This window comes from Euprymna scolopes, chromosome 11 (genome assembly GCF_053919585.1).
Source record: "Euprymna scolopes isolate OS-2025 chromosome 11, ASM5391958v1, whole genome shotgun sequence".
Lineage (NCBI taxonomy): Eukaryota > Metazoa > Mollusca > Cephalopoda > Sepiida > Sepiolidae > Euprymna > Euprymna scolopes.
Window position 1 is genome coordinate 69,436,115 of NC_136492.1, and position 72,089 is coordinate 69,508,203.

Sequence of the window (72,089 nt, forward strand, 5' to 3'; positions counted from 1 at the left end):
GGACTCCAGCATTAATACTGTGGGTTTCTGATTTTTGCCCATCAACCACTACTCTTATGAGCCTGTCAGAGAGAGATGATTTAATAATTGAGAAAACATTTCCAGTTAAACCGTATGATCAAGGTATGACAACAGAACCATTACCAGCACCTTTGAAATGCATTGAGTGATTGCCACGAATAACAGGGCCGTGCACAAGGTGATAAAAACAAAGTTGCCGGCCACGGTTATGGTCTTTGGTGTGATTTAAATTGAGGGCCACATCATACCGCTTCACATCTTCGAAGTCGGCTTGAACGTCAACAACAAAGTGTACCTGGATGTTCTGAAGAGGGTGGTGATCGAATGGTGCAATCAGGTGGCCGCTGGTAGTCACTGGGTGTGGCAGCCGAGCTAAGCGCTGGTCCACAAGTCCTAAGAAACCCAGTTTGGTATCAGAAGGAGTGCTACGACTTTGTCCCCTTCTTTCACGTCCTCTTCCTTCCCCGACCTGAACTCGCTGAACTACTCCGTTTGGTTAAACATCAAGAACATTACCAACATCACCTTCCACAACACTAAAGCCAGCCTGATCGCTGCCATTTGCCGAGTATTCGCCGAGCTCCTGTCGGCGCTAACGGAAAAGCCATGCTCTCAGTTCCGAACCCATATCCACATAATCAAGTTACTTGAATGGATTTTAAAATAAATCTGTATTGTTGTTTTTTTTTAGGGCGGCACTTTTATTCTTCCATCCTGTATTAAGCTATACATTATTATTAATTTAATTATATCAATAAATGTTTAAATATCATCATTTTCAATCAAATCGATCAATTGCCTGGTCTTGTTGGTAACCCACCGCGGTGCACCGGGAAGAGGTTTCACATACTTTCCCCCAGTGACTTAGTCCACAATAAATTATAGTTTACATTGCACTGTAGAGAACCTACTGTTGATTTTATAAAATTATTTTTAAAGCTTAAAATGTAGAAATCGAGTATCATGGTTTAATTGTGCCTAAATAGAAACTTTCATTTCCAACGCGCCTCTGTAGCATCAAAGAACCTGCTGCTTATTTTATATGCCGGACCTTTCTGCTTGTGCAGTAATAAAACTTCTCAAATTCACTTGCAATGTTAAGCTGTGTTAGGCGCTAACTTAAGTCAAAATCTTCTGGCCCCTCATTCATCTGATTAAAAAAAAATATTGATTATCGATACATATCAAAGATATTCCGATACAAAACTTATTTAAGAACACTGACATGCGTATAAAGAACATTTGTGTGAAATTAAAAAAAAAATCGGCTCAACCGTTTTGGAGTCTATGAGGAACAAATTCACAGACACATACGAACTATCAAAGTTCATTTTATATGATAGAGATTTTAATGTCCTAACGCTAGGCAGTAAGTCTACAAATGTTGAGAAAGATAGCATAGTAAAAACTCAGCTTAAATATTTGAACCGATTTAAATTAGATTTGAACGCAGTCTAAAGCGCCAAATTATGTCTCCTAATAATCTGAATAAATTTGTGTGATGTTCAAGTTTATAGTATGATTGAGTTTCCAACGCGTAGCGTATTTAGTAGGTAGTATTTATTTAAAAGAAACTCTAGCTGAGGTAGAAAGAGCGCGAATCTATTGTTGGGAAATTATGGGTTGTTTTGCCGAGTAGGCATGATACATTTGTTGCAAACCGGTTCCAATCAAGGTAGTCATTAGATTATCCGAGTTTTTTTTTTAATAAATAGTCACACCTAACATTCTATTATAGTGTTACTTTCGCGCTTAACATGCCAATTCGTTAATTGTTGCATGCAGCTTATTTGTTGGCATCCCCCACATTATTACTTTCCTTAATATAGTTGGAATGATAACAACAGGAAGGTACTCCCGACAGATACTTTAATGGCAACTTAACTTGAAATTAAAATTTGTTCATATCTATGACTTTCAACCTTATACGCTTTTTTACCAGTTGAATTCAAGAATGTAATTTCATTTTATACCTCATTTTCTGCTGCTCTAAAAATGCGAAATGGTTACTATTCTGCCCTTTTCAATCACATCAGGATAATCCAGTTACATCAGTAACCGTATTTGCTTTAAGTTTTCTGATATTTGATTGCTTCCAGTTATTAAAGATCTCTTATAATATAATCTGCAAGAAGAAAAATGCACAAATTATAAAGCCTCATCCCAAAGAATTCCAATAAAAAAAATAAAATAAAATAAAAATGAAAAAATATAGATGTCCACTTATGATGTCAACCTTTGGAAAAAAAAAACAAAAAAACATTTAAATTGGTATTTTCATACATCTATTTCGAATAAGGTTTATATTTTTAATCCTTTGATAAGTTGGGCGTATTCTGTTTTTCATGCTTCCAAGCATCTATGTCTAGCTCTTGATTTTTCACGCTCCATATTGAAATAATATTATTTTCATGGCGAAATATATGACCTTCACCTTCACCGAGGTGCACGACTTATATGACATTCACCTTCACCGAGGTACGCGATTGACACAAAAAAAAAACAACTTCTTAATCAACTGCTAACGCACGCGTCACTGTAACGTCCAATGACAACAACAACAACAACCATCTCACTCGACCTGCCTTTTATACCACTCTCTCAATCCCTCCTCTTGCGCATGCGCCCGGAGATTCCTGACAACCTCGAGATTTCCGCTTATAAAAACCCAAGTTTTGTTGTCGCGCATGCCTACACAAGGCACACACACGTGGGCGTTTGTTTTGTTGGTAAGTACTACAAAATATACGAATTGAATGGAAGCGCTTTAGTCCAGATGTGTTCCAGAATCTCCCCCCCCCAAAAAAAAAAGAAAAAAAAGAATCTCTCCGTTGTTCGGTTTATCTTGCTTAAGTTTGGAATAGCATTTGCATTATTTTTTCACGCTTTAATTTAAAGTATCATTTTTCATAATATTGTATGCTTACATTTTAAATAGCATTTTTTATTGTTAGACGCACATGGTGTCCTATTTTGCCGTGGGTATCATTCAAACTTGTATGCTGAGTTTCACGGTATCAATTGTAATCAGATGCTACTTTGAACCATGTGCGTTCTGATTGATTGTTCTGGCACTCGTTTTATGTATACGCGGTGTTAAAAAGATCCTGACAACTTTGGTATTTAGCAATATATTTGGAAATTTGGATAAATTTTCGTCGCTGTTGCCAACCTCAGAACAAAAAAAAAGACTTGCTATTGACAAAGATTAAAACATGGCTGAGCATCAATAATAAAAACCAGACTTTCATTCTTGTTTGAGAGAAAATACAAATTCAGTAATTTCATTAGTGACTTTAGAATTTACTTCGTGTTTTGTTCTTTTTGCGGAAATTGAATTTGAAAACTATTTTTTTTTTGTATTTCTGTTTTGAATCAAACACCGGTTTCAGTATTTCATAGTCTGCCAATAGATCAGTCTGGAAGGCAATTTTCTGCTGAACTCTTGGAGTGTCAATGCTTTTATTAGGAACTTTTATTTTAGACAAGTTTTGTAATTTTCTCACCAATCACAAACTATGTCGCGTTTTATGCTTTCTTATGATTCGATGAATAATGAGAAACTTTTTTCAACTTAAAAACATTGACCTTAAAGCAATTCTCTCTATTTAGGCTGAGTCTAGTTAAAAAGACCGGTATGCTATAGCATTTGATGAGTAAATAAATGTGTTTAACTGAGCAGGTGTATCCTCGTCATTTCTTTTAATTTGTCAATATAATCTGTTTCGCTAAAAATCAATTCCTGGTAATTTAAAAGTCCAAAAACAATTAAACAAACTTTGCAAAATTATTATATTCTAAGTACGATTTGGGCATAATCTTCCTAACTTTTGTTATTTACAATGAAAAAGTATTCTCTGGATGTTTACTAAAATTCGATATTATTTTTTTAAAATTAAATCGCCCAGGTAATAAAATTTTGTTGATTTTGTCTGGGAAATGTATTTTAATTTAGTAAATGTGTATCTTGGGCCTCATATCGTTTTTTTTTCTCTCAAAGGCAAGTCTAGTAGGTAGAGTTGATTGTACTGTAATATTTACGAGATGCTGTCCATCTGAAATTATACCAATAAATCTGTGACTCGTAAAATAATATCGTTGTGATTTCTTCATAAGATTTTGTTGCAGGTCTATCCACGTGCATTCTTGTTTCAAGATGGAACCCACGTGTAATGTTTAGATAATCGGTGTATGTGAGTTGTATTTACGACCACCCATACATAGGCAAATAACCGCATACAACATTCGACGAGAAATTTATTTTCCCGTAAACGATGGTCCACTGCCTCTCTCAGACAGTCTAAGACAACACACTCGGTTATCTGCGTTATTTAATATTAACTGAAACTGGCCGAAACTTTAAAAGGAAAAACATAACAGAATAAGGAAGTTAAGAGAACAAAGTATTATATTATCAGTTTATTTTGTACCATCAGTATTTTCTAAAGATATATCACGTAACATCAATGGCCTACAGAAGGCTGGTGATGATATGGTTATGCCTGATGGTTGGTTGGTTGTTTTTGTTTTACGGCATATCAACCTTTTTCAGGTTATTTAATGCCGAATCTAGTTATTTTGAGGAACGATTTTTAATGGAGTATATTTGTTTTTTTTTAAGTCAGATTCTATTTAACCCATAGTTGGGACCCTAAAAGGTACTACCACTCCGGGTCAGAGTGGACCTGGGAGCAATGGCAATTAAAGGGTGGCCCCACACTCCCCAAGGCCCGCAAGGTGGGGCCTCACCATCGAATATAGTTTTATGTCATATCCAGGACCGGTTATGCCTGAGGCCAAGTCTTTAATTCTATGCTTCAAATACTGAAGTATACGTTCTAGCATTGAGAAATATTATGAGAAATGGATATAATTAGAATATGTAATATCAGCTGAACACAGCTGCATGTTGATGCCTATAGTGTCCTGGTTATGCTGACGCAAACTCCTTGATTGTATACTGACGAATAGTATTTGATAGAAAATAGTTTGAATATTATTTGATGCTGCTCCCCCAATTCGAATACCTAAGACCACTGCCTTGTCTCCACTTCATTGGCACGTAACTGTGTGTCATTTTTTTCCGAAATTTAGGAGCTTTTAAGCTACAAGAAATCTAAATGTTTTACTATTGAGCTGAAAGTTTGTGTAATGACTATAATTGGTTATAATGCACGAGTTGAAGGGAAAATATTATTTATTTTATTTATGGCACTATCGCTTCCCCGGGGAGAGTTACTTCGTTAAGGAACGTCCTGGGAACGCAACCAGCTCCCCGGGGGAAATAAACGATATCCACAGATAGATAAGTACATGGAAACATCAACAAAAACAAGTCGAGATGTCGGTGACTATTATTTTTGGTTTTGTCGTAGACTATTTTTAAGAATCAATCTTTCGTCTAAAGGCAACATTTATAACACGATCAGGCGGTCACTGGCGTATGACCGGCCGCACGTGTTACATTAAATGTCTTAGAAACGGTCCCATGAAGATGTGAAGATAGGCCAGTCATTAGGGTTTGTGTATCGAGAAGAAAAGAATATCTGTGATGTTGGATGTGGGTGTGTGGCTTCTTCAGTCTCTCAAGATGACATCTTCACCCTGGTGGTATTCTGGTTGGAATCTTCTTTTTTCGTCCTCCGCACCGCTTTGTTGTTTAATGTAGACATTTATGGCAGACACAAGAAAACACACAACACGACACAATCGTAACATATATGAAACATAATTAACTATTTATTCTACAAATGTATACAATATATATTACAAAAACAATTTATATATCCTACAATTATTAAACTATGCTTAACTAGAGTTACGGAGAGACAGAAATATGCGTGTTTACCCCATGTTGTCCGGACGAAAAAGAGGTCGATAGAGGAAAGGGAATTATGGGCTTCATTACTGTCTATCTCTGCGCTTATGGGCAAATCACCACCCGGCCATGCTGCAGAGTGTGTTAACAAGCATGGCACTGAGATAAGTGCTACATCCCTCCCTAAGCACTCTGAAATTTATAAGTATTCATAAATTTCAAAAGTCCCTAATTTTTCCGTGAATGTCGCTTCAACCAGCCATCAGCGATCAATGTCCCCATGCTCTTCATTCCGTCAGGAACTCAGTGAAGCAATTTATTTTTTCCGCCATGCTCCTCGTCCGCTAGTATACTGCTTCAAATACCTGGGAGGGTAATCATCCTCACCCTCCATTGAGGCAGAGAAAAAATGATGGAGGAATTTCAACCTCCTAGCATAATATAACTTACACCCACAGGTCCTCATGATTTCAATTACTGGATTTACGCTCTTTTCAGCAAGCAGTATAATATATTTTAACCAAACCGGAGTTTACATGAGTTCAACCCGCCGACCTATACGTATTTCAATTTATTCTGCATCAACGTATCACATTAGTTCAATACTTGGATTTACGTTCTCTTAAGCAAGCAGTATAATGTATTTTGATAAGTCGGAGTTTACGTTAGTTCATTACGCCGACCTATACATATTTCAATTTATTCTGCATCAACTTATCAGTTGGTTTTCTTAAAATGAACCGGAGTTACGTGACTTCATCTCGATTTTGATGATCACGCCGATTACAATGTCAATTCACTCTTGTAGTAGACAAAAAAACAACAAAAAAACATTAAAAACATCTACTACTAATGGGTTTATTTCTCCCTTCGGCACCCCATTTAGTTTATTTTAATAAGTCGGGATCACGCCGACTTATATGGATTTAGTTGAATCTCGGTCTTCTGATGTCCTAATCCGATTTGATTCTTTTAGAGCAAGGAGTCTGCCGCTGAGCGACTAATCGAAATCACGGAATATTTATTAATTATTAAAGGATTAATTAAAGAAGGGCAATCAGCCTTCATGAGTTGGAATACTCAATTAGGGCAAAAAAAAATTCACAAAATAAACAATTCAGAAACCTGGATATACATTAAATCAATGAAATAGGGTGTTAACAATTTGTTTTGTTTTCTAAAAAAAATTAAAAAATCATTTCAGAGCTCATCGGTCACAATTAGAAATTGTTAACTAAATGCAAACGCATTTCAAGTTATTTCATTCATAATTAACTTTTTCCTAAATTTCAGGGTACATTTAAAAAATATTTGTTCGTTCTTCAAAACAACTTTCTTTAAAAAAGATCATTAAAATTTCATTCCATAATGTAAAAATTATTTCAAGTATTTAGTTCATCGTGAAAGTCAATTTTACTCTCCAAAGGACCATTAAAAATTTCGAATTTAGAAACATTTTAAGTTAGTTATGACCTTCCAAAGTAATTGATTTATTATTAAAAACAATCTTCTTAAAAGATCATGGAAAATTCATTTTGAATTAATTTACCCTTCACAATGAGATTCAGATACATCCCATGTTTTTTTTTCATTTCGTAATTAGTGTTTTTTAAAATTCAGTGTACGTTTAAAGTTATTTAATTTATCCTTAAAGATAATTTCTTCTTATAGAAGGTCATTTCGAATTTAGAAACCTTTCACGTTAATTTACTTTTTTTTTCAAATAATTAGTTTATTATTTAAAAGCAACCCTCTTCCTAAAAGATCACTTACAAATTAATCAACTCCCGCCACACCTAGGAGGTATATTCGTTAATGACCAGTTCTACATAATTTAACAGCTTGAGAAAATCAAAGATTTAATGAACTAGAGATCTTTTCAGATCGAGGAAATATTTTCTTCTAAAGAATTAATTCAATTTTTTCGAAAATACTTCTCAGATAACATTTCAGGGACATTTATTATACGGTCTAATTTTGAATAAATCTTCAATTAAAAAATTTGCTCGAATAATTCTTCCTTAAAAATTACCTCAAAATTTCAGGAAAATTCTTCCATTAGTCAAATAATATTTCTTTAGAAATTATAAAAAATTCAGAGAATATTCGAAATGTAATAGCATAATTTTTCTTTAAAAAAACTATGAAAATTTCAGAGAACTCTTAAAAAATTCACGTAATCATGTAACAATTGGCTTTTGCAAATTAGTCAAAGATTCCAGGAAAGCACTCTATGTGCTATGTTTGAATAATTGCCTCTTTTTTCCTTTTTTTAAATTAAGCAATTGAAGACATCATTTAAGTAATTTTAAGGAAATATAAGTAATTTTGTTCTTCAAACTTGGTAAAATTAAAAAATAAAATTCAAGTTAATTTGTGCTTATATGCTCTCTTGCAATCCGCCATGGGGAGTTAGTTATACAAGCACCAAAATGTAAGAGAATAGAGGGCGATGGGGGAAACGAGGCCTTCACTAACTTCCCACAATAATATTACACATTACGTAATAACAAAATCGACAATTTTAAAAGTCATTCTCTTTCGCCATCAAAACTTTCAAAGGTAAAAGAATGAGAGACATCAAAAGAGGGGGAGAGAGACAGAGGCAGGTAGCATTGTTCCGCCACACCTCCACCAACACCATTACAACGGTGGGATCCAACCGGGTAATCAAGTCATATATGCCCATGTGCGTCATTGTTTTTTTTTAAATGAATGACGGCTTAACATTATAACGAGTTTAAAAAATGACAAAATAGAAAAAATCTTATTTTGATCAATTTTGTAAGCAGCTCACATACAAAGGCTTTCATATTATGTAATCCAAATTTTTACCAATAATATTTTTTATTTTTTTTAAACAGACAAAAAGTCAATAAAAATATCTGCTGATACTGAAAAAAAACCCTATCAAATCAAAAAGCCCCTTTATGTTTCAGCGTTAATTGTTACCTAAAATGAAAAAGGACATATCAAGCTAGAATCAACTTCATGAAAGAAAGTGTTGAAACAGAGTTCTACTTTTTCAAATCTTAACTGAAAGAGTCAGTAATATTTTACAACGTTCTAACATTTGCAAAGTCAAAAACAATTAACAAAAGTCCTATATTTTTTTTCAAACCTGAAATAAAGATCAGATTTAAAGTGTAAGGTTTTTTCTTTTCCTTTTCTCTCTTTTAAATTTATTTTTCGAGCATTATGTTCGAAGAATTTTTTTCTTCCGTGTAATAAAAACATGCACACACACAGATATATATATATATATATACATATATATATATATATATATATATATATATATATATATATATATAAAGAGAGAAAGAGAGAGAGAGAGAAAGAGAGAAAGAGAGAGATATCTTTTTGCATTCACTAGAAACTTTATTATTCTGCATGTGTAGATATAGGAAGGGTGCACTTTCTTTTCTATATCGACCTTTTGTATGTAACTTTTTGTTTCTTCGTAGTTGCAAAATAATTTTCTTCCAGGTTTCTGAATCTTTTGAGCTCGTTTTTTTCGTTTGTGTGTGTATTGATCTGCCATTTTTTTATTTTTACATTGCTTTTAAACAGTGCTTTTAAATATTTGTTTATCGTCTAGAGTCTTTTCTTCTGCCTGAAATATTCAGTTCGTTCAGTTTTTAAAAACCGTGGACCTTAATTTTTTTTATTCGTCTAGTGACTATTATTTTTTGTTATGGCATGGATTTTTTCAGTACGGTTGTGCTTGTTCCTATGCGAAGAATAATCCTGATCACGGCACCAATATAGTACTATCACTTCTCCGGGGAGAGTTACTTGGTTGAGAAATGTTCTAGGAACGCAGCCAGCTCCCCGGGGGAATAAACGATATCCACACTGAATCATCAACAAAAACGGCTCGAGATGTCGATGGCAATTATTTTTGGTTATGCCGTGGACTATTTTTAAGAGTCAATCAAAAGGCAACATTTATAACACTATCAGCCGGTCACTAGCCTATGACCGACCGCACGTGTTACATTAAATGTCTTAGAAACGGTCCCATGAAGATGTGAAGATGGGCCAGTCATTCGGTTTTGTGTATCGAGAAGAAAGCATATGTGAGATGTTGAATGTGGGTGTGTGGCTTCTTCAGTCTCTCAAGATGACATCTTCACCCTGGTGGTATTCTGGTTGGAATCTTCTTTTTTCGTCTTCTGGACCGCTTTGTTGTTTAATGGACATTTATGGCAGACACAAGAAAACACACAACACGACACAATCGTAACATATATGAAACATAATTAACTATTTATTCTACAAATGTAAACAATATATATTACAAAAACAATTTACATATCCTACAATTATTAAACTTACTATGCTTAACTAGTGTTTAGGTGGAGGGGGTGCCCCCTCTCGTTTACGGAGAGACAGAAATATGCGTGCTTGCGCCATGTTGTCCAGACGAAAAAGTGGTCGATAGAGGAAAGGGAATTATGGGCTTCATTACTGTCTATCTCTGCGCTTATGGGCAAATCACCACCCGGCCATGCTGCAGAGTGTGTTAACAACCGTGGCACTAGCAGTGTCAGAATCTTTGGGAAAATCGCTATTGCAAATTTGACATCCCTATGACAAAACTGCGAATAAAATATAAAATCTCGTAATTTCTCTTTTTAATGTCGGTTGTTTATTTTCTTTATGGGATATACTTCCAAAATAAACTATTAAAGTTGTTTCAAATATAATAAAAATATTATTTCTTATTTGTTAAAAAACCGTGTTGACAAAATATCCGATCGCGGTGATTGAATACGCGGACATTTTGTCTACTCGGTCTTTTAACAAATAAAAAATAATATTTTTATTATGTTTTAAATAACTTTAATAGTTTATTTAGGAAGTATATTCCTTAAAGAAAATAAACAACCCACTTTAAAAACAGAAATTACGAGTTTTTTTTATATTTTATTCGCAGTTTTTTTGTTGGGGGGTGTAAAACATTCCGCCAAAATTCTGACACTGCTACCGTGGCACTGAGATAAGTGCTACATATGTAGAAAACGAAATATTGATTTCCCTTAAAATCGGGCAGTGTGTACATATGATGTATTTAAAATCGAGAGGCTATGTGTTTAGGATTTAATTTACACATTATCGTAAGAAACAAAACAATTAACACAAAGAGTTACGTTGCACTTTCGTCAATACTTAGGAGAATTGCAAGACTAAGCTATATAATTTCATACGTATAAACAAACGGAATGTTAGCAAATTTCACGATAATCTTTACGAGTAGACAAGTCGATAAATTTATATGAATTTTATCCTTTATATATGCAGTAAGCGTTATTATTATATTTTGTCTTATAGATTTTTCAAATAAATTTTTAAAACTTAACGGGTGAAGCTCTAAAAAGTGAAAATTTATCAAATTTAAGATTAATATTTCCAAATTGCAATGTATCCGTGTTATTGATTTTTATCATTTTATTTTCATAGATTGAATTAACATCTTTGTGTATGAATTTTATGAGGAATACATTAAACAAATAATGAAGAAAATGTCTTTTATGTGCATTCGGAAAATCTGAATTATTTTTGTCTTGGGAGAGACTCGTATATTTGCTAATAGTAATAGACGTACATTGATTTTTTTTTTGTATTCGAATTAGTTTTCATTTTTACTTTTTTGTGTGAAATAGATTTGTATAATTGGAAAAGATTTCTATTATTTCTTTCCGTCTTCTTCTTCTTCTTCTTCTTCTTCTTCTTCTTTATTTTGTCATTTAAAATGAGGTTTATCGTCACGAACGAATATTATCGAGATGCGTCAATTAAATCTACACGTTTAGCGCTGAAGATTCCACTTTAAACAAGTGAAGCATGTGTGATCCCCCGTAAGTGCAGAGTGAACGAGGCATAAAAAATGACTAAGTTCAACATTGCCCCCCCCCAATTTAGCTCCCAAAGTCCCCAGTAAAGTCAAATCCCGGTGAAAATTAACAAACAGTGCAGTTTTATACCTTAACATGTGTACATTTGAGTTCTGCATCATGCAAAAAAGAAATGACCAAGTCCATCATTTGCCTCCCAACCCACATTTAGCCCCTAAAGTCCCGAGGCTTTAACATATTTAAATTTTAGTTCAGCACCATGCAAAACTGCTACATAGACATACAAAGAAAATTTTGGATAAATATGGTAAAATAGTCTCCAAAGTGGAGTGTCTTTATATTAGCCCCAAAAGAGCCCCTAGGGCACACCCAAAAGTTATCGCGAAGTATAGACAAACAAAATTATATAGAAATCAGTTAATTACAACTTTATGGAAAGTTTTATAAAAATCCAAGGCATCATTTTTTTTTTTAATTAGCACAAAAGTGTCAATTTGAGCCATTTTATCCCGGAAGTTACCTCTAGGGGGGCAACCGGAGTTTTCCCAGAAAATCCATTCTGTTACTTTTTACTCATATCATGTTTAATGTTTGTGCAAACTTTTAAAAAATTCCAAGGCGTAGTTGCTGAGAAAAGTGCTGACAGATGAATGGACGAACGGACAAGGTTGAATTGACAGGGCCACCACCCTTTTGTCGGGGGACCAACTAAAATCTGTAAGACAAACGAAAGTGTTATTTCAATCTGGTGCGTTAAGGATCAATAAACATGTTATTTTAAAACGGAAGTGTGGCACACCAACAAAAACATCACTTTCAAAATACCATGGCTGGGTCATTCTATTACTCCAAAAGGTATCTTACTCCCGATAAAATACTCTACCTTTGCAAGGGCCAAACACGTCCTAAGATGGAGTACAGTTGACACATATGGGGAGGAGTTACTAATATTAGCCTTTCCTTCCGGTTTAAAAACCGAGTTTAAAATCAATTGGGTGTAGTCCTCTCTTCCCTTCTTACTTCCTCTTTCTCACAGAAGAAATGTAGCGAGTCTATCTTTGTTTTATCATTATTTTTAGGGCAGGTGCTCAACTGAACTTCTATCTATCCCCCCCCCTGCAGAACATTCGCAGCAGATACTCGTCTACCTTCAACAACAGCCAAAAATGTCCTTATTATCTACCTAAAACTAACTATTAGTCCTCGCGCGAAAGCGCAGGACACAAAATGTTTTAAATAATAATAATAATAATAATAATAATAATAATAATAATAATAATAATAATAATAATAATAGAATAACAATAACAAAATCTTTCGCTAGCGAGGACTACTATTGAGCGTAACCAGTTATACAGTCCTTTTGAAAATTTCATCTCTATTTTCCTCGTTATCTACTGAATATTTTTAATGAACCCTATATGAAATATGTTCCTTCTTAAACTGTAAAGATTTTCTATTATGAAAGAAGTTTTAAAAAAATTAATCTAAAAAAGTTATTTTAAAGTTTTTGTTAAAACAAATTCAGATTTTCTCATTGTTCAGACATGTATGACAAGTAGGGAGTTGCAAAAAAGAGTTGTGGTGTGAGGAGAATTACGAACTGAAACAGAGAGAATATTCAGACCTGTAATAATACAAAGACGGGGTTGTAAAAATGAGTTGTGGTGTGAGGAGAAATACAATCTGAAATAGAGAGGCGGAGAGTTTTTATAAATACATACAAAAGCACATTCATCTTTTTTTTTAAATCCAAATTAATAAATTAAATAAGATATAATCTTAAAAAGATACGATACAAGTTAGAAAAGCATTTCATCCAAGGTATGAAAATTGTTAAACAAAATGTTTTTACTATAGGTTTTAAAAATAAAGGTACAAGATTCAATTTGAAATTTATTTATCTTCAAAGTGCACTTTTATACATTTTACAAAGTAAGGTATTAATTTCAAATTGAATCTTGTACCTTTATTTTTAAAGCCTATAGTAAAAACATTTTGTTTAACAATTTTCATACCTTGAATGAAATGCTTTTCTAACTTGTAAATTCTATGAGCAAAGCTTTCCTCATAGAACTACCCGCCTGCGGAACACAATGTCCTGGAACTGCTACTCATTTGTCTATAATAAATACGTTTTTAAGTCTAATTTAAACAAGTTCCGGTTGAGACGTCTTCTTAAATAAATAAACTACCCAAGTTCCACCATCACCAAACGTCACGGTAAAATCAGATGATCCGGCATTCACGTGCTTTAGACTTAACTTGCAACATAGCGTTAGCTACTTATATTTCTGTACAGGTCTCCCTCGACCCAAGATTGCACTCTAATCAACCAAATCCCTGACAGCATAGATACAGCACCTACCCTTGATACTAGCGCAATAGTGCATATATTTGGTGACTTCGATGTCCTCGATGGACGTACGTCAAAACAATATGATATAATTGCGGGTGTACCTCAGGAGTTGGCCTTCGGGTCAAGATCAAAGTGTAGCATCTGTTCCGGCAGATGCTGCAAGCTATGACTAGCTAGGACTAGCTATGACTAGCAAAGACCAGATGTGGGGGCAACCCCACATGCCTGACCTTTAACCAGCTCCCATTTCCCACCTCTCGGGAGCTGGTCCCCTTTTTCCCTTCCCCCTCCCTTCACTCCTCACATTAAAAATCGGCCTTGTGCCTAATTTGCTCGGTGGGGGAGCAAATAAATATCATCTGTTCCGGCAGATACTGCAAGCAAAGACCATATGTGGGGGAAACCCCACATATAAGACCTTGGTCAATGTAGGGGCAACTCTTCATACCAATTGTCAATATCCAGCTCCCCTACTCCCCGGGGAGTTGGTCCCCATTTCCCCTTCACTCCTCACTTTAAAAATCGGCCTTGTGCCTAATTTGCTCGGTGGGGGAGCAAATAAATACCATCTGTTCCGACAGATGCTGCAAGCTATGACTAGCAAAGACCAGATGTGGGGGCAACCCCACATGCCTGACCTTTAACCAGCTCCCATTTCCCACCTCTCGGGAGCTGATCCCCTTTTTCCCTTCCCCCTCCCTTCACTCCTCACATATAAAATCGGCCTTGTGCCTAATTTGCTCGGTGGGGGAGCAAATAAATATCATCTGTTCTTCAGATGCTGCACTTCCATTTCTTGTTCTCTTTCAGTGGAGGATCAGTCCTTCACGACTGAGACAATTTATTATTTTTGTACCTTTTCTCCACGTTAAAAAAACGACCCTGGTGTCTAACTCTGTCCCGTGGGGAGGCATAGTAAATAGGTACCTCAGGAGTTCATTCTTGGGCCTTTATTATTCCTGATATTCATAAAGATGGAAAGCACAATGGGAAAACAAATAGACACATATCTAAAGCAATGGTGGAAATCTTAGAGGAAAACCTCCAGTCTGTAGTGGAGTGGGGACAAAAATGGCTGGTAACATTCAATGCTACCAGGACTAACTTTGTTCTTATAATAATTATCAGAAACCTTCTCAACCGCCGATAGCTTTGGCGGATGAGACATTACCTGAAAGCGCTTCATCCAATCTCCTCGACTTAACGTTCATAGGGAACATGAGTTGGAACAGATACATTGAGGGCATTGCTGCAGTTGCCGCGATAAAGGTGGGCTTCCTCTACCGTGCTAGAAAGTTACTTACGCCTGAATGCATCCTGTACCTCTACAAGGCCACCATTCGCCCACCTAATAGGCCCCGAACTATCAGCTAGGCTTTAGCCTCTCTCCCACCGACGAAATGTTGCATCCTTCTGCCTGTTTTAAAAGTATTTTAACGGTATATGCTTTGACGAACTACAATCCCTTGTACCCCCTCGACGTAAATACCCCGACAAATCCGACAAGCAGCAAAATCTCACCCCTACACAATAGAGATCCCCAGATGACAGGAAGCCTTCTATTAAAATAGTTTCTTCCCCAGAACAGCTAAACTTTGGGACATCTTCCCGGATTCTTGCTTCCACGACTGTACTGACATGCAGAAGTTCAAGTGTAATATAGACAGACATCTTGCTGCTGAACTCCCTACATAGTATCCTTTCAATTATGTCCCAGATAGTAGCGCCATACATCAAAGTAGCACCTAAAATGCGTTTATTCAAAATACAGATTTGCTGACGAACAGTCTCCCAAATGATGCTGAGCTAAACAGATCTGAGAAGGAAAAGATAATGAAATACCAAGGTGTTATGTACGACATGAAAAGAAACTGGAATCTCAGGAAGATCTCCATCATTCCATTAATTATAGGAGCAAGTGAATTCATGAAAAAGAATTTAAAAAACTATCCGGAAAATATATCCCGTGAACCAAGTAGAAAAGATATACAAACAATGGCACAGAAAGTAACGGTTAGAATCTTTAAGAGATCTCTTGGTTAAATTGTATGGTATAGCGGGTGAATGTTTGGCATCTGGTAGGATTCCCCACCGTTAGGTAGAAGAAAATGATTAAAAATTTTTTTTAAAAAAGCGTGACAGACAAATGAAAATGTAATTCAAACTTAAATGTATTACACAGCTTGACGAATATAGATGATTATTGGGCGTAGATGAAATAAGATGCCTCCATACGCTTACAACACTATTTCAAAGTTAAGTTTAAGAGAACGACAGACAGTCATTACGACCGGCTAACGGGGAAGAGGTGTATAGGTGTATCTTAAAACTGATTTACGGTGTTTTGTGTTGTAAGCAACAAGTGTGATGTCTGACAGGTTTATGAATGAAAAAAATAACAAAAACAAAACACGTTTAAATTCTAGCATTGTCACCTTTTTAGTAGAAGGAAGCCATTTCTTAATTTTCCCTCCAAAGAATAAAAGTGCATACGAACTGAATCAATTCACTGCGACCATATATAAAACTAGTCTGAGTACTCGTCCTATGACACGTTTATATTATATCACTCTTTAGCCTACTTCAGGTGATTAGCTGAAACCAGATAGGAATGCTGAGTTTTGTAACTGTACACCCAGTAAGCCTTATCTCAAAGGATTGAAAAAAATAATACATCAAAAATATAATACTATTGGATACGGATCCGATAATGGAAGATCAAATATGAACAAAACTGGATTCATAAGGTCATAAAATCCAATCTTGATCGCTTTTTTAGAGGTTTCAATCCTACCCAAGCAACTGAAATAATGAACCGATCGTTATGAATTTTGATACACAGCTGATTACCGTAAGGGGTCGTAATATAGGCTATATTTAGTTGAAATTAGTTTTATGGTAATCGGCACAAGAGGATGGAACAGCTACGTGAACATTCAGATAACTTAGATTTTTGTAAATTTTAACAATAGTTATTAGACAACAATTTATAAATACTAAAATTATGACCTGCGTCCACTATACAGTGACTGGCAATAAATAACTAATTAGTATTGTGACCTGCACCCACTATACAATGACTGGCGATAAATAACTTATTAGTATTGTGATCTGCACCTACTAGACACTGACTGGCGGTAAATAACTTATTAGTATTGTGATCTGTACCCAGCAGACACTGGCTGGCGATAACGAAGTTATTAGTATTATGACCTGCACCCACCATACATTGGCTCGCGATAAATAACATTAATATTCTGTTCTTCACCAACTATACACTGGCTGGCGATAAATAACTTATTATTATTGTGACCTTAACCCGCCAGAAATTGGCTGGCGATAACTAATTTAGTATTGTTATTTGCACCCACCAGATACTGGCTGGCGATAATTCATCCATTTGAAAAAATTGTTTATTGGGCATTGTAGAACATTCCATTAAAACTTATCTTTTACAGTTAAACAGTTAATACATTTTCATCACCTAAATCATGTAATTGATTTTAATCACAACTGGAATTAGAATTCTAAACATAGGGCTTAGAATAATTACGTCTAGATTTGAAGGTTTCTAACGGAAAATAATGTTAAACGAAACTGTTCTGTTCGGGAAAAGAGGTTATGCGCCCAGCCACTGTCTTTTCTTTGACGGATCGGAATCTAAATTCGAATTGTGGCAGGTAAAATTTCTGGGATATCTAAGGATTCGAAAACTACACAAAGTGTGGAGAAAGAAGTGGCTTACCGTTAAAGCGGCTGTGCGTTTGTGCATGCAAAGCACAAATTGAGAATCAAGATGGCGCCCGCATGCGTTTATGTGGAAAAAAGTCTCGTGGAATCTCGGGGAATCTCGGAGAATCTGGTACCCTGATTCCATAAATAAAGAGGAAAGGAAAGCGGGAGGACAGACGATTTTTAGTCACTAAAGCGAACGGACGTGTGTAAAAGAAGAGGTAGAAGAAAAGAGTGTGGTGAACGAAACAAACCATGACTCGGTTAAAAGTAGAGTTGTAACGAACACAAGCTATTTCGGCATGACGTCAGGATTTGACCCCAAACTAATTCCCCTGTTTGATGGCAGTAGCACTGATCACTCAGTGCAGGAATAGGTGGAAAAAGCAGAACTAATATGTCAGCTCAGTGGGATGAAGCGTATGGAATGCGTTGTCCCAATGCGCCTCACTGGGGGGAGCATATGCAGTATACCAGCAGTTGGCTGATGAGAAGAAAACAGATTTTGCCTGCATAAAGTGCGCCCTTTTTACAGCATTTGCGTTAGATCCAGTTACTGCATGGAAGGAATTCATGGCCCGAAAATTACATCCCGGGGAAACGGTGGATGTGTATCTGGCTGAGCTAAAAAAGCTATCGGTCCTTTTTGGAGGGATGTCAGACAAAGGCTTGGTGTGCGCCTTTGTTGCAGGATTACCTAAGAGTGTGGAAGATCTGCTCCGTGCCTCATCCCAAGTGGACGAGATGGACATATCGGAAGTATTGGTGCGGGTACGAGCAATACTAAAGAAAAGCCCTCACACTTTTGACCAAGTGGCAGCTGTACAACCATCACAGGTTGGATTGCAGGACCTGGGCGCAGCTACAACCTGCTATAAGTGTGGAGGACCCAACCATTTGGCCTGTGATTGTCTTTCGTCACGTCAATCAACTCGGAAACTTGACGGGCCGCAGTGCTACAAGTGCAAAAAAAAAAAACGGACACCTGGCCCGCACCTGTCCGGGAAACGGGCAAGAGGAAGAAGCTACGGCGCCAGTCTTCTCCCCAGATCGTCATTGAGCAGGGCACTACCCACTGTAAGCATACACATTAATGGAAGTAAGCGCCTCGCGCTTGTGGACACTGGGTGCACCCAGACTCTCGTAAGCAAGATATGCTGTGCCACTTGGAAAGCAGAGAGAATTCCGGTACTAACTGTAGGCGGAGGTTCACTAGCCTCTTGTGGGGTGAACATTATCCGCGCAAGCATCAACGACGGGCCTGCAGTAGCCGTACGAGCCCTGGTTGTGGAGGGAGAGCTTCTTGGGTACGACCTACTCCTGGGTATGGACTTGATTACACAACTGGGTGGAATTACTGTGGACAGAACCGGCAAGGTACAGTTCTCCCAGTGTGAGGAACATGTTTGTGCTGTGTAACACTTACGTCACCCGCGTGTCGTCTAGTGGTGGATGTTCCCCGATTGTTCCTCGTGTCTTCTGATGAGGATGTCAACGGCCGGTTTCCTGAAACAAACTCGTCATGCAAAACAATTGAAAATACCAAGTCAATAGTTGTTTTCTTTTGTTCAAAATTCCTTGTATTTCAATTACGGGTACAATCGTAATTAGCTGTTAAGTTAGGGACTGGCCACTTGTTAACTGCGAGGTTCTCTCTTCTCTCTCCGACAAAAAACTCAATTATCTACGTGACAGGGTCAATCGATGGGGGATCTTCGCTCGTTGGAGCCAAGGAACCAAATCTCTCTGTCTCTCAAAACTCGCTGCTTATATTGTGGGGGCGGGAGCTAAATCTTTTTCTCTCATTCGGCCCTTTAGCCAATCAGGATGCTGGAACTGCTGTCACTCAAGTCTTCACCAGGCTGCATATGCCCAAAAAAGGAGTTGTTTCTTCTTCTTCTGTTGGCAATGAGTAGAATATCTCAGCCGGCGTGTGCCTAATAGAATTTGACATGTCGTAAAAACAGAAATGTCTTACTTAATTATTTTTGAGAGAACATAAAAACAGCTGAATCCAATTCCACAAAGGCCACGCGTCTTTTCAATAGGGGTCACTTACCGCCCAGGGGCAGTCGACAATGATCGCTTTGTAAATTGGGATTTCATTGGTATCCTCCGCTACCCACGCGCTCAGCGAGCGGCGCCGGACTGGAATGGTCAATTTAACGTTTACAGCTTTCTTGACCAAAAGAAGTATCCCCCGCATTCTTGCCCTATCTACATTTCTTTCCTTTTATTTTTTTCTCTTTTTTTCACTACTGGTCTTCTTTCTATGCCTATCGTTCGCCCCCCCTCTTTTCTCGGTCGTCTGCTATTTCTCTTCTGTTCACAACTGCTTTTTTTCTATGCATGTCGTTCGCCCCCCCTCTTTTCTCGGATCCCGTTGGGTGCATTTAACTTGCAGATTAGTGCACCTCGAGTCTGTCTTATGCTGCCATAACTCTCGACAAGCCTGACTTTCATGCAGAGTATGATAGAAACACCAATGCATGGACGGTGTCTTGGAAGTGGTCAAACGATCAGCCACCAGTATCCTTGCGGAACCGGTTATCGGAATATCCCCCACCCATTTGGCTAAGGGAACAGTATGAAGAAGAACTGCAAACGTGGATCGACAATGGCTGGCTTCTTCCATACCCAGAGGATGAGCTTGGCCCCCCGCGAGGGCTGATTCCCTTGATGGCCGTCATACAAGAGACCAAACAAAAGGTCCGCCCCGTCCTAGACTACCATGAGCTCAATGAGCATGTCGACCCATATACGGCAAGGGCTGATGTGTATGCACTCAAATTAAGGGAGTGGCGACAGCAGGAATCGAACGTGGCAACTCTGGACCTACGCAGACTGTGGAAATTGGAGGAACCCGATATTGTCTAACCAGGCTAGGGTTCGGTATAAATGTGGCACAAGGCATTATGACAGCAATCATGCATGCTATCCGGCAGCAAGATGAGGCAGTGCAACAGGCAAAATCCTCATACATCGATGATATATTCGTCAATAAGAGCCTCATGTCAGCGCAATCAGTTAGAATGAACTTTGAGAGCTTTGGACTGACATGTAAGGAACCAGAGCAAAAGTTCTCGGCCTGCACGTGCGCAATAGCAAGGAGGGACTTTGCTGGAGAAGAGGAAGTCGCGACCCCAAGGTCCCATCAAACATCACTCGACGAACAGTGTTTTCGCTTTGTGGAAAGATGGTAGGCCATTTCCCTGTGTACAGTTGGCTCAGGGTGGCTGTGGCGGCCATAAAAAGACGTGCAACAGCCGTGTCGTCGGGATGGGACGATGCAGTACACGATTTCACCCTAAGGAGCATGCTGACAGAGACTGTGTCCAGGGTGACCAGTGATGACCCCGTTCAGGGAAAGTGGTGCGTCAGCGGGAATGAGTTCACGGTCTGGGTGGATGCTAGTTCACTGGCCCTTGGAGTTGCCCTGGCAGTTAATGATTCCATTATTGAAGATGCTTGTTGGCTTTGGCCAGAGAATGATTCGAGGCACATAAACCTGGCCGAACTTGATGCCACATTGAAGAGCGTTAACTTGGCGCTTCAATGGCAAGCCAAGGTTCTACATATCATAACTGACTCGGCATGCACTCATCGGTGGATAACCGATGCATTAAGTGGAAGAGCACAGCTGACGACACGAGCATTGAGTGAGATGTTAATTCGAAGACGGCTTGCCACCTTGGTCGACACTATCACAGAGTACGACCTGACTGTGGACGTAGTGTTGATCACGTCTGCGCTCAACAGAGCAAATGCTCTGACAAGAGTCCCTCAACGATGGCTTCTGGCTGGTGCTCGGGGAGATTCTGATAATCTGCAAAACACATGTGCAGCATTTGTGTGTAATGTGGATGCAGCGCGCATCATGGACATTCATCGACAGTGTGGATATCCTGGCATCAAGCGGACACTGTACTTTGTCAAGATGATTGATCCAGGAGTAGAAAAAAAAGATATCCGGAGAGTGGTGGAAAATTGCGAGGTCTGCCAATCCATCGACCCAGGTCCAGCACGATGGAAGAAAGGGGAGTTGACAGTGAGTGGTAAGTGGCAGAGAGTGGGCATGGACATCACACACTACGGTGGCAACCACTTCCTTACTCTCATCGATTGTAGGCCTACACGTTTCGCAGTCTGGAGACTCCTTGGGCTCCAGGACACTTGCAACATTATTTGCCAGCTGTCATCCGTGTTCTGTGAAAGAGGTGTGCCCGATGAAGTGCTGACGGACAACGACCCAGCCTTTTGCAGCCATCAGATGAGGCAGTTCTTACAAGAATGGGGTGTGCGGCTGCGGCTTAGATGCGCTTATGTGCCTTCTGGCAATGGTATAGCTGAGAGAAGCCATCGCAGCATCAAAACAATTGCAGCCAGGAAGCAGTTCACCATCGCAGAAGCTGTGTACTGGTACAATCTCATGCCGAAGGATGGCGTCTCTCCAAGAACGGCGTCTGCAAACGCAATCTATCAGTACCGTGTCTGAGAAAAAGGAATCCACCCCGATACAACTGTGGCCACTGAGATAGAACGGAATCGATATGCCAAAGGGGATGCTGTCTGGGTGAAGCCGCCAGGAAACCGATGTTCTGACAAGTATAAACGGGGCACAGTGACCGATGTGGTGAGTCAGCAGTGTGTCCAGGTTGATAGCGTACCCCGTCACGTTAGGGACCTACGGCCGGCGACACATGTACCACCTTCAGTGGACGATGAGAGTGACTCTGACTCTGAAACGAGTGGGCCATCGCTTTGGTTTGCACCATCCCTATCAAACAGTGACTCTGATATCAGTAGCCTCCACAGAGATGAAGCCTTCCCCGACCATCAGGCGGTGGATGAGAGCTCACGCGAAGACGAGAGCAGCACTGTCCCCCTTCGCAGAAGCACTCGACGGCGGTGATCGCCACCACCCTGCCGTCTCTGTGATCATGAGATCAGGGGGGAGTGTGGAGAAAGAAGTGGCTTACCGTTAAAGTGGCTGCGCGTTTGTGCATGCAAAGCACAAATTGAGAATCAAGATGGCGCCCGCATGCGTTTATGTGGAAAAAAGTCTCGTGGAATCTCGGGGAATCTTGGAGAATCTCGTAACCTGATTCCATAAATAAAGAGAAAAGGAAAGACAGACGATTTTTAGTCACTAAAGCGAACGGACGTATGTAAAAGAAGAGGTAGAAGAAAAGAGTGTGGTGAACGAAACAAACAACGACTCGGTTGAAAGTAGAGTTGTAACGAACACACAAAGTCATACAATCTACAACAGAGAATCCAAACGACCCCGAATTTCTCGAAAAAAAACTCGACTGTTTTTGCAGAACTGATTCAATGTTTAGTCGATAGTAGTCTGTCTCTGATTATTAGAGACGCATTGGATGATGGGAGGAAAGCATTGAACATATTACAAGAACATTATTTATCAAAAGGAAAACCGAAAATAATATCCCTATATACAGAATTAACGTCTTTGAAACGTAACGAGGATGAAACGATTACCGACTACGTCATAAGGGCAGAAACAACCGCCAATGCCTAAAAACTCTCAGGTGAAATAATAAGCGACAGTTAAGTTTACTGGTGTTTTCTATAAATGCAAAACAATCAGAAGCAAATAGATGCATGGTAGCAGAGCGTAGTTCCGATCTACGGACCTCTGCTACCATGCATTTATTTGGTTCTGATTGTTTTGCATTTATAGAAAACACCAGTAAACTTAACAATAAGGTTTAGAATAATTACGTCTAGATTTGAATGTTTCTAACGGAAAATAAAGTTAAACGAAACTGTTCTGTTCGCGGAATGAATTTTACCCTTTCTGAGACCGGTATTTTTCTAATGCTGTCTAAAATAAAACGCACCCGATTAACATGCGTATTTAACAATAAGAATTTTCTTTGAAAACAAAACGTGGCAGACAGCCTGACAGACCGAACATCTTATACTGATGCCTGGATAAATCTGCAAACATAAATCATTTAGTGTAAAAGTCTAATTAAATGCATTTCGGTGTAGCTGCTTATTTTCTTTTCTTTAATGTTCTAAGGTCGGAGCTTGTTTCAATCGGTGGTCGGTTCAAACGCAGCAAAACAGAAAAGAACAAAATGTTTTGTTGTGTTTGGTGGCATTTTAAATGGAAAAATTATGTTTGCCATTTCTAATACAGATAGAAAAAAAAATGAAATTACGTTTAACTTTCTATAATGTTTGTCTGAATGATTAGGCTTTTATAAAAAGTAGATCGTTTTTTTTTTACATAGTCACCATCTCCCACTCTCCCACTCTCCCACTCTCTCCCTCTTTCTGTTCTGACTCTGTATACCTGATTGATTGTCTGTATCTATATATCTGTGTCTATCTGCTTCTTTACGTGTGTGTTTCCCTCTCTTTTTTCTCTCTCTCTCCATATATATAATGTAATATAATATATAAATATGTGTGTGTGTGTATGTAATGTTGTGTCTGAAAAGTATCTGCAGGAAATCTGAAACAGGAGAGCTTATGCATACCAAAGCAATGATAAAAGTAGGCGAAAGTAACAAAATGTAGTCAAATCTCGTTATTTTTTTTTTCAAAACAATAGAGCTTATTTAAAGAATTAAGCTGCGGTTTTTTTTCATTTTTCACTGAGTTGAAATAAATTTATAATGAGATTTGGTAAAATTTTCCATTATTTCGTTCTTCTTTTAACTTTAATAGATTTTGTATTGAAATACCTCCGATAAATATCGAAATCTATAATCGAAAAACTCTGATTGAATAAAGAATAGTCCAATTTTGACTTAAGTTAACACCCTGATACAGACTAATATCACAATTGCATCTGATAAATTTTATTACCGCACAAGAAGACCCTGGCGAATAAAATCAATATGTTCTTTGATAAGAAATGAATGTTTCCGTTTAGAGCACAATTGAAACTTGATATTTTACGTAAGATATTTACTTAATTCAAGCCATTATCTATATATCTATAAAAATGAAAGTGTCTGTCCTGGTCAGTACTAAATGGCTGAACATTTGGTATTTCCAGTTGGTGTATGCGTTCCGCATCTCGGCACTATTTCAAGTCGTCCTGGACTTCTCCTTGCCACTGGACTCAAGCAGTGCCGATTAAAGAGGATGCTTAGTTAGGGGTTGCGCAAGGCTTGCCTCACAATTATACGTGGAGTTGCACCTACAAGAGTATCCTCTGTCTTTGGAGACTAAACGGAGGCACCGATATAAAGTGAAAGTGCCAGGATAGATCTTCCCCTCCCCCAATTTTTTGCAGCACTTTCATGTATCTTTACAAAGATTAAAATCTAGAATCCTTTTCTCAATTTTGATCAAAATCAATTAGATTATTTCGATTCTAACACAATGCCTAAAATTGTAAACTTTAGCTTAAAGAGTTACAAGAACAATCCTAGAATTTAGGAATTTTTACAATTGGTATTCATAACTATGAATCAACTATAAATTCCTATCCCGTTCCGGCTAACCACCTGTCGAAGGCCAGAGGAATAGGCCGAAACGTCCTCAAACAACAACTGTAAAGATGAGGATAACAGTCAGCAAATAATAAAATCTACAAATTACTTATCTCACAAAAGGATTCCAATAATAAAATAGTATGAATCAAGTTTTATACAAATCTGAAACATTTGAATTTTAAGATGGGTAGGGGACGTGTCGATATTATATCTTTCAAAAACTTTTCAAATACTCCGAACAGACTACAATTTGGGAAACAAATATATATATATATCTGGATAATTTGAAATTGTTTCGTAATGTGTTTAAGCGTTTTTTTTCCATTGTTCCTTAAATAAAACAATTTGTGAGATTGTCATAATTTTATTGCAAATTCGATTTTACCACATGTTTGCACTAAACTAACTCTCCCAAATTCCTGTATATTGCTTTCACGTATTTTAAGCATTATTTATGTAGTCTCCAAGATATATTTAGAAATAAAATGAATCGGAAAGTAAATTGTATGGTCGTCAAGATGAAGAGTAAATAAGAAAAAATAGTATTCAAAACATAATAAATTAAAATAATATTACCCTAAGTCTTATAAATTAAAAAGAGAGAATTTGTTTTCTTTCTTTTTCTTTTTCTTGGAAAACATAATTGCTATTATTATTTCCTCAGTACGAATTTTCATATAGGCCATCACCAACTGTTTATCTCTGCTAATAATCTGTGGGTTTCCCTGAGAGTTAGTTGATAAAATGTTTTCTCGAATTTCCAGTACTCTCTATCTCTTTCCATAACCTTTGCAAATGATTTTGCATTTTTTGCAACAGCTGTTTACCATTGATTTCTCACAAGCAACAGCCATTTTTCTTCACTGGAATTGGGATGGCAAAAAACATCCACAAGGTCCAGTTCTCATCACACCTATCTAGTGAGAGTCTGATTAGTGCTTTCTCTCCTATATAGTATAGTGAAAACTGTGTTTGTATTTTTTCCAAACACCCCCCATATATATATATACATATATATACATACATATATATATATATATATATATATATATATATATATACACACACAGTGGTCAAGGTCAAGGTGAACATGTCAGTCATCGTCAGTAATGTAAATTTGGTAAATTGGATTACTTAAGAGGATGGCTCATCAAGAATTTGTTCACGTTGGACTTGAAGATGACCAAATTGTAGTCAGCTGTAAAGCAGGAAAACACACAGCTATGCCATGGTCTGGACAGCAGTTGGGGTAGCAAAGATGACCTGGCAACCAGTTTTCTCCAGCCATGCTGATTTTCTACCATTCCTAAGCATGTTGCTCAACACAAGCACTGTCCACTCTCTAATATTGTCCTCTGACTCCTTTCTTTGTCTGCCTCCCCTTCCCCGCTTGTACAATTCCTTGCATATAATAAAATAAGTCTGCAAACGAAGTATAGTGAAAAATGTGTGTGTATTTTTTCCGAACACCACACACACACACACACACACACACACATATATATATATATGAGGATTGCAACGTCTTATCAGATGAGTGCCACTCCCTCAGACACCTAAAGTCCATGCACCCAAAAATGACTTCCATCGCCACAGGACCATTTTAATAGACTAATGCCTGAGGGAGTATCTATACACAAATGATGTTACAGAGTCTTAGCTTTGTACGACAGGTAAGCCTCCCTCTCGATTCAAAATGTTGAGATCCAGCAACAAGCAAAAGCAAGATAGCCAGCAACAAGTTAAACTGCAGACCAGCTTAATGCGGGTACTGGTCTCCACCTTTATGTTTTTTTTTAAATCAGAGATTTGCTTCTCATAGAAAGGTTGCCTTCACCACGACTTACGGGAGCCCTCTCCACCCCAACACACACACACACACACACACACACACACACGATGGATATATATATATATATATATATATATATATATATATATATATATATATATATATATATATATATATATGAAATAAAATGGAGGTGGAAGGATCTGGATTTTCCAGCCGAACATCGAGTATCCAGGTCCCTCCACCTCCATTTTATTTCATATCGTCGGATTTAATCCAGCTCAACAATCATATATATATATATATATATATATATATATATATATATATATATATATATATATATATATATATATGATGGATATATATATATATATATGTATATATATATATATATGATGGATCTTTTACTTTTTCAAGTTTACTAATATAGAAAATCGCAAAACTAAAATGAAAGACACACCAAAGAGTTTAACAGAACATGAATCAATATTTGTTTGAATTTAGTAATATAAGAAAAGGGTGCTTTTTATTTCATTTTCATGGCTAAGTTAATGACTATCATTACTATATTCGCACAATAAAATAAATATAAAATGAAAATTTGGTTTTAAAATAAAAGCATCTATTTTAATATTACAAGAAATCCATTTTTAGTCTAATGTGCTTAATGCATTTTTGGTGCCTAATGCACCTTTTAGATAAAGTATTAAAAGTAGTCTAAGTTTTTAGCGTGTCGAAATGTATTCATGCGTATGTATTTGTGGGTAACTTGGCCAGAAGTCTTCATTTCAATTTGAAATTGTTCTAATTAATTATATATATATATATATATATATATATATATATATATATATATATATATATATATATGTGTGTGTGTGTGTGTGTGTGTGTGTGAGTGTGTGTGTGTGTGTACTACTTACAAATGACTTATTAAGTTAACAACGTGTTGCTAAATTTTCGTTTATCTCTTCCATCTTCTCCATCTAGGTTTCGTATACTCACACTTATTTCAAACGAAATATACCACTCTGCCCGCCTCGCTCTCTCTCTCTCTCTCCTTTTGTTTATTAATAGTCGAAGTTAATAAGAAAGTGATATATGCCTAGGGGAATATAATCAGTATAAATTAATCAGATGAAACGAGATTTCGCCCACAGAGTAAGTCATAAGAAGTTTATTCTACGAGGGGTGTGCAATAAGTAATGCTCCTGATCCACTTCCAGTTGTCTGATCTAGCTGAACTTTTGCATGTGCAATTATTTATATCTCTACGGGTTATGTGGCAAATTACAGCTCTGAACTAATTGTAGTTTCTGTTTTGCAGGTGTTTGAAATGTCGAGAAGTGATCCGGTTTTTGTATTTGAAAGGACACACACCACAGGAGACTTTTGATGAAATTAAAGAAACTTATGGTGATAATGCCCGATCATATAACCTTGTAAAACGCTGGCATTGTGAATTCAAACATGGCCAGAAGTCTGTGGAAACAGCTCCCAGATCTTGTCGCCGCCCTTCTGCCATTGATGAGGCAGCTGTCCGTCAAGTTGAGGTTGCCATTTTGGAAGATCGGCGTATTACTATTCGCCAAATAGCCCAAGATGTCAAGATTAGTACAGGGTCTGTGGAAACTATTATTCCTGAACATTTGCATATGCATAAGGTGCCTGCTAGATGGATTCCCAGGTTGCTCGCACCATTTCAGAAGCGAGAACGCGTCGAGTGCTCGAGGGTGAATTTGGAGATGTGCCAAGAAGATGAGTCAAAGTTTTTCAAAAGACTGATTACACAGGATGATCCAGAGACAAAAGCCCTGTCAATGCAGTGGAAGCACTTGGATTCACCACCTCCAAAGAAGGCAAGGGTGCAGCCCTCCGCTGGTAAGGTCATGCTCACAGTCTTCTGGGACTAGGACGGAGTAGTGATAACAGATTTCCTGGCAAAGGGTACCACAATTACAGGAGCCTATTATGCTTCACTTTTGAGGAAATTAAGGGAAGCTATCAAAATCAAGAGGCGGGGCAAGATCAGCAAAGGTAATCATCTCCTGCAGGATAACGCTCCGGTCTACCACTCGTATGTCGCCAGATCAGAAGTATGGGCGTGTGGTTATGAAATCCCTCCCATCCTCCCTACTCTCCTGACATTGCACCCTCTGACTTTCACCTCTTCCCAGGCATGAAGTTGTTTTTGAAAGGAAAGCGTTTCCCAGATGATGCAGCCTTGATTTCTGAAGTCACGTCGTGGTTGGAGGACCAACTTGGGGTATTCTACAAAAACGGTCTCCAGAGCTGCATCAAACGATGGGAGAAATGCATAACTCTGTTGGTTCCTGTGAAGGGGAAAGACTAATAACTGCGCCAAGTTTCGTTGCTCTACTCCTATGGGAAGTGGGTCAGGGGCGTTACTTATTGCACATATACAACACGTATACAACGGTACAATATAACCAATAAGATGTTGACACTGGAACATATCTTGAATGGCGTAGTATCAAGATTAACTTACTCCCCGCTGGGTTAGCGTTTTCTCGCGTCTTTTATGGACCGAGTAATCCATTTTCAGGTGGTTTCAAGATTTTCCACTACACGAGAAAGCAACACTAATATATTGGAATTGTCTATTATAAACAAGTATAAATATCGACTCTAAGAGAAATACTATTTTTCCCGGAGGAAGAAAGGAGAAGAGAGAAGCAGAAAGAGAAAGACAAAAGGATAGAGAAAACGAAAACAGAGAGAGAGAGAGAGAGAGAGAGAGAGAGAGAGAGAGAGAGAGATAGAGATAGAGATAGAGAGAGAGAGAGATAGAGATAGAGAGAGAGATAGAGAGAGAGATAGAGAGGGAGGGGATTTGATTTGATTTGAAACGGTAACATTTAAGGTCTTCGCAATGTCCTCTGAAGACTTTCCGGATTTGAATGACAGTTCTTTTCGCTAAATCAGGGGGCCTATTGTCAAAAGTAATCTTCAGGTTAAACTTTAACCATATACACAGGAAAAAGATAAAAATTCATGAAAATTCACTAAATACAGGTAATAATAATAGTAAGTTGGAATGGTAAATATTGAACACCCTGTATACATGTGTATGCGTGCGTATTATTGTTGCTTTGTCCGTTGCATTGTTTTGATTTGAAATAGTATACAGTGTGCCGTTCGTTCTCACACAGGACATTATATTACATGATGGAACTGCCTTTTTTAATAGACTTTTTTGCGATTTTTATATGACGCAGCACAAGAAATTACGAGCAAATTTGCATCTTTTTTCGATCTTTAATAGCTCTCGGTTTCCACGTTGCAGTAGGTTTAAAACTTGATAAAAAAATGGTTAATCGTGTTTGCAGCATAATCAATAGGCATTGCATTGAATGTCAAATATCACACAATAAACAAACACGAATGCTGCTTCTGTAATCTGTCCAAACTAAAGACCCATGGCGCGGAAATCAAAGCCTCTTACTTATAACCTTCCGAAAGGAATAAATTAAGACAACACTCTTAGGAGCTGAAGGTGCTTTATTCAATTTTATTTTTGTTTAAATTATGGAACTGCAATATACGAGAGATATACGATAGATATATATAAATAATTGCTGTTTAATTATATCTTGTACGCGCATTTCAATTTAACATGTTCATACGTAGCTATTTTCAAAGAACCCAAGCTCTTTCTTCTCCCCCTCTCTCTCTTCATGTGAGGTCATATTCTCTTCCGTTAATTCTCACAATCTAGTAATCCTTACCGAGGCTTCAGCAAGTAGACTCCAAACGATTTTTCATTTTCTGATTTTCTCAGCTAACCAATTGATATACTAGTGGGTTTACTCACTTACTATTTGAATATTTAATAAAAAAAATACTATTAAAGTCAGTGTAATGTGTGGGAGTCTGTATAAAACGGAGGGCATATAAATCGTGTATATATTTATATTATTGTCTTGTTTATATGATTGTACGCGAGTGTATATTATTATTTTTTTTAATTTTTGGCAACATTTTATTCGAGAGTATTTTTTCCCTCTTGGAATGTTGCACGCTGGTCCATCGTTCCTTACATGTGATAGACCTTAGACCTCTCACTTCCCCAGGTACTTCGAGCCATTACGATGGGTCGGTTCCTCAATTTTAACTCCTCTCCCCGACAGCCTAACTGCAGCTAATTTCCACGTATCTCAAAAAGATCATACTCTCCTCTAAGCGACATCATTAGTGTACGTCACTAAGATGATCACCTGATGCATTTAAATTGTTTCTAAGTTGTCGACTAAATTGTTATGATAACATTTTAAAGTAAACATTCCTGTTAACTATCAAATATAAATAAATATTTTTTCTAAATATGTTTTTTTTTAGTATTCCAAAACATATTTTAGATTCCAAAACTTGTAGGCTTGAATAATCATAATAATCATCGACCATCACACTAATCAGCGTTGTCCGGTCAGTATTCAATATTACCTGTAGGTGTACATATAACTTAATAAAGGTAAATAAGCGACTTAATAGATAGATCTTGAAACGTATAAATAATACAATTAGTAATACATTATAACGAAAATAAATAAGATAAAAATGAATGTCCGTTACAAGAAAAATGTTTAACTTAAAGTAGAGTTTATTTAGGAACATTTATAGAATATCTCTCTCTCTCTCTCTCTCTCTCTCTCTCTCTCTCTCTATATATATATATATATATATATATATATATATATATATATAGGAAACATCTATATAATAGATACTGGTGCTGATTTTAAGGCTAGAAGTACAAACCATAAAACATCTACGTTCAGCGACCCCCCCCGTTTATCTCCCAAAATACCCAGGGAACATCAAATCCTGTTGAAAATGAACAAACAGTGCAGTTTTAGGCCTTAACATATGTAAGTTTTAGTTCTGCACCATGCAAAAGAAGAAATGACTAAGTCCATCATTTGCCCCCACACCCATTTAGCCCCAAAAGTTCCCAAGCCATTAACATATTTAAATTTGAGTTCAGCACCATGCAAAACTGCTAAATAGACATACAAAGAAAAATTTGGACAAATATGGTAAAATAGTCTCCAAAATGGAGTGTTTCTATTAGCCCTAAAAGAGCCTCTGGGCACATCCAAGAATTATCGCGAAGTATAGACAAACAAAATTATATAGAAATCAGTTACTTACAACTTTTCAGGAAGTTTTATAAAAATCCAAGACATCAATTTTTTTAAATAAGAACAAAAGTATAAATTTTAGCCATTTTAACCCGAAAGGCATCCCTAGGGGGGGAAATCCATTCTGTTATTTTTTTTGACTCATATCATGTTTAATGTTTGTGTAACATTTCAAAAATTCCAAAGCATCGTTATTGAGAAAAGTGCGGGCAGACGAACGGACGAACGGACGAGGATTAATTTACAGGTCCACTCTGTTTTTGTCGAGAACCAATAAATATTGACACTTTAAACAGTTCACATTGATTAAAGTAATAACGTAGCGATGCTTCCATATGATTCCATAAGTAAACTTTTATAAACTTACTTTCTTGTATGACATAACAATTGAACCATTCCCGGCTATATATAGAACTAATATTACTTTAGATCATTTAATAATTGTGATTAAATAAAGCTAATTTAATACGTAGTTTATATTCATAAACTGCAGTAAAATGTTGTAATTCAATCGAACTCGATTATACTTTGTAATTAAGCTTATAATTAAGTTACTATTAATGAATAATATATATCATATCTGTTTCACTTCCCCTAGTTTTATAAGGATGAATTCATAATGTTTAGAAACTCAATAAAGCGTTAATTTGCATACTTGTATAAGCGTGATATGATTTATGGATAGATATTTGATGCGTGTGAGTGATATATATATATATATATATATATATATATATATATATATATATATATATATATATATATATATTTATATAAAATGGGTTAATAAATTCCAACGAAAGAAAGATGTATATTTAAATAAGGGAGTAGTCACCAACAAAGAAAGATGTATAATGTTAAAAAATACACATTGTTGGTGACTACTCCCTTATTTAAATATATATATATATATATATATATATATATATATATATATATTTCAGAATGTGAGAGATTATATATAATTATTTCCACAGCTCAAAGAACGCTGCAGCCCACAAGAGCCACGCCAGCCAACGAACCGGAAGTCTAAGACTAGAGTTTCGTCCAGCTGGATGGTGTCGTCCTTTCAAGTTCAAACCCCTACTTGTGAGACATCGGCTTGGGGATCAGCTGGGTGGATGACCACGCCCATTGTCGAGATGAAATAGGTCTATTCCACAACTTGATTCGTCGCGGTTTTCTTGATCTGTGTTGGTTAATAGAATAGTAGTATTGCAAATTGTAACCTCATAATCTGTGTATATGAATACTTAATATATTAGTCAATCTATTGGATATTTAATATATAGTGAGATGTATGTATGCGGGCTTTAGTTTTCTATGTCAAGTCGATGGAGTGTGTATGTAGTTGTGTGTCTGTCTGTGTGACTCTAGTCTAAGATTTCCCGCTAGTGATTGGAGTATATGGAGTCTGGGCACGAGAGAGTAGTAGATAGGTAAGTTTCCTGCATGTATGTTATGCATATATATATAATTGCCACTTTGATGCTTATACTGTAATTTCTATTTGATATAGGGTTAGAATTCTAACTTTAAGCTTAGGTGATCAGTTTACTCTTTTTCTTATAAATGTTTATTTGCCGAAATCGAATCACAGAGTAATATCAGTTAATAAAAATGACTGATTGTATTAGATCTAAACCTCCCTAAAGTAAAAGTGAAACCCGATATATGTTTAAAAAAAGTGAGCGTATGTGCAACGAGCTTTAAGTTGGTTGTTTGGTTGTTTTTGTTTTACGGCATATCAACCCTTTTCGGGTTATTTAATGCTGAATCCAAAGATTTTGAAGAAAAAATTTTTTTAATAGAATATATTTGTTGTTTTCACGTCGGTTTCTATTTAACCTATAGTTGGGACCCTAACAGGTACTACCACTCCGGGTCAGAGTGGACCTGGGAGCAATGTTAATTAAAGGGTGGCTCCACACTCCCAAAAGCCCACAAGCTGGGGCCTCACCACTGGATATAGTTTAAGATCATATCCAGGACCCCCATTGAGGGACTTTTACCCTCTGCAGGGGGGCAGTCGGCGTATTCTAATGCCCCACCGACAGGGCCAACGAGCTTTAAGAGATATGTGTAGTGGAAGACCTTTGCACGGACTCATCAAATGATGTAGATAGATTGCTGTTTTTTTTTAAAATTATGAGTATCATGTAGATTATTTTCAAAGCGTAGTAATAATCTGGATGATATTATATTATATGATCTAACAATTATGTGTTGTGAATGATTAAGTTTTTTAATTGGACTAATAATCTCGAACCGCAATTGAAATTAGAATTTGCTATTAATTAATCGAAGTAAACGAAGTAAATTTTAATCTTAAACATCTAAACAACTGTATAATATTGATACCGTGATTTATAAATATACAGTTGTTTATATTTTTAATGTAAATTTAATCTCGAATACGATTGTAGTTTTTATGGAGCTAGATAAATGAATTTAATCTTAAAAGTAACATTAAAACAAATATCTACTAATAAAACAGATTAATTAATATAGACAAATAAAATTTATCGCAGAGAATTGGAGATTAGTATTAATAAAACTGAATTATTAATATAGAATTTTTAGATTTTGTTTTACTATGTATAATAATAATAATCTCAAATATGAATATAGTTTATTACAGTCAAAATACAAAAAAATAACCGGTATCAAATTAGTAACCAGTGATTTGAGTGGCAATATATGAACATTTGACTGTGCGAGCGAAAACTCCTCCGTTTTTATTTTATTTCTGATTAATAACAATCACATATTAAACTGAATTTAATATTAGAAACTATAAATCGATTGAACATGAAATAAACTATAAATTCTTTCGATAATTAATGAAACTTTGTTTATTCCGTCAATCATTTCAAATCTACTCATAATATTCTTTGATATTAATTCTTAATTATAGTCTTCAAGTGACCTTCAGCTTTTGTAATGTAAGCTCATTAGTAACTTCTTTAAACATTGATCAATGACTGACCTAAATCACTGATGAAGCAGATTTTAAACTTTACTCTTTGTTATTAAAACTATTTTCGTCACTTGATTTATTATATATATATATATATATATATATATATATATATATATATATATATATATAATCACGTTAACACACCGGTTCCCGTTAAATCACCGGGGTCAAACATCATTGAGCCTGGTCAATACTAAAATGGATGACCATTTGGGAATATCAGGTGCTGTACTTGCTGATCTCGGCATTGTTTCTAGTCGTTCTGGATTCCACTGGAACCAAGAATTATCATCTCAGGAGAGTAATGGTTAGTAATTGCGCAACCCTTGCTTCAAAATTCAGTACTTATTATGCAGCTTCTCCCTTCCATGGGTAATTAGATGATCCTCGTCGTTCCCATATACGAAAATCTGTATATATGATATACGCCTTTATTTAGATAATCTCGTCCATCTATCCGTGTATCTGTGTTGCTGTTTTCTGTACCTACGTCCATACACAAGTTCTAATCTGTTCATCTAATTATTACATAATTTAAAATTGATTTTCTCCCAATCTGTTCCTATCAATTACCTATCGATCCTTTCAGCAGTATGCTTATATGTATTCGCCATAATAAAGACAGATGCAAAGAACTAATGAGACGCATATATTTATTTATCGATCGATAATATCGACAAAACTAAATGGGTAAAACTTAGAATGCAGCAATAATGCACCCATCTAATAGCCATTTTCCCTCTTCAGTAAGTCTTATACATTCGTCTGTGTGTGCGCATCCGTGATGAAAACCGAAGTTCGGTCTGTCGAGGCAGCAGTCAATCTATTGATGAAGCTTTCAATTCGCTTAACTCGTCCACCCTTTTTAAAGCAGTCATTTCAGCCGAGTTTATCTTTAGTGCAACTCTCTTCACTGAATAGAAAACTAGTCTCGGCTATTGTAATGTAATAGCTTACAATGTTATATAAATGGACGTGAAAGTTTTTTCATTATCACATTTATATTCCTATCGAAATGGCTGATTGTTATTGAAATCAATAATACAATAGAGATCAAAGACCCGAACAAAGCCATTTTTATATCTAATTTGCATAACTATTTTTAAACACTTTATAATAAATTAGCGGAACATGTGAACTTGTAAAGATGTTTTTTTTTTCTGTTTCGTCTCAATAATGATAAAAACGGAAGAAGGGTATACACCATAATCACGGCGCTACACAGGTTCCCATTAGATCATAGAAGTTAAGCAATGTTTAACCTGGTCATTACTAAAATTGGTGATCATTTGGGGAATTCTAGGTGCTAGATGTACTCTTCGCTATTCTTGGTATTGTTTCCAGTCATCCTGGTCTTCTCGCTGTCTCAGTGCCAATTCAAGAGAGGCGTGGTTGATTATTGCGCAACCATTGCTTCACACTTACACCCTTCAGGGGTATCCATTGTAATTTCGACACTGAACTGAAGCGATGATAAAGAGGAGTAGGAGGAGGAAAAATAGCAATTTGTAGTTTTATTGTCCTGTTAATAGAGGGTGGAACGATAAAAGTGTCGCTCTAAAGAAAACAACACTATAGCTTTATTTTCAAACGTTTATTGAAAAAATCAATTCATGTAACTTGATTATGTAGTAGAACTGACATTTATTCAATGTAGTCGCCTTCAGTGCCAATCACCACCTCGATACAGGTCTAGAACTTGGAGCATGCCTTTTCCACAAGCATCGGCGGAAGCTGGGAGAGCACTCGGCGGATGGCGGCGATCAGGCTGGCTTCGGTGTTGTGTGAGGTCATGCTTGTGATATGCTCGACGTATGACCAAACAAAGTAGTCCAGCGGGTCCAAGTCGACGGAGGAAGGAGCCAATGAGAAAAGTCGTAGCACGCCTTCTGAAGTCAAGCCTGGGTCTCTTTGAACTTGTTGGTCGGCACCGAGTCCTGCTGCTACACCCAGGGTGTGCCAGCGACCAGATGATTGTAATAGTGGATCATCACACTCTTCAGCACATCTAGGTACACTTTAGTGTTGACTTTCAAGCCGACTTCGAAGATGTGAGGTGGCATGATGTGGCCACACTTTAAACCACACCCAAAGACCATAACCCTGGCCGAAAACTTTGTTTTTATCACCCTGGGCACGTCCCTGTTATTCGTGGCAATCCAGCAATGTATTTTGATGGTGCTGGAAATGGCCCTGTTGTCATGGATCGGTAGAGAGCATGAGTTGTACAGCGGCGCATCTCAGGTCTCGCTCGTTGAACATTGTGTCACTTTCAGACATGGTAGAATGCTCCTGTCGCTCTGAGGATGTGTACATATCTGGTTAACTAGTACATGATCTGGAACCAAAAAAAAGGAAACCGGTTTTCATCAAACGAAAATGGAATCATGTCGTCTTTTCTAAAGCAACAATCATATCATTCCACCCTCTATATGCAATAGTTTTGTCGATATTCACAGTAATTTAATAAAGTGACTTAATTAAAATAAATGATAAATTACCAAAATCTTTCTTGATATGTTCATTCATCATCAAGTTATACTTTTAAAAAGAATACTGAGTTAGATTAATTTCTTGCGGATGAGGATTAGTTTTTTTCCCTTATAGTCTCTAAATGTATCATTTATAATCTGTGAGGTGACGGGTACCTACTCCACCGTTACCCGGGCATACAGCAAAGTCCTGACCTTAACACTTAACCTTGAGCTTAAAAATAGTGTGCACCAATCCCTAGGTAGGAGACCATCATCATGCCAGGTTTGGTCATGATCAGTTCAGTAGTTTGGGCTGTAGGAGAGTATATGTGCATAGGCTATTACCTTGACCTTTGACCGTAACCTTGAAAAATGGTGTACATTATCCCTTAGTGAGGGATCATCATCATGCCAGGTTTGGTCATGAACAGTCCAGTCGTTTGGGCTGTAGGAGAGTAGCGCGCGCGCACACACACACACACACACACACTTTACGTTACTACTTTATATAAAGGTAGTTTACTTGAAGCATTGCTGGTAACTAGACCTGATAATTATACAAAGATCCAGCACGTAATTTATTCGGAAATAGATAAATGTCTATGGCATATATTTTAATGAAATCTCTGGCATCTTTATTTTGGCAATTACATTTTTAAAACAAGAGATGGGTACTTTTGTTTGATAATAACACATGTTTTATGGTCTTGTAAATAACATTTTTTTAAAAACATTCATTCATGTAGAGATATTTTATATAGTTTAGACCCACAGAGTGAATGAGGTATTTTGTGAGTGAAAAACTAGCTTTGGAAATAGACAAAGTGGATGACCCCCGTTCGCCTTTGACTTCGTGCGTATTGTTTCAAGGACTCTCCCTCATTCTTTATATACAAAATTAATAAAGTATTGTATGAAAAATGGGTGGGTGGGTCCCCAGCAATAAAAATACATTTTCAGTTTTTGTAACAGTTTACATATAAGCGTTCGCCAACAGCATTTACAGATCAATATTTTTTATTCGTTAATTTTTTAATCATTGTCTCGAGTTTTCGCGATAGCCTGATGTATTAACTCTGATGTAATTTCGAGGAATATTGATATAGTAGTTCATCTTGGTGTATTTTCAAGAGTTATTATTTCTAATATTCGATCTCTGCATCGAGTTGTTATCTATACTATTAATAAAATTCTACATGTTTATTTACTTATTTATGTGCGTGTGTATATATACAAATAAACTTTCGAACAGATGCACTGAATTAATTTTTTTTTCCTAAAAGGCGTGAGTTCTTAGATTGCCCTTATATATATATATATATATATATATATATATATATATATATATATATATATATAAATATATATTTATATATATATATATATATATCGTTGAGCACTTTCAGTTGAATTAAAAAGTCGGTCAATTTAGCTCTTATGCGTAGATCATCGTATAACGATTTGATCACTGTCTGTCTGACGTAATGAACATTTAAATTAAAATGTTTAAAATTCAACGCTATTTCACACGGTTAATGGTAGCCGAATGGATACGGCCTCCGCTAATCGAGCCAGAGATGTCTCGTGTCGCGGGGTTCGAATCGTTCGACTGGTAGTAATCGTGACACCCTGCACTGAAGAATCCCGAAAGGATGAAACACTAGTGTCTGTAGGTAAAAATAATTATGACTGCCCCCTTAAGAAATTCGTTTCTTATCGTTGAGCACTTTCAGTTGAATTAAAAAGTCGGTCAATTAAGCTGTTATGCGTAGATCATCGTATAACGATTTGATCACTGTCTGTCTGACGTAATGAACATTTAAATTAAAATGTTTAAAATTCAACGCTATTTCACACGGTTAATGGTAGCCAAATGGATACGGCCTCCGCTAATCGAGCCAGAGATGTCTCGTGTCGCGGGGTTCGAATCGTTCGACTGGTAGTAATCGTGGCACTGAAGAATCCCGAAAGGATGAAACACTAGTGTCTGTAGGTATTTAATTATTATAGTAAATATATATATATATATATATATATATATATATATATATGTGGTTCGTAACGAACAATGCCGAGTCACACAAAAACGCCGAAATAAAGGGTTTGGGGCCGTTCGTGCAATTGTTGAAAAAGTTACCTGCCCATGGCAACGTAATTTAGCACTGTCTGTATACAGTCGCGATAACATCTTTCGGCATACGGAGAGGACTTGCGGCGCAATTGATAACGCCTCTGACTACGGATCAGATGATTACTAGTTCGAATCCTGGCAAGTTCGTAATAATTTCAACCATCATTTTATCCAACGTTTACTCATTATTCTTACTCTTAGTTAGGGTATTTTTTTTATTTTTTCAGTCGTTTTGTTTTGTACATATGAGAACTTCCCATACTCCGAGTTCATAGGGTAAGCGTTGATAGTAAAACTATGTTGAGTGTACTTGATGTTGAGTGTACTCTTTTTTGCGCTTGACTCGGCATTGTGTGTGCCGACAGGGCGCAGTCGCTAGTTTCTAATATTCTGTTTTGTTTATTTCATGCATAGTTTTGGCGGGATATAATTGAATCTGTTATGTAAGTGGGTTCATATTTATCGTTTGTATTAGCGAGTTAATGTAATGTAGAATAAATAAGGTGTGGTTTAATCCGATATTTATGCGGATGAATAATTATTGATTTTATTAATTTATTATTTTAACATTTTTTGTGATTATGATTTATTCTTTTCTCATTTAATTATCAAATTGTGGAAGAATGACATACATAGGTGTGTATTGTATAATCGTCAATTGATATTGTTATGTAAACGAACAGCAGCTACATAATTCCTTAAATTATAAAGTAATTTTTTGATATTAATACCTTAATATTTAAATGCTTTTTAAACCTGATAATTTATCTCACTTTTCATTATGACGGTTATGTTGTCATAGAAGCTTAACACTTATTTAAAAAAAAAATTTTTTTTACACAGTGATCACCACTTATCAAGGCCCGGAAGCCACTCAGGGATAAGGGTTATTGCAAGTACATTACGTTAGTGTGGAGATTTGATGAAGTGTTTACTTAAGGGGGCGGTTCATTAGGAATTTGTTAACGTTGGACTTGAAGACATGCAAGTTGTAGTCAGGTGGGAAGCAGGCAGACGGAACAGAGTTCCACAGGCGTGCAGTTCTAAGAAAGAAGCTTTGTTCATGGAATCCACGTTTTGATTTAGGCACAGATAAAGAGTGGGGGAAATTTTTCACAGTGGATTCAGCTAGACGGGTGTTTTTCGTGAAAGATTGGCGAGGTGGGACCAGAGATTGGAGTTCAGACGAGCACCTGCCATGGAAATAACTATAAAACAAGGATAGGCTCGCAACGTCTCTTCTGTGGGAGAGAGGTTGCAGGGTAGAGAAAAGGGCACCCCCACTAAGCCACGAAGTCTATTTTGTACTCTGTCAAGGCAGGATAGGCTGTTTTTAGCAGCTCCTGCCCAGATATGGCAGCAGTATTCCATCCTTATGTTTTTAAAGCGTATCAATGTATTCATATATTGCTTTTATGGCCATTTATCTTTATAAGAAAATTAAGGAACAGAAAAGTGTTAACATGTATAAATTAATTAAAGAATCTCTACAATTATATAAATGCAACTTTGTCCGTGTGCGTATGTGAGTTCGTTCCTTATAGACTCAGAAACGGCTGAACAAACTTTAGTGTATAAGTCTGGGAGTGATCTTAGTTAAGTTTTCTCTCACAATACCCCTGATATTATCGATAACTGAAACTGTTATTTTAATTTATCTATAATCGGTAAAGCCATTTTCCATGTCGTCGCTTAGCAATAAGGATAGAACAATGGGCCGTGAAAATTCTACGGAGGTAAGTTGATAGCGTGTTTTTTTTTTTTTTTTTTTGCATAACGTGGTCTGTAGGTTTAAACTCCGCACGTAAATTTCTTAAATTTTTTTCATTAACAGCAAAGAATTATATAAGTCTTGCAAATGTACGTGTTTTTTTTTGTTTTGCATGACGTAGTCTGTAGGTTCAAACCCCGCACGTAAATTTCCTGATGTTTTTTTTTTCGTTAACTGGAAAGAATATTATATAAAATAATCTTATAAAAGAAACAGTAGGTTCTCTAGAGTGCAATGTAGAATAACATATATTTTGGATTAAGTTACTGCATGGAGGTATGTAAAGCTTCCTCCCGGGCGATTTCACGGATTTCGATGACAATAAAAATATAGGAGTGTGAAATATTCGTTGATCATCATTCAATCCCGGGCAACGTCGGGTCTCCCTGCTAGTAAATCAATAAAAATAAAAGTTTACACATTTTAAAAATGTAAACATATATCAGAACTAAGGAGTAAAAATGAAGATAAATATATACATACATGATTAAGAATCGTCCAACATCATTTAAAATTGTTTAAACCATAAATGCTTAAGAATTTCAGATAATAACGTTAAGGTGGATATAGATTTTAGGCTGGTTGGTTGTTTTTGTTTTACGGCATATCAACCCTTTTCGGGTTATTTAATGCTGAATCCAAAGATTTTGAAGAAAAATTTTTTAATAGAATATATTTGTTGTTTTCACGTCGGTTTCTATTTAACCCATAGTTGGGACCCTAACAGGTACTACCACTCCGGGTCAGAGTGGACCTGGGAGCAATGGTAATTAAAGGGTAGCTCCACACTCCACAAAGCCCACAAGCTGGGGCCTCACCACTGGATATAGTTTAAGGTCATATCCAGGACCCCCATTGAGGGACTTTTACCCTCTGCAGGGGGGGGGGCAGTCAGCGTATTCTAATGCCCCACCGACAGAGCCATAGATTTTAGGGATTAATATATATTTAAGTTAAAGAGTAATGATATAATAAATAATGAAACTTATCCTATGTCTTCCTATATATCTATAACTTAAAATAAAGTCCCAAAATATATATACCTATGCACTTATAAAAATATAATGCATTAACAATTGTACCAGTTACACAGAGTTAAGATAATTATGAGAATGACACGAAAATAAGAAATCGAAATCAGAGTAATATGATCAAAATAAAAAGATAAAAAGAAAATTTTCTTGTAGATAACTTGGGGTAAAATATATAAGAATAAAGATATATCACTGTTATAAGATATTAAATGATATATACGGTATAATCACACTGAAACACCGATTCCCGTTAAATCACCGAAGTTAAGCAACGTTGAGCCTGGTCAGTACTATAATGGTTGACCATTTGGGAATTTCAGGGGCCGTTTGTGCTCTCCACTTATCTCGCATGATTTCCAGTTGTCTTGAACTTTTCCTTGCCACTAGACTCAAGCAGTGCCGATTCAGGAGCGGTATTGTTGAGGATTGCTCAACGCTTGTCTCACAATTTCACGCGCAGCTGGCCTTACAGGGGGCATCCTTTGTCTTTCGAGATTGAACGGAGGCTTTCACTTCAAATAATATAATAATTAAGCAGTTAGAATAATCAAGACTGAAACAATAATCAGATGATAAAACAATGAGAATACGATTGTAATGCGAAAGGATATTCAGAGTGGAATAAGCAAGGTAGTTACATAAAAAGTTACATAAAAAGTTTATATATTAGACATAAATATATTATGTTCAGGTTGCTAAAATGGATGTAGAAAAATGAATGTAATACTAGAAATAACATGAAAATCAAATTAATAAATAAAAACTGTGATAATTTATTTTATATAGTTCATAATAAGTGAAGAAATATTTTTAAATTACAGAGAAATAACATCGTATAACCTTAAGTATTAAAGTTAATATTGAATTTATTGAAGATTATTTAAAATGCTAATAAAATATGACGTCCTGGATATGACCTTAAACTATATCCAGTGGTGAGGCCCCAGCTTGTGGGTTTGGGGAATGTGGAGCCACCCTTTAATTGCCATTGCTCCCAGGTCCACTCTGACCCGAAGTGGTAGTACCTGTTAGGGTCCCAACTATGGGTTAAATAGAAACTGACTTGCAAAAAACAAATATATTCTATTAAAAAATTTTTTTTCTTCAAAATCACCGGATTCGGCATTAAATAACCTGAAAAGGGTTGATATGCCGTAAAACAACCAACCAACAACCAACCCAGGTCCACTCTAACCCAGACTGGTAGTACCTGTTAGGGTCCCAACTATGGGTTAAATAGAAACCAACTTAAAAACAAAACAAAACAAATATACTCTATTAAAAAAATTGTTCTTCAAAATTACTGGATTCGGCATTAAATAACCTTCATATATCGTAAAACAAAAACAACCAACCAACCAGTAAAATATGATTTATAATGCCTACAATTAATAGATCTTTCGCGCTTTTTATTTAAGAGCTTATCTCAATCCTTAAATCACCAGTGTATAATTTTTTTTTTTATTAAGACAGAAATAAGCAGGATGAATTTAAAGATAGGCAAGTGTTAGTTTTCTTTAAAATTCTCCGTTTTACAAATGACGTTAAGTTTTGGTTAAGTTTTCCCTGTAGAATATACAGAATATAGAAAGTGATGTTTTATTTGCATAGTTACGATAAAAAAAAACAAAAAAAAAACAGTATTCTTGGCCGGGGAACCTTTTCCTAAACGTATTACCAGCCATGCCAACATGATATTTACTCATATTCGGGGTTTCTTTAGAAGAAATTGTGGCTTTATACACTAGGGAAGTTGTTAAGCAGTTTCGACTAAGTAGGCATTCCGATTTCTTAATACATAATTAAGTGTATTTACATACGTTTAGATTTCTACCATTCCAAATTTTTTAATGTTTTTAATTAGTTTTCCAGTTTCTTACTACAATTATCGCTTGATTTGACTCTATTTTTTATTGAATCTTTAATGTAGGATATTATTAGATGGGAAACATTTGATGAGATTCAGAAATTTAAGAAATGCAAGTCTGGTTAAGTAAGACAGTAAGTGTTTTTAAAGATTGAAATTACTGGAAGTAATATGAATAAAAAGGATAGCGCAACATAAACAAAATAGCTTTTAACACGAGTAGTAATATATTAATCATATCCAATAATTACCAATCAATATACATAAATATTTAACTTACAGCAATACAATTAAAATAAATACTATAAATACTTTAAAATAGACTTTATCACACCTCGTCTTTTTTACTTCTCTCCCTAACAGAAAACTTAAGTTACACTAAATAAAATTAAACAAATAATTAAAAACCAAACGAAAATAAAACAAATTAATGAACTCATCTACTATTGCATCAAAGTCACTTTTTGTGTGTGTGAGTTCCTACCTAAAAGGTTCCGAAACGACTGAGCGTATCTTTTGACAATTTCACACGAAGGTAAGTTATATGTCTGGTAGTGTTCTAACATATGTCTTGTAATTCCATCCAATAATTATCGAAAATTAAAAAAAATAAATCCGATCTTAAAATAGTTTTTCTTTTATAAAAAGAAGAAATTTTACAGGGGAATATTTTACGTCAAGGCGAAAAAAAAAACGAATATAAATAAATTTTGGAGTTAAAATAATAGAATATATATGTCGTTTATCAAAAGTGTTAGAAAACATTATTGCTGACCAATGTTGGCATTCGTTATTTATCTGGAGATGTGTGTTGAGCAAGAAAAAAGTGGCAGTAGATAGGCAGGCAGGCAGGGTCGAACCCGTACCGCGAAGGAGGAAAAGAACGTGAAAAAAAAGTGACGTTTTTGCCGTTGTGTCCATCGCCAAACCGGAAGTGGGAGAGGTTTAAATTAAGGCTAATCAATCGAAAAAGGGGACAACTTTCGAAAATATCGTCGAAAAAGAAAGGTGCGCAGTCGAGAGTAAAAGATTAGTGTTTTTAGTCAGTTTTCGATATTTGTCGTCCGAAGTGTCGAGCTTTCAAACGATACCGATCTGGTGAAAATCCGTTGCCTCTGTCGAAAGTTTTAGACATACATACATACATACATACATACATACATACATTTAAAACGACAGGTGAAATTTACATAATAGATTATTATTAGCATTTCTAATTACACGAAGGAAAAACGTTAACGTTTTATTTTTACATAGTGAATTTTTAATTACATTTTAGGCGGCTGGGTAAGTATGGTATAGTTTTCTGGCTTTTATTTGTTTTCACGCTTTCTCTCACCACTTGAAAGAGTTCCATTTAGCGAATATGAAATATGTATGTGTTTTCTTCACTAATCTTTACATGGCAAAATGGAAATACACACAAACATATGTACGAGTGGAGTTCCAAAAGTAATGCTTGCTATTTTTTTTTTCGCCTGAATGAATGTTATGATGGCTGAACTTATGCATTTATGACCTGAAAGTGCCATCTTTCTGTTGAAGATATTGATGGGAGATTTTGGGAATATAATCTCAGTCATCGACGTGTGTTAGAAGCAGATATGCGCTACTGAATCCCTGAAAATTCCATTGCGAATGGTAGTGACTACGTAGAAAAATTAATTCTGGAGCACAAAAAGTTGCTTGTAACAATTGTGCTACTCCCGTCTTTTCCTCTCTTTCACCTTTTTAGTTAAAAAATACTATGTTTTACTTTTGGAACTAACCTTTCTCAAGACGTCTATGCACAACCATCATTCATCGTTGTTAAGTGTATTGTGAATGGTGGGAACTATGTAGAAAAATAAATTCTAGAGCAGGAAAGGCCGTCGTACCATTTCCATCTTCATTGCTCTAAACTTTTTGAGTTTAAATAATAAGAGCTTTTACTTCGTAATATATAATAAAAGTTACAATTAAAACATTTTTTTCCATTTTTTTCATTTCATTTGGTGTCTTTTAACAACTCCTGCTGATATTTTCTTAAGTTATAACGTGTACATTTCAGTTGACCTCTTTTTTGCCCTATATTTTTGGCGCCTTTTAACGTCATCTTGTCTGAGCCATTTTGACATTGGTTTTTCTATTTTATATTTAATTCAATCACCATTCAAATTTTTTCTCTTCTTCGTCACTCATTTTTCTTAATTACGCCTTGCCTTGGCAGCCGAGTCTAACGCATATCTTATTTTTCTTTTAATAATATTATTGGAATTCTTTCCCCTTTTTCTTGTACCTATTTGTAAATTATTCCTCAGATTTCGGCCTTCTGGATTATTTTGGACCATCTTCCAATTATGCGATTCCCTTGGATTTTACTTGTGTGAATGGAAATTTAACTAACTTTCTTGGATTTGCATTTTTGGATTTTACCGTCCTTGGATACTTTACTTTTCACCAGACTATCCATTCACGTGAAATCACTTTTATCTGGACTCTATCCCCTCTGCTTCACTTTTTGTTATCAAGATCTTTGACTTACTTGTAGTTTCAGAAAATGCTTTTGCAAGCAAAATCCGATCCCGCATTTTGCTAAATCCTACCCTCTGATGAGAAGGAAAGTATTTTTTCAAAACTCCGCGGATTAAGGACTATCCACTTATTTAGTGTTTCCTTTTCAAATTAAATATATTTTAACTCTTTTTCAAAGTGTTTTTAACATGTTTTATTAACTATTTACTCTTATATATATATATATATATATATATATATATATATATATATATATATATATATATATATATATATACTGTTTTAACAAAAACCAAGACTTCAAGAAATGGGTTGATCGAAAAAAGTGTATTTCATTGCTAGATACAATTGTTTCAAGACCATTTTGACAAATTAAAACAATATGTCGTTTGAAAATTTTCATAAGAACATCCTTTCTTCAGACTTAATAAATAAAAAAACACTTTAACAATGAAACATCAAGAAAAAGAAACATTTCCTTTATGAAGAAAAGAAAACAAGTATCCTTTGCAAAGTATTTTTTTTAAAGATTTATATATCTACTTAGTTTCGTATCTTTATTATATATATATATATATATATATATATATATATATATATATATATATATACATTACAAAGATGACTACCGGACAAAAACACGATGTTGAGTCTTCTGTCAACGTTTTTTTTTCTTTTTGCAGCAAAATACTGTCATGCATTTTTTCTATCTAAACAAATAATTTTTAATTTTTCTGAAGAGCATATGCACGAAAAAAAACAGTATGTGCATAATTATTTTTTGTATAATCACTATTATTATCACTGCCCTTTTGTCAGCCTCTTTCGACGGTTCGATCGTAAAAGTCCAGGGCGCACTTCGTCACTCACATCTCTATCGCCACTTTGAAATCGACGAACTCATCTTCTAACTGTGCGGACATCAGATGTCAGTGAATCTTGATCGGTTCAATTTTTTTCTGCACGAGGAAATACAATGACACATTTCTGCTTCTGACGAAGCCTATGACAGTGGTTGCATTTTTTCTTTCAAATGCATTAGTGCAGTTATCATAACAACGCCATTTGCAGTAATTGTTGTTTATCTCTTTTAAGCAACATAGTTCACCATAAAATATTCAATTTAGTCAAATTATATTTACAAAATATATCTTCTGAAATAATGATGACAGAAAAAAATCATAACAATTACGTCGTCATCTGTCAAGCAATAAGTCAACATGGCTACTTGTGTGTGTGCGTGCGATTGTCAATCTATCTATCTATCTATCTATCTATCAATCTATCTATCTCTCTCTCTCTCTCTCTATATATATATATATATATGTGTGTGTGTGTGTGTGTGTGTGTGTGTGTGTGTGAGTTGTGTTTCCTGCCAAGCATTCTGTTCCGGAATTTCAAAATAACACCGCAAAGGGACCAATACGCGGGCTCGTTACTAACTGTTTTTTTTTTCCTTTAATTTATCATGGTGAGGAAAGAAAGAAGAAAAAATGTATAAGATACTGAAGATGGCGTATGGTGCCGAAATAATAATTTTAAACAAATAAATGTTTATTTATTTTTATGATATTGCGTTGGTAATTTGGCCTTCTAATATATATATATATATGCGTATTATATATATATATATATATATATATATATGGTAATTTGTAGTAATAAAAAGTGATGTATGCTGATAAGTAGTAAAATAATCATTTAAAATCAAGAATAGGTATAGGATTTCCAAAATTCATGCAAGAATTGTCCACAAAAACCCGTGACGGAGTTAATAAAATACTTTGCAAAATTCAGTTGCAAGTTACACATTTCTGAAGGTTTAAGGTTTATTAGTGCGGGCGATACTCAAAAATACAATTGCGAGACAGAACGAGTACATGCTTCCGTGATAAAAGAATCCATTTAAAATTCCGTACAAATACCCGAGTTCGTTAGAAAGATTCCCAAGTTCAATAACATACAGCTGAAGAATGCCGGAGGTTACATCGGTCGAAACGTTTCGAAAATAACACTCAAGATGAGAACAGTAGTCCGAATAATACAAATAATATTAATTGTCAACCCTTATCTAAAATATCAGAAAGAAATGAATGATATTTGCTGTAATTTTTACCATTACCTTCTCGAAATTGTACTAAATACGAATATGTACCATAATGTATGGATACCTTTTGTAAAATCTGTAATTGAGATTTTTTCACAAAGGAGTTATCACATATTAAAGCGAGAATGAGAGTTAATGTGTTTATTGTAGTCATTGGGAGAGTAGTGTAGTAGTCATTTGTGATGGAAATTTGATATGATCAGATTATTTACGAGGACGGTTCAATAATAAAAGGATGGTTCATTATTTTCACGGCAAGTGCTCGTCTGAGCTTCAATCTATGGTGCCCCTCGACAAGCTTTTACTAAAAACACTCGTCTAGCTAAAACCACTATCAATAATGTCCCACACTCTTTATCTGTGCCTAAACCTAAACGTAGATTCCATGAACAAAGCTTCTTTCTTAGAACTGCACGCCTGTGGAACTCTCTGCCGATTGCATGCTTTCCAGCTGACTACAATTTGATTGTCTTCAAATCCAATGTAAATAAGTTCTTGATAAGACATCCCCCTTAGTAATCCAATTTACAAAATTATCACTACTCATGACTACTACGCTATAATCCCATTGACTAATGTATACTTATTAACGGCTATCCTCGAGTTGCCTCCGGGCCTTGATAAGTGGTGACTTCTTTGTAAAAAAAATAAATAAATTTGTTTACATTGAGCTTGAAGGCGACGATATTGTAGTCAGCTGGAAGGAAGACCACCGAAACAGAATTCCATCGACGGGCAGTTCTCGGAAAGAAGCCTTGTTGATGGAATCCCCGTTGAGGTTAAGGCACCGATAGAGAGCGGGGGAATTTATTGGCACTGTTTTGGCTCGACATACAGAATACGGTAAAATACGTTTTAATTTAAAATAGTTGATATTATCTTAAAAGATTTGATCATGTGCAAAACTAAAGAAGGGGCATGGATTCCTTGTCTCCAAACTTCAGTCATTATGCCAAAATTTGTGAACCGATCTTTACTATTATATAAAAGTAACTTTGTCTGTATGCGTCTGTGGGTGTTTGTGAGTTCGTTCTCGATGTACTCCCAAACGGCTGGGCCGATTTTTATAAAATTTAACACAGATATACTTTATGTACTTGCCAGTGTTCTAAGATAGATTTTGTATAGAAATGTCTTCGATAAATATCGATCATTGATAATCGAAAAATACGATGAAAGAAGGAACAGGCGATTATGACTAAAGTAAACACCTCGTACAGCCTAACAGCACAAATGCATTTGAACAGTTTATTTTGGTTTGTTGATTTTTGTTGTACGGCATATCAACGCTTTTCAGGTCATTTAATGCCGAATCCAGTGATTCGGAAGAATCATTTTTTTAATAGAATATATTTGTTTTCTTTTTCAAGTCGGTTTCTATTTAATCCATAGTTGGGACCCTAACAAGTACTACCACTCTGGATCAGAGTAGACCTGGGAGCAATGGCAATGAAGGGGTGGCTCCACACTTCCCAAAGCCCGAAAGCTGGGGCCTCACCATCGGATATAGTTTAAGGTCATATCCAGGACCGAGCAGTTTTATTATCACACAAGCAGCAAGGCCTGGCATATAAAATCAACAGTAAGTTCTTTGATATAACATGGGCGCGTTCGAAATGAATGTTTCTGTTTAGAGCACAGCTGAATAATGATACTTTACCTTGGGCATTTAAAACTTTAATTCAAGCCATGATATATAATAATACTTTCATAAAATCAATAGCAGGTGCTCTACAGTGTAATGCAGATTACAATGTATTGTGGACTAAGTCACTGCGTAGAAGCATGTGAAGTTTCCTCCTGGTGCACCGCAATGTGCCTTCGACTAGAGCAGGCAATCAATCGACTTGAATGAAAAATGGGCGATTTAACTGATTTCGATGATAATAAAATTATGTGATTATGAAACATCGTTGATCATCATTCAATCCCGGGTAACGTCGGGTTTCCCTGCTAGTTTAAAAATAAAATTATTTTCAGATTCAAAACGCAACTCTCTAGAATATTTCTGTTCTTTATTCGAACTGGCTGGTTAACACAATCGTTTAAGCAATTGAAATCAATGACGGTTATCTCTGCTGCTGTCAATAAGGAGTTAGATTTATATATCTGTATATGCCTATCCTAACATGGTTTTTACATGATTTTTTATGATACGATGTCTATAAAAAGTCTTTCTTGATGACTTATTTATTTTATCTATTCATTACTCTGACTAATTAATTATAATGTCATTTCGTAGACACACAGTCTCACACAGGAACAAATGTATTGTCATAAAAAGAGACAAGCAGTGTTATTGATGAGATCTACATTAAATTGACAAAAGAGAGACGAAGAGGGAGATGGGAGGTAGAATGAAGCAGGAGCAGCTAGAAATGCAAAGAGACGCAAGGTGTATTAGTAATAGATGGGAAAAGATATGATAGTCATAAGATATGTGGCATATATGCGTTGGAGAGAGAGAATCTAAATAAAGGGAATATCGATCACGTAAATATACTTTACTAATAGATGAATAATACTAGAGCCATTAGGATGATTTTTATTTGATTTGGAAAGTAGATCTGTATATTAGCACAGGTAATACTCAAACACACTATATATATATATATATATATATATATATATATATATATATGTCGGTTGCAAAGTAATTGGAATCATTGGGGAGATCACAGAAGCAATCAAATCAACTCACGTAATACCATTCAGTTTCTTTTGCCAAAATACTTCTTCAGAAATGAGTGTATATATATATATATATATATATATATATATATATATATATATATATATATATGTATATATATGTATATATATATATATATATATTTGCTTTTTTTTTGAAGAGGAATTTACTAAAGTGACATTCCTCATATCAGAATAAAGAAAGTAGAGAAAAAAATTAGAAAGCAGGGAACAGAGCACAGAAAGTGATTAAGAAAATAAGGAAACTTTGCCAAATGGCTTAAATTGAAGCTCGATGGAGAGTCAGGACGTGTAGAATGTGCTCACTCTTGCCTAACAATCTCGGCGAGAGTATTACCTTGACATTATATATATATATATATATATACTCGCAGAAGTACTCGTCGTTGACTGGGTTCAAAAACAGCCTATAGAAAATGGACTGTGATTAATGAAAGTATGATAGGTTATGAAAAGGAGGGGGCTGTAAAGAGATAGGTTTTGATACTAAAAAATTTTACCCTAAGCAAAATATGATGAAAGTAAAGATAATTTTCGCGAAAATAAATTTTTTTATATCAACTTTGTTTCCATTCGTAACCATTAGTGACCAACAAAATGATGTTTCCTTACAAAGAGAAAATGTTATATATATGATAATATAAATATACAAGAAATAAATGTTACCATAGTCAATAAAAGTTACTTTTATGGTAGAAAAGTTTATTGGTTTGTATTTTTACGTAGTTTGTAAAAAAAATTTTTTAATTCACGAACCGGTTAAAAAAAAATCAAAATGGCAGCGACTTTGAAATGGAGAGCCCCGTTTTCAATTTGAAGGAGGGGCACCTGAGCATTCGGTGTTAACAATTTAAGAGAGTTCCGTCAACGTAAGGAATATTTATAAACATATTTTAATGTTTTCCGTTATTTTGTGCTTGAGAAATATTCGATTATGGCATGTGTAGTTTATATAAAAATTTATTTAAGTATTTATCGCTTCAAATTTCGTTTTAATTTCGGTTAGCTGAAATTATTTCAAGTAAAGAGCATTAAAAACTATTAAAAAACATGAACTGAACTTTTATTGACTATGGTAACATTTTTTCGGGTTGTCATTTGTTGGCTTTTCTGCTAAACACTCTTACTAAATAATATCGACGAAATATCGATACACAAAGAAACAAAAACAGTTTTGAAAAATAATGAAGCTTTACTTACTTTAGTAAAATAATCCGAAACAGCAAAATGGGATATTAAAAAAGTAAACACGTAATTACTTTAGTTTTTTAAAGCAAAGAATCGATATAAATATGAATAAGAAAAAAATGGCGCCATTTTCAAGCAGAACAGCTTCGTTTCAGCTTTACAGTATTGAACGGTGTAGTATTGCGCCGTCGGATTCAGGGTTATACTATTGTAATGCGAAGAACACACAGAAAGGGTTGTAATCAACTGAATTCCTTCTAGTACACTGACAAAAAAGCTTAAACAGACATATAAATAAAAATAAAAATGTTATGTAAATGTTTTGAAAAAGACACGTAATCACGTGAGCAGGATTTTTCCTTCTTTTGACACGATAATAAGTAACGTTCTTATTTTTTTTATTATTTATCTATTTATCTATTTTCGAAAGAGTTCCACGTGCAAGTAGAGAAAGAAAAAACAGAGTTATGCAAAATTTGTGTCGAGAATTGTCTAAAGTTTTGACATTTTTTGGCTTTCACTTTTATAAGAACGTGAATTTATGAGGTGAATTTATTCGACACAATATGATTCAACTCAAAAAAATAAATAAAAGCTAATGGATTAAGATTAAATTTAAGGTGTTATTGTGGACCCTCACCCCTTTTAAAAATATTGTAACATATTTACATTCTATGGGGGTCAGGCGCGAACGAACACCCAATAATTTTATTATACCATATTTCTTCAAACTGAAACATAATTATCAAAATATACTTACGCAAATAGATATGAAAAGTCTTTATTAACGTTTATGCCTATTTCCATTCTATGGAAGCCAGGCGCGAACGCAGCCCCCACAATTTTATTATACCATCTCTATTTAAGTTGAAACATACTTATCAAAGTATTCTCATGTACATCTTTATCAAAAACCCTTGTAAACGTTTTTTTTTTTTCATTTTTTATTTCCATACTTTGGGGGCCAGGCGCGAACGCAGACCCCACAATTTTTATGAACCACCGTTCTGCCAGATCAAACATACCTATTCCTAATCCTCGATACATCTTTACATTAATTCCTTCAGATCTTTTCTTTTTAAACAAAAATACATTTTTTTCTTCTTTTTCCCGCCATATTTCCATTTTCATATTTTAATCGTCATTTCTCGATTTAGACCGAGGTTCGATAGCAGTTAGCTACCCTTTCCATTTTTTTTACTTTTTAATTCATTATGTTGAATAAATAAATTTCATCTGTATGTAGTAATATATGTATATATATATACATATATATATATATATATATATCTGTCTCTCTCTATATATATATATTACTATATACAGATGAAATTTATAAAAATGAGAAACTATTTTTTTATTGTAGATTCCACAATGTCTAGAAGATAGCCATTGTTCCAGAGGGACATCGTAATAAATTTAATTTCGTCATCCCTATAGGTCTTTGAACAAATCATTAGAACCCTATGCGTAAGGATCATAAGCATCTTAAGTAAGACCCTTACGCATAGGGCTCTAATAGTGGGTGTTTTCTATCGATTTCTCTATTTGTGTTTTTAGAGATTTAGCCAGAATAATTGAAAACAAAGGACAGAAGCCTCTATACAGGCTTCAATGAAATACAAATAAAAGAGCCAAGCGGACCCAAAATAAAAATAAACACAGGAAATTAATTATTTTAACTCCGAAACAATGGACTTTTCAGTACAAATCGAAAAAAAAACAAAAAAAAAACAAAACAAAAAACAAACAACAACAAAAATAAGTTACGTAATTTTCTTAGAGGCAACATTTTATCTAAACAATGGGAATTCGAACCGTTGAGGAAATAAAAGTACACGCGCCAATACACAAGCATGAAAAAAAAATAAACGTTCATATTATAATCAACAATAGAAGAGAACTTAAGTAGAGCGTCCTGATCGACATAGGCGGCAAAGTATTGATTATTTATTCTCTCTTTGAATTGCAAGATCACCCGGTTAAAAGCCGAGACCGAAGCCCCGAAGTTTGCAGAATTTTTATGATTTAGGATTAAGTCCACTTTGGGAATTCCTTGTGATATGGCTCTTCTAGAACTCTGAAAATACTCGTGCTTCTTTAGCACGTGCCACAAACGGCGATATAGGTATATTTTTGATATCTGGTTAGAACATGAAAACGCTATTTAGCATAAAATATCAATATTTCAAACTTTTATTGCTTTTGTATACGGCAACTTGTGCTAGCCGTTGGCGAAGGAAAGCAGAACATCTAAGCATGATATAAGACATATTTGGTGGTTGTTTATTTAATCTAATTATGTCTACGTTGCATAAATATTACAACGAAATGACCTCCTCATTTATAAAACAAAATCATACTAAAACTCATTTAAATGATCTATTACTCTGATCTATTTCTAACACGAAAAAGACTTCTAAAAACGTTTAAAATAGTAAATACACAACAACTACGAGTATATAGGCCACCAGAATGTAATACAAATAAAGAAACTGTTTGATTGAACAGATTTCTACTAGGAAAAAAATAATAATACTTTAAACCCTTTTATACTTAAAACAAATTAACTTCATCCTTAAGTTATCTTTCTTGATTAAAACAGCAGTTTGGATATACGAGGTATGCACTTCTACATTTAGCACCATATAAGAATACAATTACAATGTCTTTATGTCAAACTTTTTTTAGTGTATTTTTATAATCAATTATTATTAATCAGAATCGTTTTCATCCAATTTAGTTCTTCATATTTTAACTTACTACTCACAAAAGACTACATTATTTCAGAAACTCATGTTACAACAGTCATATTTTAACCAGTATGTATACAGAATATGAGTAAAAACTAGTTCTGTGCATAATTACGCCGAACATGCATCTATTATGAACATATATTTACAAATAATTCTATGGTGTTAATCAAACCGTATGTGTATATAATGCAGAGTAATGTTTGCAAATATTGCATATATTCTCAATGAGTTAATTAGGATGTTATATATATATATATATATATATATATATATATATATATATATATATATATATGAGGTGTGTGAGTGTGTGTGTCGTGGCTCGGAAGGGTCATTAAAGAAAGACACTGACACGAATATACGTTAGAAGAGTAAATTCTATTGAACAAAACAGAATATACAGAGAGCAGTCGTCGTAGCACGTAACGCCAAGATAAGAAAGTAAAAAGACACACCAATAGTCGGTACCTCTCTATTTACTTACTTTACAGCTCGGAAGAGTTCATAGCTTCCCACCACTTTATATATATATATATATATATATATATATATATATATATATATATATATATATATATATATATACATGTTTGAGGGTACGCAATGTACAAATACATTTGAATATTAGCGGAAATCTCTCTGAGGCTCTATCGACTATCATCTCACCAGGAGAAAAATCCATAGCAATGAAAACATTACTAGCGAAAATAAAGAGCACTTAGCGATTTATATATATATATATATATATATATATATATATATATATATATATATATATATATATATATATATATATATACAGTGATGATCATATTTATTGGCACGGTAAAATAAAAGTTAAATTTTGTCTAATAAATTCTAAAAAAGGGATTAAATTAAAGAAAATAACAAAGTATATTATGTATTTTTAACTGGCCTTTCCGATGCAGCAATCGGATTTTAGAAAAAATAAATAACAAAGGAACAACAAACATAATTGCAAAAAACCCTTGTTCAAAATTATTGGCACGGCTTTGTTTTTCTTTTAGTATCAGTATAATATCAATCAATTTCCGGTTTACGTGCTTTCTGAACTTTTTTATAGCCATATTATGCTTGTTTAACGCTAATTCAGTGAATAATTTTTTTCAGATAATTTTCAGATAGCGATTTATTTAAACTATTATAAGTGACTAAATTATAATTTTCAATCGCCATGGTTAAAACTAAGGAACACAGCGAAGACGTCAGGAAGCTTGTTGTAGCATGCCATACCAATGGGGAGGGCTATGATAAGATTTCGAAGAAGCTAAACCTTCCCAAATCCACTGTTAGAGCCATAATAAACAAGTTCAAATCGCAAGGCCACGTTATGAGTTTAGAGGGTAGAGGGAGAAAAAAGATTCTTTCCCCAAGAGATGAACGGAAAATTGTTCGACAAGTAAAACAAAACCCAAGGATCTCTGTTAGGGAGATTGTTGATGAACAGAGCACCTCTGGAGTGAATGTATCTCGACATACAGTTGGTAGAGTTTTGAAGAGAGCTGGTTTAAAAGCATGTCGTCCGAGAAAGACTCCCTTATTGAAGCCTATGAACCTGAAAGCAATGCTAGCCTTTGCAAAACGTCATATTGATAAAGATGTTGCATTCTGGAAACGTGTTCTATGGACTGACGAAACGAAAATAGAGTTATTTGGCCATAATAAAGTGTCTTATATTTACAGAAAATCTGGCGAAGCTTTCCTGCCTAAGAACACCATACCCACAGTGAAGAACGGTGGAGGCAGTTTGATGTTTTGGGGATCCTTTGCTGCCTCTGGACCAGGGCGACTTGTTAAGGTCACAGGTAGCATAAAAAAGGAAGATTATGTAAAAATATTGGATGAAAACCTGAAAGACTCTGCTAAAGAGCTCTCACTTGGTCGTCGTTGGTGGTTCATGCAAGATAATGACCCAAAGCATTCGGCTAAACTGACTAAGAAATGGCTTGAGGACAATCATATTAATGTTTTGGAGTGGCCATCACAAAGCCCAGACCTTAATCCAATTGAAAATTTATGGAGAACATTAAAATTGAGGGTAATGCAAAGGAAGCCTAAGAATCTTGTTTAATTGGAGGATTATTGTCAGGAAGAGTGGGCTAAAATTACTACTGAAGAGTGCAACAACTTGGTTGTAAACTATGAAAAGCGACTGAGGAAGGTAATCAAGGCCAAAGGCTATACAATTGATTATTAAATAAATCGTGCCAATAATTTTGAACAAGGGTTTTTTGCAATTATGTTTGTTGTTCCTTTGTTATTTATTTTTTCTAAAATCCGATTGCTGCATCGGAAAGGCCAGTTAAAAATACATAATATACTTTGTTATTTTCTTTAATTTAATCCCTTTTTTAGAATTTATTAGACAAAATTTAACTTTTATTTTACCGTGCCAATAAATATGATCATCACTGTATATATATATATATATATATATATATATATATATATATATATATATATATATATATATATATATATATATATATATATATATTAAAGTGCCATAAAGAACGATTAAAATAAATAATATAATTCAATAATAAAATAATAAAGCTATTAAAATGGAATCGCGGAAAAGGAAAAAAACATAGGAGAGGTGGCCAAAGTTCCTCGAATAGATTTAACGCTTTTAACGGTCCCTACTGCCGACAAAAAGAAGGTTTTCGAATCGCGATAGACAGATTCCAAAATTTCAAGACTTTTAGAATCCGCACTATGAAGTACTTCAAACCACTATATTTTATACTGATTGACACAACAGGGATTCTCAACCAAATGTTGGCCAATAGTTGAGTCTAAACTTGCAGAGTTATTAATTCAACAACAAAATCTATGTAAACAGATAAACAAAAACAACAACAAAATCAAACAGTAAATTGCCTATGGCATCATAGTGTAATGGGTTAGGGCGCTGGACTGAAATACATAAAGTCCGGGGTTCGAATCCTAACAACAGTCAAGCTACGCTGAAGAGGAGTAGGGCTCCGAAACACGCGTGTCTGTAGATTACTGTTCAAAAAAGAAATAAAAAATACGTCCAAATAAAAAATGGGCGACTTTCTAAGAAAAAACATCGGATCTCCGAGGCGGAGACGTTAACTTTAATATCGTTTAAAAAGTCAACAACAAAAACTACGTAAACAGATAAACTAGAAAAAACTAGACAGCAAATTGTCTATGACATTATAGCGTAATGGGTTAGGGCGCAGGACTGAAATACATTAGGTCCGGGGTTCGAATCCTAACAGTCAAGCTACGCTGAAGAGGAGTAGGTCTCCGAAACACGCTTAATTAGTATTGGTAATTCGGTCAATTTGTTAACAAATGGAACGGCCAAAGAACTTGTTTACGTTAGACTTAAAGACAACCATACAGAAGTCTTTATTTCGAGATAGGTGACTTTTATATTAATCTTTTTATGTTTAGATTCAAATATTAACTACATTTTATTTCAGTATTTAATTTATATATTTATTTTCTGATTGTTTTATTTGATGGTAGCGTTTTCTCGTCCATAAATGTTGTTTATTCCATCTCCCAAGCTGATTACAAAAATTGATTAGGAAATTATATTCATTTTTAGTTCATGAGAGGGGGGCCTATCACCACACTTTCCCTTAAACACGCCAGTTGGACTTTTATTAAGTACAATACTTAATAATTTTTTTAATGGAGAGTAGAAAACGTATTGTGGATGCGTTATCGGCAGCTCCTGTTACTCTCGCTTCTCTTTATTTGTCCCTCAGTCCTCATTTTTTAATGAGTGATTTTTCTGATAAATAGAGAAGAAAAAGCTGTATTCTAGGTTAGCAGTATTTTGTGCGAACAGTTGGCAGAGGTGGCGGAAATTTTCTGTTTCTATATCTATCCTTGTAGCCATGTCACTAGTAAGGGTGCTGGAGGTAAACGTTTTATCTGGGATGACGTTATCCGCCTGATAGTCAGGGACCCGAACCTTGGATTACCCACTAAGAAGGCTGTCTTATCAGCAGGTGCAAAGTACTGGGATTGCTGTATTGCTATTTGGTGAATGGATTCTTGACCATGCAGTAGCTTCTGGTGGGGCCTCTCGATGTCATATTATTACAGCTTTACTTTATCATGTTCTACAAAAAAAATTTCTTCGTTTCTTTTTCTCTCTTAGTTTCCCCTCTCTGTTCTGCTCTAAGCAAGTCTAACGATCTAGTCCACAAATTCCAAAATTCCATCATGACAAGTTTCAAGAAAAAATACAGGATTAAACCCGGGTCTTCAACTTCCAACGCAGACTCCCACTACCATGACTCCTTCTCCAACATCAGGGGTCTACGTTCTAACCTTCCAGAGGTTGAAACCCAATTACAGGAGACTAAACATGGCCTTTTATTTTTAAGCAAAACTGGCATTGGACAGGCTATTTCCCTAGATGAGTTCGTAATTAAAGGATACTCTAACTTAACTTCTAAATCTGACCCCCAAGATCGCCATGGGCATGGAATATGTGTCTAAATTTAAGATGGCTTTCCATGTGGTAGGGACATCTCCAGAGAAGATCCTAACTTACCCTATATGTGCTTCCGGGTTGCACTAGCTCACATTACTGCATTTATATTTACTCTCTATCGCCCCCACAACAGCGGAGTTACTATCTTTAAAAGCATATCTGAGAAAATTGACCAAGTCCTATCTGCTTATCCTTTAGCAAACATTCACGTACGTAGAGACTTCAATGTTCACAACGTGGAATGGTTGACCAACTCAAATAAGACCAATGATGAGAGCAGGTTCTGTCATCATTTCTCCATTACTTATGACCTCATTCATATTGTTCACGAACCCACCCGTGTGCCCGACAATGAGGGCCAGTATACGAGTTTACTAGACCTTTTTCTCAAAACTTGCCCTGAACTATGTTCAGTTTCTGTTCTGTCTCCTTTTGGATCTTCCGATCACTCTGTTGTATCAATTAAGATTAAAATAAAATGTAGTAAATCCCCAGACGCACCTCTCTATCGTACAGTATATCGATACACTATGGCTGACTGAGATAGCTTCCGTACATTTATATCGGATCTACCTCTCGTTCCATGTTTAAAAAGGATGGGTCCTCTATAGTATCAGACCTGACGGAATAGTTAATTGTAGGTATAGACCGTTTCATACTCTCGAAAAAGTTCCAGCAAAAACCTAACAGCCAGCCATGGTTCTCTCCAGAATGTGCTGCTGCCATTGCGCACAGAAATCACTTTTTCCATTGCTTCCAACGTAATAGATGTATGGAAACTAAAGCCGCTTTCAGTACTGCCAGAAGCCATTGTAAAAAAGTAATGAAGAACGCAAGAGAGTTGTATGCCCAGTCCGTCAAGTCCAAAGTAGCTCAGCAGCGGCTTGGTTCCCACCAGTTTTGGCAAATAGCAAACAGAATCCTAGACAGAAGCATGTGCTCTGTCCCAACTATCATCAATGGACCTGAGGTAATCTCGTCAGCATCAGACAAAGCCAAACTCTTTGCCAAGAACTTTGCAGCTAATTCTACCCTTTGCGACCAAGGCTGCCAACCCCCAATATTTCCTCCTATATCAGAAAACATGCTATGTGATATACATATATCTGTACGTGATGTTGCTAAACTAATTAAAAACCTTGATCCCAGTAAAGCAACCGGCCCTGACGGTATTCCAATTATAGTACTCAAAAACGACCCAGAACTTGCGCTCATACTTACCAAACTCTTTAAGCCTTATTTTAAGGAGAATTGCTTCCCATCACCCTGAAAAATCTCATCAGTATGCCCTGTATTTAAGAATTCAGGTGATCGCTCATCTCCCTCTCAGCACAGGCCAATAAGTCTCCTGTACGTCATGAGTAAGTTGCTGGAATCTGTGTTAAATAGAGAAGTAATCAACCATCTCAGCAAAAATAACCTTCTTTATTACAATATTGTTTCCGTGCTGCTAGATCTACAGCAGATGTGCTTACAGTTATATCTCATAGGATTAGCGAATCTCTCGACGGAGGCAACCTTTCTAGGGCAATTGCTCTTGACATATCTAAGGCCTTTGATAGGGTATGGCATGAAGGTTTACTTCACAAGATCTCTAGCTATGATATAGCTGGAAATGTCTTCTCAATTATTAAATCATTTCTTTCTGACAGGTTCATAAGAGTAGTAGTTGATGGGCAGAAATCAGAAGCTCACAGTATTAATACTGGAGTTCCTCAGGGGTTCATCCTGGGCCCAACTCTTTTCCTGATCTACATCATATCCTTACATCATTTGTAGACAGTTATGCTGATGACACTACCATCTATGGTAGCACATCTAAGACAGTAAACGACCAAGTTCTCTCCGATTCTCTCTCCTCTGATCTTGAGCACGTGGTACAATGGGGAAAGGAGTGGCTGATTACTTTTAATGCATCTAAAAACAAGCTTCTCTCTTTACATCATCATCGTTCTGATCCCCATCTGGCATCAGTTGAAATGAATGGCTCTCGTCTTCAGGAGGCCTCAAGTTTTGACAAGATTCTGCGCTTGACCTTTACTCCTGATCTTAAATGGAACAGATACATCAAATGTGTTTCCAAGGCCGCTGGAAAAATGGTGGGATCCTTATATCGGTCCAGTAGATATCTCACTGTTGATGGAATTCTCTATTTATATAAGAGCCAGGTACGTGCAAGGATGGAGTACTGTTGCCACATCTGGGCAGGAGCTTCTAGAAAGGACTTGTTCTGTCTGGATAGGGTTCAAAATAGACTTCGTAGCCTCGTAGGAGATATCCTTTTCTCTTCCCTGCAAGCTCTGTCTCACAGAAGAGATGTTGCGAGTTTGTCTCTGCTGTATCGTTATTTTCATGGAAAGTGTTCGACTGAGCTTCAGTCTATGGTACTCCCTCACCAAACTTTCACAAGAAACACTTGTCTAGCTGAAAACACTATCAATAATTTCACCCACTCTTTATCTGTGCCTAAACCTAAACATAGATTCCATGAACAAAGTTTCTTTCTTAGAACTGCACGCATGTAGAATTGTCTTCCGTTTTCCTGCTTTCCAGCTGACTACAACGTGGTTGTCTTCAAGTCTAACGTAAACAAGTTCTTGGTGAGCCGTTCCACTTGTTTCCCATCAAAACATGTTATTGTTATTAAAATCAATAATAAAACAAAATATTTTCAAATACTGTACAAATCAAAGATCTAAATGCATGATCTGCATGTCTAATATGCACAGCTGATTTTTACAGTTCATATTAAATAAATATTAGTTGTAATTTATTTGTAATATTATTGTCCTGTTGTTCTTATATATCTGCAATAGTCTTTTCAATATTTAAAGTAAATAAGGTGATTTAATATAAAATTATGAATTGCTTAAACCGTATGTAATTAGATTGTATTCATTTTCGAAATAGCTTATTAAATTTCAAATTACATCACTAGGTAAAATATATAAACGAGATATTTGAAAAAGTGGAAAGTGTGACTGACTACTTGCTTGCTCTCTCCCACATCCCCCTTTCTCCCATATGTGAATCCATTATTGTAAAATTCATTGAATATTTTGATCCTGTAAACAGATGTTTCACATTTGTATTTAAAAATAAATTTCGGCAGTTCTACCGGAGTTCTTCCGTTTCTAAATTGTAAATTAAAACAAGTATGCTTACACATCAACTATCGTTCATGCGAATTAATTTCGTCTTTCCTTTAGTTTCTTTACTGTCTTAATTTTGTATCTGTTATGGTGTGAGCCGATCTACATATTTTAGGAATCAATGAACGTACTCAGACAATACAGACAGTTACATCAAATCATTGAAGTTGCTATCAGTGGCATTTATGGCCCGAGTATCAGGACGCGTACTTTTGGAACATACGCTTGTTAATAAACTCATTAATTTCTCATCTTTCCCTTAGCTGCTGCTGGAATTGGAATAAAGTTGCTGGTGAAATATATATACACATATGTATCCCACAATTATACACACACTCACTCTCTCTCTCTCTCCCTCTCTTTCCTTCTCATATATATATATATATATATATATATATATATATATATATATATATATATATATATATATATATATAGCGATTTAGCTACACTGAATATTCGGCGTTTCATCCACTCTAGGATTCCTCAGGCTTATGCGCATATAGTAATTTATAAAATATATATGGCGATTAAGCTACACTGAATATTCGGCGTTTCATCCACTCTAGGATTCCTCAGGCTTATGCGCATAAGCCTGAGGAATCCTAGAGTAGATGAAACGCCGAATATTCAGTGTAGCTTAATCGCCATATATATTTTATAAATTACTAATTAGCTCTACCTATGTATTGAGCATTTTGGAAGTAGATACTTAAAGTTTACGCATAAATCTATACTTTTATATATTAATTTTATGTGAGTAAATTAAGTAGTTATATATATATATATATATATATATATATATATATATATATATATATATATATATATATATATATCATGAACCTCCGATAATGCCTGGTCCTGTACAAGAAGATAAATTATCATAAAATACGAACAATATTTTTTTTTGGATTTAATGAAAATAATTTTTAAAATCCGAGGAGTCTCAATAAGTTTCCAAACACTTTTATTGATAATACACACATGGAATTCTAATCCCGAAGTAATCCTCTTCCGGTAGAAGTGCCCTTGTACCTTCCCAACAATTTCTGGAAGCCCTCTTGCGTGATTGTGTCAATGACTCTCGTCACAGCCTCTTTCATCTCCTCAATTCTCTCTAAGGTTTTTGTTGAGATCAGGGAATAACCAAAAGTCACAATCAAAATTTACAGCTATTGCGATGCTTATTGTTTATGTCTTCTCTGGACCAGTATTTTACTCTCTCTCTCTCTCTCTCTCTCTCTCTCTCTATATATATATATATATATATATATATATATATATATATATACTCTGATCAAAAAGTAGGTGGACAGCATTTTGAATAGGTTAATATATCGTTTATATTAATATAATTCTTTATTATAACTATGTTCCTAACCGTAACTCTAACCTGTCCATCTACTTTTGGCTAACCCTCTATATTAATGTTGGGACGATTAATCAGTATCGGAATAGAGAATGGGAAAAATCTGAGGTTTTGAGGGTATCGAAATCGATATCAGAATCGGACATTTTTTTCCTATTTTTCGATACCAAACATACCTTTAATAATACTATCAATAAAACCAATATTTATATCATTTGAACTATCATTAAAACTAAAAAAATCTATAGAATTCTACTCCTCAGATGTGTATTTTTACGTTATTAAAAATATATGTACAGGTTACACAAGTTTTTACGGTAACCGCAACACGCTGGAAAAATAAACAATTCTATGGCAAAATATTTAATATTTTAAAAAGAATCGGAATCGATAATTGTATAGAATCGGTAATTTTATCGAACTGGGAATTATTGGAATCGTCCCATCGCTTACATATATATATATATATATATATATATATATATATATAGATATATATATAGATATAGATATAGATATATATAGATATATATAGTAATTTATAAAATATATATGGCGATTAAGCTACACTGAATATTCGGCGTTTCATCCACTCTAGGATTCGTCAGGCTTATGCGCGAATTCTGTGGTTGTTTCTCGTTTTTATATGGTCCTCTTCTAGCTCTACCTACGTATTGAGCACTTTTGAAGTAAATACTTAAAGTTTACGCATAAATCTATACTTTCGTATATTAATTTTATGTGAGTAAATGAAGTAGTTATATATGTGTGTGTGTGTGTGTGCGTGCGTGTGTGTGTGTCGTTGAAGACGAAGACAAAGAGTTTTATGATTTTTTATTGTCTAATTTTAAGATTGATTAGAACTTGGCTGTGTTCCCATGTCTGCGGCGTTATCTTTCCGCCGCTGAGACGCCACGCTTGTCGAGGAATAATTTATGCACCCACTAATATTTGTAATTTTTTTAATAGGTAACACGACTGGCGCTCGCTGCACGTGGCTTCATGCTATTGTACAGACAAATTGAACGAAACATGAATGTGGCGTAGACGGCACCATCCTCAAAACTGGAACGCTAAAACTCCAAGCTTAATTATGACTAGTAGTATCCGGAAGAACTTGCATGCGTGCATCACTTAATCAACAAGAAAATAAACCATTTTGAGTCCGTATAAGCTCTCTCGTTATATAGGGTTTCTCCTGATACACCCTTTCAAATTTTATTGGGACAATCTTTGCGATAGCACGTATTAATTTAGCCATTTTTAGTGTGACATATAGATAATATTAAGAGGGGTAGCCGACGTTGCCCGGGATTATTTGATGATCAACGAATATGCTTCAAGACGAGATCCATTCATTAAAATTAGGGCCAGATGGAGATCAGACCGTTTGTGATTGGAAAAAGAGAAGCTTGGTTTAAAATGTATTAAAAATAATCACCCACTTTTTCATTATTGCATGACGTAATCAAGATCAGAGAAAAAGAAAGAAAGATATATAGAGAGAAAGAGAGAGAGAAAAAGAGAATAAGAGAGAGAGAGAGAGAGAGAGAGAGAGAAAGAGAGAATCAGAAAGATCTTGGTCGTTGGCGGGGTTTGAAGATTTTCCATAGATTGTACCTTCGTTTACATGAATATCTACAAATGATCTCAAAATATGAGATTAGGGAGATCATTGGAGTTTAGAAAGGGAGTTGAGCCTATGACGGAACCATATGGCACGCCAGCGTTGATACTATAAGCTTCGGATTTCTGCCCATCGTCTACCATTCATATAAACTTACCAAAGAGATGGAGTTTAATATGACAGAAGACATTTCCAGCTAATCCATAGCTGGAGATCTTGTGAAGTAGACCTTCATGTCATACCCTATTAAAACCCTTTGGTATTGCAAGAGTAATTGTTTTAGAAATGAAGCCCCTGATAAAAAATTCACTGATTCTCTGTGATATTACAGTTAGCACATCAACTGTAAATCTAGCAAGACGGAAACCATATTGCACGCCAACGAGTAGGTTGTTTTTGCTGAGATGGTTGACTACTTCTCTATTTTTACCAAATTCCAGCATAACGCACAGGAAACTGATTGGTCTGTTCTGAGTGCCAGATGACCAATCTCCAGAATTCTTAAGTACATGGCAGACTGACGAAGTTTTCCAAACTGTTGGGAAACATTTATCTTTAAGGCAACTTTGAAACAATTGGAGCTAACACCGGTTGAAGCATTTTGAGCACCATAATCTGAATGCTGTCAGGGCCAGTCGCTTTACTAAAATCAAGGCTTTTAATAAATTTGTCTACACCGCGGTCAAATATATATATATGACGCACAGAGTATTTTTAGTCGAAAGGGGAAATACGGGAGGTTAAGCAAGCCTGATCGCAAAGGATGGGATTAAATGCAAAGTTCATAGAGTTTGGCTTTGTCAGACGCTGAAGAAATTACCTCAGATCAATTGATGATGGTTGGGATAGAAGAGATGCATCTGTTCAGTACCTGTTTGTTATTTACCAAAACTCGTGGGAACCGAACCGGAGCTCAGTTACTTTAGAATTGACTGACTGAATATATTATTCTCTCGCGTTCCTTATTTCTCTTTTGCAGTGGTTACTGTTAGCCCTTAAGGCATATGTGATTAATTGGTTAGTTATATGGATTCCTAATACAGTTTATCGTTTCGCCTTTTTGCCACAGAGTCTGCATTTGTTATTTTTTCTTGTGTCTTGTCGATTTTGATTTGACATAGTTGGTTGTAACAACGTAATCTTGTGCAGCTGCTATTAGTGATTTTTTATAATAATAACAACAGAACTACTACTACTACTACTACTACTACTACTACTACTACTACTACTACTACTACTACTAATAATAATAATAATAATAACTTGCGAATGTTGGCCAACTTTCTAGTTTCAGAACTCAAATAACATGGACGCTGAACAGGTAAGTATAACCTCTAATTTCAGGGAACAAAATGATACCAGACAAACACAGCACAGCACAGCCATGATAACCATCAAAATGGAAAAAAAAAACGAAGAAAGAAATGGACAACAAAAGAGAAATGACTCGTAATGGAATGCTATTATAGAAGTCATCCTAAATATAGATATGGAGTTTATCGGAAACGAATGAAAGAACTATGGGACCTATCCAGTTACTACCATACGACAGAACAAAGAATTGCGGATCAAGCAAGACTGATACCCAAGAAAGGTTGGCTCTCTAAACTAAAACTAACAGAAATTCAGCGAAAAATAAATGATGAACCTGAACAAGAAGCATCCCCCAACCGAACCGCACGTAGAGCAACCCCACAAGTTGAAGTCTCACAAGTAAAAACACCAAAAGCCGAGGACCAACAAAGAAGGAAGTCTACAAACGTGGAAACCGAGAACAATGAAACAGAACTAACAGAGAATGAAGCAAATGAAATAAATAAAATAATACAGCTGTTGAACGAGGAAAAAAAAACTAAGCTCTCATCGTAAAGGAACCAAGAGCAGAAGAAATTAAAACCAGAAACAGAGAAGGTTAACAAGCTCCTCCCATATATCCCAACAAATACAATCACAGACTTACACAACCTAATTTACGCAGGCGCCAAAATGGTAAGTATGACTCTCAAATCAGAAAAACAACCGGGGACAAGCAGACCGACAAAACCTGGATGGGAAATAAGACTAGAACCCCAAATACACAAACATAAAAAAGAAACTAAAATGATCAACAGGAAGAAAGCAATGTGGAGAAAACGGAATATTGGAAATGTAACTGACAGGGAGAGGCTAAACAAGAAACATGAAGAACTGGACCAAAAAATAAAAGCAAAAGAAGCGAGATTGAGACGATATAGATATAAATCTGAACAATGCAAATAAAACAGAACATTTGAAACTAATGAAAGTCAATTGTACCAAAATGTGAACGGAAGAAAAACAAAAACAGAACAATCAAATCCGACAGAAACAAAAATCTACTGAAGTAAAATATGGGAAGAGCGACGAGATCACAATAGAAATGCCGAATGGCTGAAAGACATGAAAGAAGAATTACAACAAGTAAAAGAAGGAACAGTGAATGAAATCAACAAGGAAACCCAAAGAAAACCATAGGAAAAATGGCAAACTGGAGAGCACCAAGGCACGACGGAATACATGCATACTGGTTCAAAAAATTCACAACCTTACACGAAAGGCTAGCCCTAAAACATGAGAAGATGTATACAGGAAACAAGCGTACCAGACTGGATGACAAAAGGTAGAACTACACTGCTACAGAAGGACACGGAGAAAGGAACTGAATCTCTAATAACTGCAGCACAAGATAACGCGATAAGAACCAACCATATAAAAGCAAGAATCGATAAAACACAAGAAAACAGCAAATGCAGACTATGTGGACAAAGAGACGAAACGATAAACTATATAGTAAGTGCATGCAGCAAACTGGCCGAAAAGGAATACAAAAACAGGCATGACCAAGTGGGGAGGACAGTGCACTGGGAATTGTGCAAATGACTGCACTTTGAGCATACAGACAAATGTTACTAGCATAAACCCGCAAGAGCACTCAGAAATAAGAACCACAAAATCCTATGGGACATGGACATACAGACGGACAAACCCATCCAAGCAAGAAAACCAGATGTCGTAATAATTAACAAGAAAGAAAAATCCTGTCAAATCGTAGACTTTGCTGTCCCAGCTAACCACAGGGTGAGTATGAAAGAAAAGGAGAAACGAAGCAAATACACAGACCTAGCCAGAGAGTTAAAAGGGATTTGGATGATGAAGAAAATCAAAATAGTACCGGTAATAGTAGGAGCACTAGGAACAATTCCGAAAAACTTGGAAAAAAGAATAGCAGAAATTGGAATCAGAGGAATAACTGCAAAAGTACAACGACTAACGATAATGAAAACGACGGAAATATTAAGGAAAACCCTTGAATGCAGAGAATAATACAAGAAGACAATAGAACGAATAAGCGTTACAGGGAATGAAGAACACCGAAGCTGCATATTTACAAGTTCTAAACCCCCCATCATGCATCCCCTCGCATTGTTTCATCACTGCTCAACCCAATAAAAATGTGATACCAAAGAGCCGAGAAGGTCAACAAGGACTGAAAGACCGAGGTGAGAGCGCTAACCAGACCTCGGCTGGACAAGCGCAAAGAGAACTGGGACCTTGGGGAGGCTGAGTGCCACTCAAATTCCAGTATAAACCAATGGCCACTGCCAGCGAGAAATCAATGATAAGAGGCTGTTGCGATGATGCAAATTCATTTGCAAATGCTATCGAAGGAGGTGGAGAGAGCTGGACGTCTGGGGAGACTTGTTGTCACTCAGCTTCCAGAGAATACCACAGGTTTCCAATCATATCGTTTGTTGACTGGTGCGAAAGCTCCATGTCAGCCAATAATAATAATAATAATAAATATTATTATTATTATTACTATTATTATTATTATTATTATTATTATTATTATTATTATTATTATTAATGTGTTTGGTGGTCATACAATTTCGCCATTTATTTTAATTATTTATTTAATTATTCGGATCTGTTTCAAATTTTTGATAAAAATATTTTGTGTATAGATTTGCAGCAAAACAGAGCTAATAGTTTAACTAATTTCATTTAATTGAAAGCAAGATTATTCAAGTAAAAATATCTCTATGTGATGTGTGTTAATATTTACTATCATGTGGTTTTCTGGGTGTTGTGTTAATATCATTTTGAGCTGTTTAATAAAAACATATTTAATTTTTTGTTTTGTTTTAAATCATTTGTACATAGTCTGCATCTACGCTGGTTCAATTACAAATCGCATCTTTAGTCATTAAATAGTATTTAATTTACAGATTATTGTTTGGTACGGCGGCTTTATTGTTCAGAAGACATATTTTACCAGATGTAAACGAAACAGGCATTTATCCGTTGGTTATCGGCGTCTACACGTAAACTTAAGATTTCGGCAGAAACCTACTTCAAAATAATGGTACGAATCATGCCATCCTTACGAATTCAGTCAATACTTCTATCGATGTACGCACGTTTGAATAATAATATCCTCTTATGAACTTTTAATACGATTTTTCCCTTCAAGACTCATGGACGTATTTCTCATTCAGATTTATGACTTAGACTAACCTTTACTTTGTTTCTGAATTTTTACTTGAAGAATGATAATTTGTATTATTTGAGCCATGCATACTTCAGGGAGGAACGATAAATTTGTCGCGTTAAAGAAAACAGCACTATAGCTTTAAAACTTTTATTGAAAAATGGTATGTCTGTGTGTGTGTGTACATTTCCCTACGCAATAACTCTGTCAATTTTAAGTCTTCAGACTCGAAATTTGATATACAGGCACTGAGATTTAGGAAAAAATCTTTGTGAGTCGTTTTCGGCCAGAAATTTGGCTGTTAAGGGGTCAAAGTTCAACAATTTGACCTTTGAGATATCTATCAAACTCCTCCCACAATTTTGGGTCTAAACACGTGAAATTTTAGATATAGTTTCCTTGGATATGGATATAACGTAATAACTTGATTTGAGCCCAAGACAATAAATGTTAAGGGGTCATAATAGAGGTCAAATTTAAAAAACATTGACCGCTTTTTTTTTTTGCTCAACATACACCCCCAAACATGGGCAACGCCGGGCTGAAATGCTGGTATATCTATAAAAGGGAAGTGTTTGTGTATTTGTGTGTGTATCTGTGTGTGTGTGTGTACAGTTCCCTACGCAATAACTCTGTCAATTTTAAGTCTACAGACTCGAAATTTGATAACCAGGGTACTGAGATTTGGGAAAATCTTTGGAATCTGTTTTCGACCAGAAATTATGCTGTTTAGGAGTCAAAGTTGAACGATTTGACCTTTGAGAACTCTACCAAACTCCTCAGACAATTTTGGGTCTAAACATTGAAATTTTAGATATAGGTTCCTTGGACATGGATCTAACTTAATAACTTTATTTGAGCCCCAAAACAATAAATTTTAAGGGGTTATAATAGGGGACAAAGTAAAAAAAAATTGACTTTTGCGGTCTCTACGAAATTACTCAGACAATTTCTGAACATTTGAAATTTGATATAAAGGGTATTCAGAGATAGGGCAAGCTTTTTAATTGGTTTGGGTCAAAAAATTTTAGTTACCAATATATAAATGTATGTATGTATGTATGTTTTCATGTCTGCCTAAAACTTTCGACAAAGGCGACGGATTTTCACAAGATCAGTACGTTTTGAAGTTCGACCTTTCAGACGACAAATATCAAA